Here is a 71,221-nt window from a genome sequence, read left to right on the forward strand (position 1 = left end):
TTGTTCCTCATATGTAAATATTCAAAGTATATAACTTCTTTCTAACGTTTTAAATTTATTTTGACACAAAGTTTAAGTAATTTTAACAAGCTGAGAAAGAACCAGATCCTTTTTTTAATTATTTTTTTTTACAATATTTATTACTGACCTTTTAGAGTTTCTCATTTTACTTCGACTCCCTTTGCTTTTAAGAGCAACATTTCATCCTATAAATCCAATCCTATAACTCTATCGAATATTCAGACCACCTTATAACAGTTTCTATTACACTTTATCCGTCCATTTACCTTTGTCAGCACCTTTATGGCCAATTGCTAAACAGTGGAAGCATGACGTCTGATTTTTGATAAAACAATAACTTAAATAGTGTATCAGCTCATGTCTAGACAAACTGCTCTGAAGACAAAGAAAACAATGAAGTGCCAGCAAGCAGATAAGTGCGCTGAAAACCTCGACCGGAAGCCAAATATATTTAGATGTCACTGCTGGATTACAGCCAAAGTGCAAAAAGCTAATGGAGAGTAAAGGCTGTCTGTTGTTCTAACATTACCGGGCGATTAATTGTATCAATTTATACAATTTTCAACACTTGTTTACTTTAAGTGAAGGAGAGCTGGACGTTACTTTGGCAACATGTTGCTTTCAAAAAACCTTCATTTTGTTCAAAGTCGGAAGTAAAATTAATCGATATCCATCGCTTTCTATCATAAATAATTAAAAAAAATGTGACGTAATAATAATAATAATAATGATTTGCACTTGGTTTACCAACTTCCGTATTTTCTCCGGCTATTAAATTGAACATCGAAACATCTTCACATCTAGGGCGTCATCATTTCCAGCAGTACCTGAAGGCAGCATGGTAAAGTGCACTTGCGTTCTATAAAATGACCACTAGATGTCAGTATAACTCTGAACTCGCTGTGCAGGACAAGCCGCAGAGTGAGCCAATCAAACAAACTTTAAAAGCAACATTATAATAATAAACAATATTCATCCTTGATGCCTTTAATTACGAGCTTAGACTTTGTAATAAGTAATGATAATGTTAAAAATGATAACACTAATGCCTTACACGTTCTGTGTTGTTGCTGATCTGCAACAGCATTTATAGGATGATTTTCTTTTTCTCCTAAAAACCTTATATTTCTGTCTCTGGGAGGTCCAGCCGCCATTCACAAATTAGCTAAACAGATCAGACGACTCCCGCCCCTTTGATATCCAAACGGACTGTCAGAAGAAGAACTCAACCAACCACAGAGGCTGGAAAACCCCCTCCCGGACACCATCACCGGAGAGCTTCACGCTGCATCTTTACGCCGATCGTCTGTCCGGTGTCAGGTGGATGGATCAGATTCTGGGCGGGACACGTCAGCCGGCTGGAGACAGTGAAGCAGCTCAGAGAGAGAGAGTCTGGTCAGTGAGGGGAACGTTTTGAAGGAACAACATCGGGAACATATGCTCTGTTACAGCGTTAAAAGCGAATTTCGCTTTGGGAAGTGAGTTTCCGTCGCGGTGATACCTCGCAGGCTACAATACAAAGCTCTGCAGCATGCGAAGAAATGAGATGCAGGAAAAAGTTAAAAATCTCTCCGCAAAGTGCGTCAGGTAGCCTGCATGGTTGCTAAACTGCAATCATGTAGAAACTTTTAAGTTCTGAATTCAGTATGGTATGTCATTATCTAGACGCCATGCAGTTTGATTAGCCTGTAGGCTGTGCGGTGAACTCTCAGGAACAGGACAGAGAGAATTTACTTGCTCTCCTGGTTCACGTCCACGCCGTTAGCAGCTTATTTTCCTTCAAGACAAACATGGCAAGGCTCCGGAGGAAAGCTTGCATAGCTCTGTTTCTCTTCACCATATTCGTCTTTGGGACCATGATGGGACTGAGGACCCTGAAGCCCACAGACGGCTTCTCGGACCTGGCTCCGGGCTTGGACCTCCTGCCAATGATCGGGGGGAAGGTGGACCGGCGTTCCGTGGCCCGTGACGCCACAGAATCCCCGGGTCAAGCCCAACAACCGGCAGGCAGCAACACCAAAGCAGTTTTGTCCAACTCCGGTCCAGAGGGGACCATATTCTATGATGTACATATTTTCTACTACACCTGGTACGGCACCCCGAACATGGACGGAAAGTACATTCATTGGGACCACATCCTGGTTCCACACTGGGACCCCAAAATCGCATCCAGCTACCCGAGAGGGAGACACATGCCGCCGGAGGACATCGGCTCCAGTTTCTACCCCGAGCTCAGTCCGTACAGCTCCAGAGACCCGGACGTGTTGGAGTCCCACATGGAGCAGATCGGAGCCTCCGCAGCAGGTACAGTTCGGAGATGTTAAGGGCTGAATACTGAGCGATAGTAAAAAGAGCAGAGTGTTGTTCTTGGTGCTTAGCAGCTTCACTGAATTGTAGCCCCTGTAAGCGCAAAGCTGTCCCGCTCTAAACATTTTCAGCACCACAATCCAAATGGACAGCTCCCTAGACGCTCAGCTCAAAGTCCTGAATATTTGCTGTCTCCTTAGGAAGGGAAACGATGGCTTCAAAAGCTCCATTAATCGAGGGATCAACTTTTAAGACTACAGTAATATTATCCACATTTCACAATTGATTGGGAAAAGGGTTAGACTATGACTAAGTTAAATCAGACACAAAATGTCCCTGTGGGTTAGGTTATATGGTTGAAATTAATAATAGGATATCAATAATGTTAATATGACAAAGACCCCATTTAAAAGACCCCAATCAACATGATGTGTAATGCAATTAACATCTCCACTTGAGGGCTTTTCTTTGCAAATAACTCAACAACATTTTTACATAATTGAGACACATTTCCTCAAACATTTCTGCAGTGTTCTCATTTGGATCATGATCTCCTCTCCAACAAAGAACAAAACATTTTTCTGTCAGACAGCCCTACTTCTAGCAAAAAAACACAAAGCCAGACAGCCAACACTCAAATAATACATTACATAAAACAATGACAAGAGTCACAGAGCTGATCTGATTGAAAATCTTCAAATTAAAAGTGTGTCATTCTCTAAGTTGGATTTTCATAAAATACTCTAGTTATTGTTAAAAAATCCACCAGCCCTATAATTTCTCTTATTTCTATCTTGAAGACTTCAGGCTTAAAAAACAGTTCATTTGTACGTCTCATGACAATTTGATAAGCTTGTTGTTTGTCTTTTCAAAGCCTCGTTTTGCTTCCCTAAAAGACAGCAGAGTCCTGTACTGTGCCTGGTATCGAGTAACAGCCCTGTGTGTCCAGCCATCAGCAGCCTACACATGATAGGCCCTGATGCTACCGTCCTGCGGCTCAGTAGGTTATTGTACACCAACCGGAATGATGACCAGACGATCCATCCCGTCTGGTCACTGCACGACAGATGGATTGTGGGAGTGCCGGCTCACAATCCCTAGTTACAACAATCCATTAAATTAGGAAACACGGCCAGCCAAGGTCTAAATAGTTCCACTTGGCTTGATGACCGATTCCCCACTACTTCACAGAGGTCCATAAATACTATACAAAGAGCTGGTGCCATATATTTTAACACACAAAGGCATAGCTGTGTAATATAATCTAATAGTGCCACCAGCTCCACACAGCAAGCGGACATGAGTTTAATGAATTGGCTCAGAGTGCCAAGCGTTTCTGGTTCCAGGCTCTGCTGTGGCTGATATGGAGTTATTTCTTAAGCATCATTAGAGCATGACGTTGCATTTTTCTGCAGGAATTTATGACCTGTCGAACACTCAAGCTGCACATAGAGAGAGAGACTGCCACTAAAACAAGACATAATAAATGGATCCAAGGATGACACGTGCATATTCATCAATCAGGTGCAGGATATGAGTGCAGGTATTGTATACTAACTAGAAACTATGCTGCATACAGGCTCAGGTGCCCAGTGGGTCAGACGGGATGTGGGTCAAAGCATCTGAAAGTCCCAGTCAATTAAATGACTACAAAGAGGCACGAAACGATCACAAAGGGAGACAGACCAAAAAGGGAACCCCAAACCACCACAAAAAGTTGCAAAACAAACACAAATGACTACAAAGAGATGCAAAACGACTGCAAAACAACTACAAAGACATTCTAAATGACCTCAAAGGTGCACAAATCAACCGCAAAGACACATAAAATGACCACCAAGAGACACAAAACCACCACAAAGAGTTGCAAACTTAACAGAAATGCAAAACAACCATAAAATGACTCTACAGAGATGCTAAACAATTGTAAAACAACTAAAAACAGATGCAAAAAGAAACACATCAAAGCGATACAAGACAACCACAAAGAGACGCAAAGCGACCTTTAGGAGACACAAAGAGACGCCAAATGACCACTAAGACAGACAAACCGACCACATAGGGAGACACAACCAGCACCAAACAACCACAAAGACTCGGGTCTTGCTCTAGATCCTGGGACCCATTGTCTCATAATCTGTCCATGCATACAGCCCCTTGCTACAAACCTTCCCACCATCTGTAAGAGTCCTGCACAATATGTGATGTAATTATCCTAATGGATTCCCAGGGCATACATTTATAACACGTTCAATAAAAGTGCAACTGACTGTGTTCATTCAATGGTCTCGAATGAGTCTGTAAAACTGTGTGAAGAGCTGCGTGAAGACCTCGCAGTTGATTAATGAAAGCAAAGGTTTCTCAGCTCTGTTCCCTCCCAACAGGATTGTCAGCATTTCTTACAATCAGCATGAAAGCAATATATCATCTCAACAATGTGTAAGAGAGCAGTCTCAGAGGTTTCAATGCAGCTTGGGAGGACATTCTCAGCCTTAGATGTTCTCTCATGTATCAAACATCAGTGTCTTCGGTCCAGGATGGATGATCAGACTCATGAGTTGTGTGTCCCCAGGGGTCCTGGTCCTGTCCTGGTATCCTCCCGGCCTGGCCGACGATAACGGGGAACCCGCCGAGGATTTGGTACCAGCTGTACTGGATGCTGCGTATAGACACAATCTCAAGGTAAAAGGCATCAGCACATTTTCAGCATGTGTGTAAAAGTGTGGGAGACTTGAAACAAAGTTGGGAAAGAGTCCAAGGTTAAACAATACTGAAAGCCCACATTAATTCTAAAGTAGGATAAGAAAAGACACAGCTAGGAATACAAACATTTGTCAAAAGGTTTACTATTGTCTTGAGTCCAGCAAGAGACATCAGATTCATCCATTTAAGTTTCTATTAGAGGCTGCTCCAAGTGGCTGAAGCAGAAAACAAAAAGGCTTACATTGTCATCTCTGCCTAAACACTAGCAACAGACGATAACATGTCTTCTGATCTGAGATAATGATCGCAAGATTAACTTATATTTACCCGGCTTTTTAAGTTAAATATTCTAGCAACACTTCGTTCTCTTTGGCAGCACTTATGGCGATAAATAGTAATTGCAGGAGCACACTTCCCAGATATCCAAACTGTCGCAGTCCGGTTGTAACTCTTGATTTTCCGCACTGACGGGTAAACCGAGTTTTATCTGCATTTATGAAGTTAAATGTCCATTTACGGAGAGATACCCATCATATTTTCTTCCCAAATGTTGCCAGAATGACGTTTGCTGTTGAATATTATTGCATGTCTATTATTTCTTCATCCATTCATTTCACTAAGAGCACAGTGACACCGGAGCAAGAAAAGGCTTATTGACGCTTCACAGAGTTGAAGCAGAGAGCTTAACGCAGCTCAAAATAATTCTCTCAAGCCCGCCTGTGTGCTGTGGTGAGTTATCCACAGAAGCAGCAGTTTCTTTTTGTCAGGGGAGAGTAAGATTGAGAGCTGTTGAACTTGTTCTGCCGCCTCCTATAAAGCTGTCTTAACTACTTAGGGATTTGACTCCGGATGTTTACCGCTGCAGTGACATCTCCAGCATTAGAGCAAAAACAGGTCAAAGCTGCTGCTGCTGGATCAGTTGTGCACTGAAGCCTGAATGAGCTCTGGAGCAAATCAGCAGGGCTGAGAGGTGGGGGGTAGCGAAACCACATGACCAATTGCCAATTAGGTTGGAAAATGGCACGTTGTAGGAAATAACTGACGTACATGTTCCTTCTGCCTGTCAGTGAATCGAAGGGTTATTAAACTTTAACAGGGAATGCTCACTCGTAATGTGATCGTACGGTGATCAGAGTACGATGTGCCATTGTAAGAGGTTGCAGATAAGTCAGGTTCATCATGGGTTCGTATGTTTTTATGCATATTAAAAACCTCTCAGGAGCCAAAGTTAGCCTCCTTTCTATATCAATTTGAAATGACATGTAAGAGGGACAAGAGTTTTTCTATGTCAAAGCCGGTACCATTAATAATGCACCAACAGCATTCGAGCCTTACACTACACGTTTAAGTGAAGACAATATGTCAGCTGACATGCTACAGGGCCAGGAATCAGATAAAAGCATTAGCAATGCTAAAAGGTTAGGTTTGACATTCTCTGCTTTTTAGAGCTGAAATGATTAGCGGATGCAGGATCGACATTTGCATTTTGTTTCAATAACTTCTCAGGCACTATTCTGTAGCTTGATGATCGATGCTTCCGGAAAAGGTTTGGTCTTTTTGACTGTTGGCCAAGCAGCAAACATATTAAGATGTCACCTAGTCGTTTCTCTGTGAGTCCCAGATCATAAATCTTCATCTAAGAACACCAGCTTATTCACTTGAACACATTTCCTGCATTTCAGAGATGATACAAAATAGTATAATTGTGGGAGTAACAGCACCACTACTCTAAATGTTAAGCTTCATATTTCTGTGCTGAAATCAGCAGGAGACATATGTATTTTAATTATTTAAGCTTATGTTGGTTATGCTCCATCAGTGTAATAATCTCAAGGATTTTCATTTAAATAAATGTCTGTTAAGTCACTATTTATCGCTGAATGAGGTAACACAATGGTGATTGAGCCTATGGCCCACTGATGAAAGCCTTTGCATCTGCAGTATTACAGACTGGGTGTCTGTGGCGACTTTTGTAGAAAAAATCTCAAGCGGCGCCCAGTTAGTGACGCGTTTTCCATCACCCAGCAGTGGTTGGTCTGCCAGAGAGGGTAGGCGGAGCTATGCGGCTGCTTTTCCGGTCTCTGCAAGTGTTGCGAGTAAACAGTAATCTACTATGGCTGAACAAACAAAGAAAAGATGGATGACTACAGAAAATAAGTGAAAATCCAAAGAAAAAGAAACAAATTCGACGCTCAGATGAAGGCAAACAGTCTAAAAAGGAAAGCAACCGTCAGCGAGGAAAATTAAGTTACAACCGTGGACGTCTGGATATGAGGGAAGTGTACCCCCGCAATTACCGTTTATCACCATAACAAAGCGGAGATCTTCGAGATTACCACTTTATGTATTATGAAAGTTGTATTTACAACTTGTTAAAGTAATCACGAGGCTAATTACAAAGTGGGTAATTGGAAGGATCATTATTGTAACACAATTCATAATCGTGCCAGTGTTTGTGTCCTGATGTGAAGATGGAAATAATTTATTTTCCAGCAGTGACGTGACACATATTGGCCTCCGTATAATCAGCTCTGAAGAGAGGCAGTAGGTTTGTCAGGCAACTCTGTCAGAGTTGATACCACATTTGTTTAATCTGCTGTTTGGCTGCAGGCACAGAAATAATGTATCTCTGCGAGGGCACGACGAGAAAGGCCGGGATTAGACATGCAACGCTGAGCTGATGAGGTTTACACATAAAGCTGTCAGGAGAACAGCTAATAGATTGAACTTAATGCCATGTTTTATTGTCGTCAGTGGCCCGAGCGTGGCATTTTCAAACAAAGCGTGAAGGAAGCGTGTGGTAAAACAGACCATGACACGCTCTCTGCACATCATCTAAACATTTCTCATTGAAATAAGAAGGATGTTCTTATCTTTGTGTCTTATGAAAGCACTTAGAAAATCACGGACAGCAGAGCAGAGAAGCCTTAGAGTAAAATGTTGTCTGTGTACAGCCAGGCTTCTTTCTTCCAGTAATGTTTGCTTCCAGTTCCTCCTCATTCTCGATGAACTCCTCCCACTCCCTCTGCGCAGAAGGACATTTATCTTTGGAGCGCTTCTTCTTGCATAATTTCAGGAAAACGCTGACAAGGTAAAGAGCTTTGGCTCTGATCATTTGGAACTCTAATGCAACTTTTCTAAAGCAACAATCATGAAAAATGTCTTTGCTCTTTTCCACTGAAAGGCGAGCTGCAAGGAGGGAGGGGAAGCCCGAGTGAGGAGGACAGATGGTCCCACAGGAGTAGTGGAAACAGCCCAAAAAAAAGTGCATTAGATCTGGAATCAGGAAATACATCTATCTGCTGCCTACTTATAAGAGCAAAGTGGCTACAGACAGTCGGAGAAATGCTTTTTACAACTCATGAGCAGTTTTGATTTGAAACATTCGGCCTCTTGAGAGTATGTATGATTAATTAAAAATGGTTAGAATAATGGAAAAGATACGCAAATGATGAGAACAGACAAAGACTGAAAACAACAGGAAGAATAACTCTAGAAAGTTTAATGCATGTCTCATAAAAATTCAAACTTATATTCTGTGCAAGAGAAATGGGTTACCTGTCCATATGCATTCCACCTGATATCTTCGTCCTTTCCTGTCCTGTGCTGTCTTGTTGTGTTTGTCACAGCAGACCTCGTCGACATTAAAGACAACGGTTACTGTAAGCTCCTCTCTCCCTCTAATAACTGCCTGACGGAGCAATCTGAGACAGCATGCAAATGAGTTCTTACAGTGGTTTTCTGAAGCTCAATGAGGCGTGACTATGGCATTAACCTTTTCAGGATTCATGGACGGGGGCCCAGTGAGGAAATTTGCTGTTGGGCCCCTATTGACCCAAGCTTAAGTTCATGTGTTGAAATAGCTTTTTCAAACAATAATCCAAAACTTAAAATATTCAGTTAAAGTAATAATCTTGAAGATTTTGATCTAAATAAATGTCTGTTAAGTCTCTATCTATCGCCGAATGCGGTAACACAATGGTGATTGAGCCTGTGGGCCACTGATGAAAGCCTTTGCATTTGCAGTATTACAGACTGGGCGTCTGTGGCGACTTTCGTGGAAAAAATCACAAGCGGCGCCCAGTTAGTGATGCGTTTTCCATCACCCAGCAGTGGTTGGTCTGCCAGAGAGGGTAGGCGGAGCTAAGCGGCTGCTTTTCCGGTCTCTTCAAGTGTTGCGAGTAAACAGTAATCTACTATGGCTGAACAAACAAAGAAAAGATGGATGACTACAGATACAACTTCAAAAATAAGTGAAAATCCAAAGAAAAAGAAACTAATTCGACGCCCAGATGAAGGCAAACAGTCTAAAAAGGAAAGCGACCGTCAGCGAGTAAAATCAAGAGTTACAACCGGCGTCGCCTCGCCAAGGTGGAGAGCAAATACCGTTTATCGCCATAGGTGCCGCCAAAGACAATGAAACTAAGATCTTCAAGATTACAGCTTTAACTATCATTAAATAGATATCATAAAGGTGATTGCGAGACATAGTGAGTTATGAAGGTTTTGTGGACTGTTGACCTTTAATATCACCTCATTCACTTGCATTCTTATCTGGAGGAGAATGAGAGAGAATTAGTTAATTATTAGAGCATAATCACACTCTCTTTGCGAGCTACTACGACCTACGAGCTAACTGTGAAGTGTAAATTGTGGAATTAGCTAGTTGCACCAAGCCCTTACAATGTGTGAAAGTTTTACAGAAAGACAAAAGAGAGAGAATTTGCTTTGAAAATACTCAAAAAAAAATGTGCAAAGCCTGAAATCAAATGTTTTATAGATTGAATTTAAAATGCGGCCTTGCTCAGAGTGGAGGAGGTGTAAGCACAAAATACTGAACTGTCAATAGGAAACTTTTAATTAGTTAGTTGCTCACAAGTAAAACAAGGAGATGACTGTAAACGTGAGCAGAGCCAGCTCACCAGAAACAAATCCAGCTTCCATCGTCCTAACAATCCCACACCACACAGCTAAAAACACACTGACCCCTCTTTGGGTAAACCTGCACAAGAAAAGCAATGTACTCTTTATTATATAAGTTGAGCAGTGTTTCAGGAGCTCCCACACACGGCTCGTGTACGCTGTATTTTTGTACGGCAGAGTTGGAGAGCAGATCACATGGAGCCTCCACAGTAGTGCTGCTGCTCGACCTTAGCTTGAAGAGGAGCTGAAATAGTCCTCCTGCCCAGGGGAGGGTGGGGGCGGTTTGGTGGGGACAGTGTGGGGGGTATTGGAAGCTGGATGCAGGATGGAGGGAGTAGAGGGGAAATCAGCATCATTGGTCCCATGACTCAGTTTGCCTCTGTGAACAATCTGCACCCCGAGGGGCTGTAAAAGTTCTATCAAGTAAGTAGGCCATGTAGCTGCATGTACACAGGGGAATAAGGCCCAGGGGTGCGCCATGATGGCAGCGGCCACACTTTCTTGTTGCCAAAAGCAGCGTGTAGCTACTTTTAGTCTAACCTGACCCTCCATTATTGTTTGTGTCCACCGGCTTGGACCACAGAGATAAGCAAACACTCCTGCTGGAGGGAATGTGCTCAACTTAGTTAAAATTGATCCAACTGTTATGAAGGTCTGGACCTTTTCTTTGTGTTGGCTCATCTCCCTCCCTCAGTGCTTTCTGCATGACATGGCACTAAATTCCAGCCTGCTCAGCATAAATCAGGCTGGAGTGCTTCCAGGCTCACGCTGTCAATGTTTATGAGGTATTAAAATGCGTCGACTCTGTCTCATTTACTTCTAAATTACCACAGAGTAATGGGCCGGTGTGTTTGCGAAATGAGCTGAGTTTTCTCGTGGTCTGCGATGTGCTGCAGTGAGCAGGAGAACATAACGGCCTTTCCTCTCCTGTGTGGACGATCATTCTATAGCTTCATATCCTCGAACACCACCATCTCGTATTCGATTTCACATTACTGGGCTGCAGTCCAGAAAGTTAAGGCTTCATAAACACTGACTTCAGCTATGATTCACTCAGATGGCCGGGAAGTTTCTTCCTCTATTTTTCTTCTTATTGATATTTTGACAGCAATGTGCATCTCACACCATTAAATTGTAGCTTTTGTTGAACATAAAAGCACTTAATGTATCCATTAGCAGCACAAGTGGTGCAGTTTTCCTGCCTCCAGACTGAAAGTTCCTCCATAGTCATTTTTAGTTTTAAGGATTTGCCATCTTTTAGTACACTCAGTCAATGTCACAGTGACCCACTCAGTGAGGCCGTTCTTCTGCTAAAAACTTAAGTGCAGTGTGAGACAGAGAGACATGTGCTTCAATCAACCCTGCAATCTTTTTGTTTCTGTTATACTCCTTTAAGCCATGCTCACGGTGTGGCACCAGGGATGTCACCACTTCAGTTCAGAGTGAAACATCTTAAAACTGTGAGATAGAGTGCCATGAGGATTGACATTAAAAACACTGCGACATTCATGGTACCACTCGGATGAGTCCTGATGACATTGGTGATCCCCTGACTTTAACTCTGGTTTCACCAGCAGAAATGTTGTGGTTAAAAGTAAAATGCCCCACCAACTATTAAAGTAAGCCTGACAGTTAATTTGGAAAGTTATCAACGATCACCGACCAAAATGCCTCATGACCTCCAACCATTAAAAGCAGCAACATACACTACCAGTCAAAAGTTTGGACACACTTTTCCATTCACTTGTACGAGAAAATGTGTCCAAACTTTTGACTGGTAGTGTACATAGAAGTGCTGGGTTCCAGGCAACTGGGAACTGGAGAACTACCCAGTAGAAATTTCCAACTTACGAATTCAGACCATTCCAGGTGCACAACGCCAAACGTAAATAAAAAAAACATGGCCGACATTTTTGCATTTTCAACATTTTCCAGAAAGATAATTTTCAGAGATTATTTAAAGTAACCAGCTACCTTTTCACAGTGGCAACATTTCTTACAAAATGTTTCATGCAGAACATGTGTTACTATATCATAGTAGTTATTTCAATTAAATGCAAAAATACATTACGTTGCTTTTCAGTTGATAGATTACCATGAACGCCTCCACATCGGGTGCGGCCAGTGTTGTGTGACGTCAGATATCTGATTCTCTGTAAAGTCTAGTTTTCTAGTCAGAGGTCGGAAAAACTTGACTTTTGAGTTGTCTGGAACGCAGCATAATCTGAGCAAGCTAGCTCGCTAAACCTTTACCAGATCTTGTTTGAAATACGGTACATACATCTTTCTTATTAACAAAAGCTTCATGTAAGGCTGTTTGTTCTTCTGCCCATCCTGTTTGTTTAATACTGCAGCAATAGTATTCCAGTTCAATCCAAATTGTTTTCAAAGTAGTTTTTTTTTATCATGGCTTGAAGTATTAAATGAATAACCATGAAATGTGTAACTCATTTCATTTAGCGCCACATTCAGTTAAATTTTAAATCCTCAGATACTTTGGTTTACGACTAAATACATGCTAAACTACTGTAACAGACTGGGTGACATGGTTACTGTTGCCAAAGTTATGCCATGTTACGCCTGTTATGTTCAGTTTAAGGAAAAGACTGTTATTGATAGTTACTGATTTCCCCAAAGGTCAGGGAAGGTGTCATAAGTGTGTGTGAGTTTCTGCTAACTTGTGTTGCCGTTGGCTACAGCCGTCAGTTGCCTGTGTATGATGTGAAAATAAAGAAACAAGGAAAGCTGGATAACATTTAGTAACTTCTTATTGTGGAACGTTACACTATATAACGTTGTACTATATTCCCATTAGCCTCTGTTACTTTTGTGTTAAGTGTTCATTAGCATGTTAAAAGTTTATATGCTTAATTAAGACAGTGAAAATAAAAGCTAAACCTACTTAGCATCTGAAATTTAGCATCGTCATTGTGAGCTAGCATGCTGACGTTAGCATTTAGCTCATAATGGAGACTTTCAGTAAGTTTTCATCCAGAACAAAACAGGAAGCGTACAGCAGACTTTAAGCTAAGTCAGCCTCGTGTAGCTCGCTCTATAACATCTTACATCCATTAAGTTGCTGTTGGCCCCCCGACATATTAAAAAGCCCATTTCCTTCACATCGTGTCCCTCGGGTGTCCACTGCTTGGGAAGGAAAGTGTTTCACTTTGATCATGCATTATTCAAATTCACTGAATTCTCTGGCCGTGCCGTAAAATATTCAACTTAAGCACTTTTTGTGTTCATGTCACTTCAGGTCCCTTGTTCCTCTGCCGCTTTTGTTCATCAATTGCAAATACAAAGTTTCTAACTGAGCCATTAATGTAGCTGCTACAAAAGTCTCCAGAGGGGCACCACTTAGGGTGAAAAACAGCTCCTACAATGTGACAGACTTTGTCATGAAACAGAGAAAATTGGTTCTTCGCAGTCACATCCTGTCCTAAAGTATCTGTTTGAGTGTTTAACTGTAGCATGCTGGTGACCAAAGTCAGCGTTACACTCTTTTATTAATAGGTTTTTAGAGAAGTTGTAAACAAGAATAGTCAGCTGGAACACTGAACAAGTGTAGAGAAAAGTTGATGTCATGCAATGCTTTCAGGCCGTGCAAGGTCAATATGGTGCGTGACCAGCTGGTTCTGCACATTTTGAAAGGGTACAACTCTAATATGAAATGCATCTTATTGAGCTGTTCTTCTGTCTGAGAGGTGAATGTTGATTTTTCAGTCAATATTTGCTAAAGTTTTCTGTAAGTGCTGACTGTTTTTTTATTAGCAGTAAAATGATTAATGGAAACCAATAATGTGTTTTTGTTTTCCCAGGTTGCATTTCACATCCAGCCATACCGAGGCCGAAATGACCAGAGTGTGCATGACAACATCAAATACATCATCGACAGGTGGGCACTTGTCTGGCCGTCTGGCTGCACACTCCATCACTCACTCGAATAGAAAATCATTAAGATTTCATGCACGGCTGAAAAAAGCGGTTGTTACAAAGCTGAGATACTTTGGGAAAGCATTTCTGATTACATAACGCTGGTTTCATGACTTATGAAGAGGTTTTATGAAGCAAAATCTTGTTTTCCGCTCTGAAGTAAGCTCCTGTCAGGTACAAACTTAAAGCCCAAACCCGTCAAAGATATTATGTTTTAGACTTATGTAAACAAAACATAGCAAGCAAGTCCTCAGGTTTGCCAGGCTTTTTTTTTAGCCACATCAAGACAACCAGGCAGCTTCTGGACAGCTTGTCATTACATGAAGAGTCAGTTAACCTCTGACCTTTACATTATAACCACTTTATGGTCGTAATTTTCCCTTTCCGTGATTATCCATTACAATATATCCTGAAACTACTGGCTGGGCTCCCATTAAAGCAATATAATGCACCTAGTTTCCTTGCAAAATCATCCTCAAGATACATTGACTTATAATAGGAGGTTTCTTTTCACTCCGAGGCCCGGATGTCTGTTTGAACTTTGTAACAGGAGTACGATCTGCCACAAGAGGTGAGTAATGCTTTACTGCTCGGCTTCTCCGGTTACCCATCACTGTATTCTCAGAACAGACATCATGGCAGAGATAAAGATACCTCAGATGCTGACAGAGGAGCCTAAGAGGAGAACAAGATTGTGACCCTGCAAGAGGCAGGACAAGATGGATTCTCGGACAGGCTTTTAAGTTGTTGACAAAATCGTGACTTGGGCTCTTAAACTGTTTGGGCACCAAACAGAAAATAATAACTCTTGCTCTCTCTCTCTTGCTTTAAATTTACAGACATTCATGATACCAAGAGAGAAAAATACTATATCACACTATTGTAGTCTTTAACCACTTGATATCCACAGGGGTGGAACCAAGTGGTGCACACGATCCTCATTTACACACCCAGCAGTAACAGAGCTACATTTACATTTATTTAGAGCTGTGTCTCTGGCCAATTAGTGATTGAACATTCAATGTTCACTCTGCTTTTAGCTCTAGTTTTTGGTCAACTCCATCAAAGCCTATGAGAACTAAGTGGCTCTTTAGCTGCTAAAAGCGCCTATGTTTAAGTGATTTCAAGTGAATCACTAGACAAGACTCTAAAGTTACATTTCTAGCCCCCTTTATTTCGCTCTTGAGCACTGAATATCAGTTTGCTGCATGTTCCTGTTCCTTGTTTCAGCACCACCTTTCTGTTTATAGCCTACTTCACTGTTTTGTCTTTACAGGTACGGTGATCATGGAGCCTTCTACAAGTTCACTACCAACACAGGGAAGAGTCTCCCTCTGTTTTACATCTATGACTCCTACCTGACTCCTCCAGAGTCCTGGTCTGAGTTCCTGACTCCCACCGGCTCCCACAGCGTGCGCGGCTCAGCCTACGACTCCATGTTCATCGCCCTGATCGTGGAGGAGCGCCACAAGCACGACATCCTCGCAGGTGGCTTCGACGGCATGTACTCTTACTTTGCCTCCAACGGTTTCTCCTTCGGCTCCTCTCACCAGAACTGGAAGGCCATCAAAGCTTTTTGTGACGGCAACAATCTCCTCTTCATCCCCAGCGTCGGGCCGGGTTACATCGACACCAGCATCCGGCCGTGGAACAACCACAACATGCGAAACAGGGTGAACGGTCGTTACTACGAGACGGCCCTGCAGGCGGCGCTGAACGTGAGGCCGGATATGGTCACCATCACGTCTTTTAACGAATGGCACGAGGGGACGCAGATAGAGAGGGCGGTGCCTAAAAAAACAGTGACCCGCGTGTACTTGGACTATCAGCCACATGGACCCGATCACTACCTGGAGCTGACCCGGCGCTGGGCGGAGCAGTTCAACAAGGAGAAGGAGCAGTGGCTCATGTGAGCTTTCATCACAGAGACTTGAAACAGCATTATCTAGTGGAGGTGTGTGCACACACGACAGAGGACAAAAGAGAGGGCGTGAATGTAGAGATTGATCAGTATGGATGTGAGTGCAGAAGGACAAGCTTTTACCTTTAATGGACCGGATGTGAGAGTTTTTGCAAGTGTGTGTTTTTGCTCACATCCTGATCTAGAGGAGCAGGACACCGTTTTGTTGGTGTGGCAGCCTTGGTAGAGTTTTCAGGAGAATTAAAGGGTCATTCTGTGGAATTTGTTCTGTTTTCTATTGACGTCTAGCTGCTCTGTAAGCCTCTGATCTCTGTTCACTTAATGCAGTTAAATGAACAAGTGTCTCGCTATCTGAGAAGCTCTGTCGGACATACTCATAAATAATGTGTCACCATGCAAGACCCTCTTTTTCTCTCTCTGTGGAGTTAAATAATAGAAATGATTACAATAGTGAGAAGCTTTTACAGTTTTACTTTCATACACATCAGGCTCTCTAACGGGGTGAGACACTAACATCGATCTTCCTTTCATCCCTGCTCAGAGAGCTCTATAAAATGGTGACGATATTGTACTTAACAGCAATAAATAATATATGACCACTCAAGCGGTCATGCAAAATCTTCTCAATGTCGAAATAAAATTTATCATTTTCAAAAACACCCCTTTTCTGGCTGACACTAACATTAGAAGATTAAAGCCACTCTCACATCTATCCGTGAAATATGAAGTAACAGCAAGCAGCCAGTTAGCTTAGCTTAGCATAAAGACTATAAATGGGGGAAAGGCGAGCCAGGTGCTCTTCAAGGGTAACTAAATTCACTTGACAGCACATCTTAAGTGATTAATAAACGTGACTTTCTTTGTCACTTTTCATGAAAAGAAAACTTTCGTTTTATCGTTACAAATATTTCAACAGGGTTTCATGTCCTTTCAGATGTTTCCTCATTCTAAAGGCTTCACCAGGGAGTGCGCTCCTGAGAAAGGTTTGGAAGTTAAATGAAATCCCCCCTCAGGTATTTATAGCAAAGGTGTCAGTATCAGGGTATGTCAGTCTACTTGGTAAGTTATAAAGTAAGACAGGTGATGAAAACACTAAACTTGAAAAAGTGTAAAATTAAGCACTTAGACAAGTAAATTCTTACTTTCATCAGTTGATTCCTGTCATGAAAAGAAGTCAGGTTCACTGGGGGCTTTCCTCCTCTCATAAAAGAAACAGAATCAGAAGATAACAGTGTAAAGGAGTGACTACAGTATATGAATACAAACGTACCACTGACTCGGGCTCTCTGCTAAATGGATCTGAGGAGTTTAGATTTGCTGAAAAATAAAAGGTACTTTCAAAATAAAAGATACTTTCAGACATCATTTTTTTAAGGATAACAGTTGCTCTTTTGAGGCATCTTTGGGTCTGACGGCAACTTCTCACTGTTTCTGCTGTTGTTTTTTTTTACACTTTCTCCATTAAGAATTAAATATGAGTAAAAACCTGACACCTAAAAAATAAGACGGACGTATGTTTAGCTTGAGCGAGAATGCATGACTGTGATACTGAAAAACAACTTTTATTGTGGCTGTGCCGAAGGTCGTACAATTTATCAAAATAAGTTTACATCAGGCGATCAGAATTATAAAACTGCTCCAGCTTTAAACATGCAAGTAGGCAGATTTTACATACCATATATTCTCTGAAAGATAACAGCGTTTTCCAACTTGTAAATATAATGCACAGCTGCAACTTGAAGCCTTATGCTGTTTAACTGACGTGGATAAAATAAATACAGGGGATTTATAATTTAATAGATAACTCTGGACTTAAAATGTTTCATATATAATCAATTTAATCTGCTTCCATCCCTTCTGTTATCACAAAGACATCCAGGCCATAAAATACGTCACCTCTAACCTTTATAGAAATATAAAATAAAAACCCAAACCGTTGTATCCTCGTGTAAGCCAAATGCTTGACCAAAAAAAGAAGAACTCATCCCCTTCTTTCCAGCTGCTGTACTTTGTTTCTGAAGAAATATTACAGTTTATCAATCCGATGACAGCAGAGACATTAAGCCAGAAAATAAACAAGTGACTCCAGACCTTAAAGATCCACCATCGACCATCAGCAGTTAAACCCTCGAGTTCTAGTCTCTCCCGGCAAAGACTCGTTCCTCCGTGTGTTCATGAAAAGCATTTCTTCTGAGGAAGCCCCGGGTCAAAGCCGACTGTGCGTCTCAGCGTGTGTTGTGGAGTGTGCAGAGTTCAAAGGTCACGCTTCCCCCAAGTCCTCTGACAGTCCGTATTTGTGCTCCAGCACATCAACCGTGGAGGAAAGGGCACTGGAAAGAGAATTGCAGTCATTTGTTGCTAAATGCACCGAGTCTGCTGCAGAGTTAAATAGAAGAAGGTTTGGGGGATGGGTGGCACCCATTTATATGAGACAGTGATGTAAATTGTGGCCGTTTCAGTTCACTAGTTAATGGAAAAAAAACGTTTTTCCATTAACTATGTTCATGATATTTGAATATTCTGTCTGCACAGCTTAATCTTAGCAGGTGCTGCAGGAGGATCTTCCTGCCACTGATGGACTACTTTCTGATGACACAGCAGAAAACAAAAACACTAGCAGGTGCTCGATGCAGGTGGATCCTTCTAAGACATTAACCTTTGGTGCACATATTCCCTCCCTTCCTGAGTCATGCAGTAAACAGGAAACATGAAGGAACATTCACATTACACTTCAGTCTTGGATATATTCACTCAATTCATTTGAAGCCTGTATGAAGGCAAGATGTAAGAATGTGTTTTTGTGCGATCTTTGACGTTGACCAACTGTGCCCTTCAAGCTTGCATAGGCAGCCAATGGACAACTCGGAGTGGAAAGTCCATACAACAGCAGGGTTGTAACAGTACAATAATTTATACTACAATAACTGCCCTTTTTTTAAAGCCTTTTAACTACCATCCAAATTTAGTTTGTTGTTGTGCATTGCATTTTGGGGGACTGTAAAAACGGACTGTATTTAGCATGCATGCTAACAGCTTTGAACTACCTTTTCCATTATAAACACACTACATACAAAAACCTGCTCTGATTCAGTATGCACTGTGGGTTCAGGTTATGGAACATGTCATTGTTCTATTGATGTGCCATGTTGACTTTACCGGATGAACAAGGGCAGTATCAGTCACAAACACAGATCGCACTGATCAATATTTGTTCATTACCGACATCTGAACCATCACAGCAAATCTATCGACAGGGGAGAGTGGTGCTATTTGGTTGCAAGTAGATATAAGTATCTAAAATATATAATGCCAAATATTTAATTTGTGGATATTATTTGTATGTCTGATTTTATTTGCATAAACAAAACAAGCACATGTAACTGCAGCAGGTGAAGCTAAGCAGGTCCTTGTAACAGCATGAACTCACCACCCGGGTCTGATGATGCGGTATTTGCCGAGCACTGAGAGGTCGACCACTGTCGATCCGAGGCGGCTCTCGTCTCCTATTGGTCCTCCATCCACCACCACCGCCAGCTTGGGCCAGAGCTCCTGAAACTCCTTCAGAGGGAGAAACATGGCAGCATTTAATTTAAAGATATAATCTCAAAGATTTTCATTTGAATAAATGTCTGTTAAGTCACTGTTTATGGCCCAATTAGGTAACACAATGGTGATTGAGCCTGTGGCCCACTGATGAAAGCCTTTGCATCTGCAGTGTTACAGACTTGGTGTCTGGTAAGACTTTCACGGAAAATATCACAAGCGGCGCCCAGTTAGGGAAGCGTTTTCCATCACCTAGCAGTGGTTGGTCTGCCAGAGAGGGTAGGCGGAGCTAAACGGCTGCTGTTCAGGTCTCTGCAAGTGTTGCAGTAAACAGTAATCTACTATGGCTGAACAAACAAAGAAAAGATGGATGACTACAGATACAACTTCAAAAATAAGTGAAAATCCAAAGAAAAAGAAACAAATTCGACGCTCAGATGAAGGCAAACAGTCTAAAAAGGAAAGCGACCGTCAGCGAGGAAAATCATGAGTTACAACCTGAGCCAACCGTGGACGTCTGGATATGTAGGAAGTTTACTCCCGCAATTATCGTTTATCGCCAGAATGTGCCGCCAAAGATAACGAAACTGAAATCTTCGAGATTATAATTTTAACAAGAACAATTCAGGAAACTCGAAGGCAAAGAGATAAAACAAAAAAAAACACAAGAGACTAGGGAGAATACTGAATTACATTTTTAAAGAAAATAAACCTGTCTCAATTTGTCATTTGTTACTTGTCCTCCCCACACTTACATGTACGGCCACAGTGCTGGTGTGTGAGCTGATGTTGGCGCTGGTGAGGGCGAGTGGCTCCCCACACATCTGGCAGAGGCGTCTCAAGAAGGTGTGGTCCGGGATGCGGACGCCTACAAGCTGAGGAGCACATGAACACGAAAGCAACAAATGATTGACATTCATTCATTAATAAATGACACGCTTGATGCTTTAGGAGTGCACTCACTGAAGTGAAGGGGTTCAGATCTTTGTTCAGAACTTCAGATCTTTCAAACACCAGAGTGACGGGACCCGGTAGGAGGTCGCCTAACAGCGGCGTCTTCACCGTCACCTTACAGTACCTGTGCAGGGAGACAAAAACGTGTGTGATTACGTGGTTCTGTCGTTATCCGATAAAACCATGTATTGATGGTATGACAGAGTTTAGTGTTTTCAGTCTGGGATGCTCCAAGCTGGTTTGATAAAAGATGCTATTTGAATACATCCTCTGGGCTCTATGGAAATTTTTTAGGCTAAAAGATTATTTAAATCAGAGTTATCTAACAAATTAATTAATGCAACCTTGGGTATTTCTGCAACAGCAGGTGTGCCTGTCACTCAAAATGTAAAATGATTTGTTGGTGTGAAAACAGGAAATCAGCCTCCTCTATATATGACCGCTCTGTGAGTGACTAATACATCTGTGCAACATGGTAAGCCTACAGAGAAGCCATCGCACATCTGAGGGACTGACACCTAAACACAACACTGATTTCTATTTTGCTCTGCTAAAAATATAAGCTTCTTAGGGTCGCTGTTCAAACAACAAAATGGATCCAGATCAGATCAGTCCTCCCTCTCATTCTGCAGGTGAAACAGCAGACACCCACACGTGAACACTCACTTATAGATATCCTGAATCTCTCCAACACAGATGGCCAGCGGCTTGTGTCCGTTTCGGCCTTTGATGTCGTAGGTTTTTCTGATGGCTCCGGAGTTCTGGGCCAGACATGCCAGGCCGTAGATGGTGTCTGTAGGCACAGCGACCACTTGACCCTCCTTCAGAGCGTTAGCCGTGCAGGTCAGGATTTCAGCACCATCTGCAGTTCAAAAACAACGAGGGTCAATGAGGCTTCATACACTACAAGACACACGGTTCATCGCTGCGTCAGGTGAGACGCATAACGTGCGATTTTGGGTTAGTAAAGGCTGAAAGAGATAAGCTAGAAGAGATGCAGCCCTCCACTCTTCAGTCTCTTCATGGAAATACTACTCATCCTGTGTGTTGTCTTCAGTGTCTTTAGAGATGCTTTATCCTGACTGGAAGAGGGCAACATTGACAGCTATTGAGCTGCATTGAGGGAAGGATGAGATATCTTGAAGCCTAACCCATAACAGGCGGGAAAAAATCAGGACTTATCAGCTTAACTCTGTTCCTTGTGATTCCCTAAAGCTCTTTTAAAAATCACTTTAAAACTTATTCAAACAAAAGCACTTAAACTCATACTGTATTACCATTGTGATGATATTCATGATTAGTGGGAAAGATAACTTTCGCAGCAAAAATGGCAGAGATATTACATCGTTGGGAACAAGATTTTGTAGTCCAGTGCATCTCATTAACACTCTAGTAAATCAATATAATGCTTTTTGTCAACCAATTACTTTTTATTGGAATACGGCAGCCTCTACAGTTTGCTTATTGCACTTGGCCATATTGCAGTTTCCATAACATTCTGATTAATCGTGCAGCCCTTATCAATTCCGCCGCATTGTTAAGGGAACTGTGCTTTCTCCGCCGATATAATTAACCGATAAAATAATGGGCTGCTGCATACTTGATTAAATGCCGGACCTCGGCGCAATGTCCCCGGCGCGAAGAAGACCTGCGCGGCGCAGCGTGATGACGTCACGTGTGTCTACCTGCAGCATGAGAGAGTTAGAAGCCAAAATGTCCGTGGTGTGGAAGTTTTTCAAAGTGTCCGAAATAGATAGCAAAACTGCTATTTGCAATGACTGCTCAGCTTCGGTGATGCGAGGAGGAGCCAAGGCAAAGTCTTTCAACACTACAAACTTGATTAACCATCTCAAGACCCGTCACCCCGACCGTTGTAACAAATGTGATAAGAGTATCACCATTATACTGTATGCTAATTCCAATACAGAAAAAAGTTGATGATCTCTGCAATTAGGTGTGCGGGAAAAAAATATCGGTATCTGTATCGGTAATCGACTAAATGAGTTGTAAAATATCGGCTTATCGGATATTGGCAAAAAATCCAATATCGTGCATCCCTACATTTTGTACATAACATGTACAGTTTTCTTGCCCAGTGAATGTGTACATTTTAAAAAGCACTGTATTATGTTATTTCTGCATCTGTCAGTGGGCCACTACAATAAGAGTAGACATGATGTTCTTTGCAATTAGGTGGAAAAAACACATGGCAAAAGAGTTGGAAAATATTGGCATATCAGATATCGGCAAAAAATCCCATATCGTGCATCCCTAGATCAAATATAATGCTATAAATAAATAGTTAGTGTAGCTAACTGTATACCTTACGTAACTTCACGGAAATTATGCTTAACATAAATGCATCAGTGATGTAACCCTCTGTAAGGAGTCTTTTCTCATAATGAATCACTTTAATCACAGATCCATAGTTCAACACGTCATTTTACTTGATATTTTTTAGCACATTTGCTGTTAGTCTCTTTTTTATGTGTTCTTTATTCTATTCAAGGAGATAATTAAGATACTTTATTTGCAAGAGCAAAGATCTGATGTCATGGGCTACTTCAAGGGTCACCTGAAGGCATAATACTTTTTTGATGCCCTTATGTCCTATTCGGACAGGCAGCTGTTTAAGTATATTATCTTTACTGTTCAAATTCATTGGACAATAACCTAAATCTGTATGCGTGATTGGTCAGCTCCGTGTCACACATGACAGGAAAAACAGGAAACTGATGTAACACTGTGCAATGTGGACTGTTGCGTTGTTTACAGCCAAACATCTTCAGTCAAATATTTCTCTGCAGCTAAAATCCAACTGAGTCATTCTCCAATATTTAAAACATACAGTCCATATTAGGCTCCCACGTGCAGTTTCTTCGTACCTGTTTGGCCCTCCTGATGAACAGACGGCCCATTGGAGGTCGGCGGCAGAAAACGCAGCACTTTGGTCTTCAGCTCTTTACACATTTCTCCTCCGAGTAGCTGAGCTGCGGCTGAACCGTGTGCTCCTCTGGATTTCAGTAACTCAACTGCGATGTTACAGACTGACTTCATAAAACCAAATCTACAGCCACCGATGTGCCATTTCATAAACGGGAAAGGAGCATGTTGTCGCCTGGTGAACAGAAGTCTTCCGGGTAACGCCCCCAAACAATGACGCGAACTTTCTCAAAGGGCCAGCAGCGTGTTGTCTAAAATATCCACTAAAAGAAAGTTTTGACTACGTTATCTGTGTTTTGATTGCTCCCTTTGTTTTGTAAACGTAACATTTGTTGCAAAATAGATTCATTGAATTAAAACAAGTTGTCCTGTTATTTAACGTAATAACGTGCTAATGTCTGGAAATCTCTTCAAACGGTCGCACGGACATTGCGCTTATTTGTTACCGGCCTGCCTCCTCACTTCTCATTAATTACTGGAATTAAAATCACCTGAGAGCACCTACTTAAAAAGTCACACATAAAACGAAAATGCAAAGCTTACAGGAAAATATGTCTATGGCCATGGCTTCCGACACAGGTAACCAAACATGAACATGATTCAGGACAGTTGTTACATTATCTTAACTTCTCTAAGTGTGTTTTAAACAGTTACAGATTTCAAAGAAGACACAATGAACTCGCAGACTGATGAAGGAGTTTCACAGCTCAAACAGGTCATCAATAATTTGAAGTTTGAACATTAAAATGACTGCTCAAACTCAGAGGTGAGCAAAATGTTTTGATCTCCACAGGACCTGAAGGAGGTTGAGGGCAGACTGGTGAGCCTGTCCGACAAGATGCATCTCTGCGACATAATCCTGAATGATTTAAAGGATCTCAGTGATGTTCTAGTGGTGAGCTTTATTTTCCTTCCCTTGGACCCTTGTGATTTATTGCCGATCTTAAAAATGAATCCTGATTATTCCACAGAGAAAATCTCTCCAGGACGTGTCCGCACCACAGAAGTGACCAGAAGGGGAACAGTCTTTTTCTTTTATTTTCCTTTGATGTGTTGTATTTAAATAAATTCCATTGTCAATTTAAGCAGCAAAAAGTCTTCATTAAGCAGAAGAAACAAACATTTCAGTGACAAGGATAAGGTTTTATTAGTATTATATTGCTCTCAATTCAGAAAGTTATTTATTATAATACTTTATACGAAACAAGCATAAGCAAACATTTTCACATTATACATTCTTTTAAAAAATACAAATCCTTTACAATTCATCACTCTTTGGGTGTAAAGACATTCCTTTGGAAGCATATGGTCCCCCCTTTTCTCTTTCAAATATTGCCCATTTGGAAAAATGTTGGCAGAAATCTCCGTTTCCCACCAAAAAAACTCTGGCTGTACATTTGTGATCAAACAATGTGCTTCCAAACAAATGTCACCATCAGTGATTTGCTGACGTTACCTTTTAGGTAAACTTCAGAATCACAAACCTGCGCCATGGTTCGAAAACCATTTCTCTGCTTATTGATAAAACAAAATATTGGCAGCTGTAAGTTTGATGAGCCAACAAATTACCCACATGTCAAACTTCAATATGTGAAAGGCTGAGATAATTACATGAATGGAGTGAACCCAAATGAAAGATGTTTACGCATAAAGAGTAAAATTAAAAAAATTAAAAAAAAAGAAAAGCTGTGTACATTTGACCAAAATAATTCTTAAAACAGAATCATTCATTCAAGTACTCCTTCAAACAAATCCAGTTGGTTTTAAACAGCACGCTAAACAGACCGCTGTGATCCAACATCCAGCTTCACACCAATCCAGATGTGGAATATGTAATGCAAGAAGCATGCTAATCATGATGCATTGGAAAGGCAGCTTTGGCCTTTGATGTTCTGCATAAAAAGTTGTTGCAGAAAACATTTGAATGGAGGGCGGAATAAATAACCTTTGTGTCCTGGAGTCAGTATTTAAACTTCTGAATGCCACACTTAAAATTGCATAGTTGTGTTCAATGACAGTATGCATGTATGAGAATATATTGAAGGTATGAGCTTGCCTTGTGGCAGTAATTTCACTGAATGCTTCCACAGGGAAATGATGTGTCAGTTAAATTTCGTATTCCAATTGAGTCAAGTAAAGACTCCTCAAATCAAATACTGCATACATGGAATGGTTTAGAGCACAAAATGTGTGACTGGAGCCTTTCACAACATATCTAAGTGCCATCTTGGCACCAGTAAAGCTCCACTCTTAAATTATGGCAAAAAGAACAAGTAAAAAAAGCCAGACATGAGTTGTTAGATTTGTTAACATCACCTGCATCTGTTATGTCGTTCATTATATTCGTAGCAAAGCTGCACATCAATGAATGACTTCTCAAACATACAGCTGGAAAAAGAGATTCTAGGATAACCAGACTTTCTCTGTCTCGATGCTTGTATCTCGTTTTTGCCTCACTGTGATCTGCTGAAGTGATTGCCTGAGACTCGATGAAGATGAGCGTGTTATCATGTCAATGGCAAGTCTGAAGCAGAGACTGTCAAGGCAAGGAGGCTCACAGAACAGTTGTGTTGTAAGGCCAAGTAGCTCTACACTCTAGCATACAGGGCATCATGCCTTCACTCTATCATTGCATTGTGTCCCTTGTGAAACAATACTGTTAAATTATACTCTGAGAGGGAGGCTATGTGTTAGATATATCTTGTTACTATAGAGACTGTACAAAAGCCCAGCTGCTAGTAAAACTATCCAACTAAACACAGCAAAAACTCTTCTGCATAAATGTGACCGGGGGAAGAATGCAAGGATACATCAGCTCCAAACTCTGAGAGTTAGTAATTCAAAAGTCTATACAAAAATACAAATTCTAGAATAATCTACACATTTCTCAAAGATGTTCACACTAAATGTATGTATTTACACGGTCCCCAGGACAACACCTTTTTAAATGCTACTTTACAGCAGTTGTATACAAAAGTCTGTCGTGGTGCTGCACGTCAGCTAACAAGCTGTCAGATTACTCAAGTTTGTGTGCAAGAAATGGGGAAGAGTGCAGCAAAACGCAGGGCTACTGCCAGTGTGGGGCGTCCTGTAAGAAAAACATGTCTGACTAACAAATTAAGGAAACCAAGATCAGTTATGACTTGATGCATCCCTGAGAGGGTCAAAACCCTATAAAACATGGGATGTTGACAGTAGTTCCTTACTGTTTCATTGTGGACAACTGTTGCAAACAAGCAGATCCTTGAGGATAATTTGATTCACTGTGCAGTCGACTAAAGGTGCCTCTTTTCTCAAACTCGCTTTTACGTTCTTACAAAATAAAAGCAAAGTTCAGTAACATATAAACAGCTCAACTTAAAAATACAACAAGTGATTGGAATAAATTAATAGATTTCTCTGTTATCTTGAAGATAATATTACCAGTATAAATGAAAGAATCAAGCATTAAATAAATTAACATGTACAATTTTAAATTAGTTTAAGTTATAGGCAACTTATTGATGTCTTGAATTAATTTCACTTAAAGACAGGCAGATCTGGTCACAGGTTATATTCTGAATTAGTAAATAAATGTCAAAAGAAGTAGAAAATAATCATCACATTTTCTGGACCACCTATTTCCTAGGAAACAAAAACAAACACTTCATGTCATATGACAGCCATGTGAGGGGCTACTTGGCCAACCTCTTCAAATTCCTACTGGGAGCGATTCTTGTTAAAATGATAGCAAATTCCTCTAAAATACAGTGCAATCTGGTCATTTGCATACCAGCTTTACGCATTTGTTAGGACCTGTAGTACAGTACAAGGATATACAGACACGCTTTTGTTTTCCTGCTCAGGTGTGTGTGTGAGACCTTCAAGCCAGGAAAATGGAACTATTACGTTATCAGTGCTTGGACAACACTCATTTGTTTCAGTCGACTGATTCAGAGTGGATTTCGAGGGTTAATATGTACAGTTTGATTATGTTTCTAACAAAGGATCTGCTGCCTTTCCCCTGCTTTAAATAGCATAAACATTGCTAAATCTCAATAAGCAAACGAATCCCGTTTTTATACTCAACTACTGCAATGAAACTCAACTGAAACATTATTCATAGTTTGTGTATATATGTTGCACAATGCGATACAGAACAGAATGCACTGCAGGTACATGGGCTTTGATGCACACACTATATAGGGAGAAAGAAGAGGCGTCACTGTGGAGAATGACTTGAGGTGTGGGTGGATTTGATGCCTTTTGATGAGTGGGTGAAACAGACAAACACATTGTGCCGGACTCAGAAGGCAGCTCTTCTAAGGGTTGCCATCGGTGGCCATGCTGAAGTCCTCAGCAACCAGCAGCAGAGCCTCAATGTTGGCAGCCGTGTCAGGGCTCTGCAGTGACAGGAAGTCCGAGACATCCATATTGGATAACCCGTCAGATGAGTTAGGGTTGGCGGCAGTGCTGCTCGCTATAGTGGAAAGAGTCTGAGCTGAGGTGGAGGAAGAAGAAGAACAAGAGGGGGCCTCCAGCCTCACCTCACCCACCTTGGAGGAAGACTCAGGGAGGCAGCATGGGGAAGAGCAGGGTGCAGGATGGTGTGGAGGCTCTGTTGGCTCTGATGGTGGTGGTGGTGGTGGCGGTGGTGGTGGGGGAGGAGCGGGTTGTGCCGGCAGCTGTGCTGGGGCTGACACAATGGAGGAGGCACTCTTTGAACTCTTGTCTTTAGCAATGTCCCTGCAGGCACAATGGCACTGGCAGGATTCCTCCTGTTTGATGATGATGACAGGAAGGCTGAGGCCAATCTGTTGGACTGAGTTGCCTGACGAAAAGGACATAAGAAAGTGAATAAGTTAAATCGCTAATTTTTTTAAACAATTGACTTTGAAAGTTTCTGACACAAAAATAAATCTGACAATTTCCCATCATATTAGCTCAATCAACACAAAATATTGAAAAATTAGAAAGAAATTCTTGAGAATCCAAAAGTATTTGTTGTTATTTGTTGAATGTTTTGGATTTTGATATATTCTTATTGTCACAAGCAGAATTGCAAATGCGTTTCGATTAAATGTAAACAATGATTTACAGCTGAGGATAATATTACTATTTCCATCAAGTGCCAAACCTGTGAAAGGCAATTCAATAATTGATGTGTTAAAACTGATCACAGTTCTCCTCAGCTTGATATCTGCTCAGTAACGTGTTGTCCTCTTACTCTGCATGTTTTTGGATGTTATTACTTCTGTGTGGTTGTTTGAGAATTTGATTATTAAAAATTAGAATGAGATATCGTTTCAAATGTGCATCTGTCAAGCATCAGCGTCTTTGACCTCCATTAGTATAATAAAAGCACTGTGAAAGTATCTTAGTGGAACTCTCTAGACAAGACGTAAAATGATTCACTACTCATTAACTTACCAGCGTTTCCTCCCACTGGTATGGCTGTAGTGAAGAAAACCTTTTCCACCTTAGGAGCTCCTTGATGTGACTGTGAACAAACATGAAACACCACAGTTCAAGAAGGATAAAAGCTTCATTATTAAGAGATTGATTTGTCTGTGTTTATGGGATATGTGGACACAGCCACTGTGGTTTGAGGACTCCTGTTTGAAGCCTTGATTAATATATCTTAATATATTTTCTAACTAGTAGGGACCGTGTTCGAACTACAGGGTGGATACACATTGCTACATCTCCATCCTGGTTGGCAGGCTGCAGTGGTAGTGACTTGTCAGTAACAGGTAGCCACACACTTCAGCATACCCGGCTTTTTTGTTGAGTTTACTCTTAACGGGACCATAATTTACAAAATGAACATGCTGTATTGTAGAGGAATTAAAACTCCCTATTGAGACCACAAACTCATTATGAAAATGTTAATGGAGGTAATACATCAACTGAGAACTAGGGTCAGTTTATCATCTAGTTTCATACGATCTTCTTTTAGCAACAAGTGGAGTCTTCCCCTGCTGGCCATTGAAAGAAATGCAGGTTTAAGGCACTCTCATGTTGGCTTCACTTTAGAAACCAAAAAGCTTTGTCCACTCAGTCTATGATGAGAAGTAATATAAATGTCATTATATCTCTGTGGAAACACAGTGTGGGAGAATAACTCACTGCTTGCTCTGGGTTCTGCTGGCTGTTGGCAGCACTGCTGAGGATCCACTGGAGGTTCTGGTCAGACATTACCAGGCTGGGCTGCAGCAGGTTCTGGGTGGGAGCTATGGTGATGGTGGCAGAGTTAGTAGGCAAACCAGGGCCAGAATTGGGGACAGGGTTGTTGGCCAAAGGCACAGGTTGAGCCACAGCTGCCAGAGCATCTGTTGTAGTAGCTGCAACAACAGGCACAGGAGCAGCTCCGGGAGCTGTGGTGGTCAGTGCTGGAGGGACTTGAGGAGGAGCTGAGATGGGTTGCGGCAGAGGAGTGGTTTGGGCGGCACTGTTTGGCTGCAGGAATGTGGGTGGTAGTGCAACATATTGCTGGGGGGTGGCATGATTTGGTGCTTGAACAGAAGCCTGGGCAGGACCATCAGAGGAGATTTGCTGAGGCCCAGTTAGTTGCATGAAAGAGGGAGGCTGTTTGGAGCTGACAGTCGCGGTGACTGCAGCAGGGGTGGAGGCCTGAGGAGGAGAGCTCTGACTGAGCTGGGAAGGAGCCTCCATGACTGCAGATGTGTGGGAACAGGAAGTTGAGGAGGTAGGATTGAGCGTGAAAGAGATGATAGTTGAGGCATCGTTCACGACAGGATGGGTACAAGTCTCTAGGCTGAAGGGTTCAAGGCTCTCTGAGGAAAGAAAAGAACTCCATCAGTACACAAGGACACTTGATAAAATTTAAATTGACAGGTTTTGAGAAGTACTGACCGTTGGGATGGGCTTCATCTTGGCTGACACTATTTTCAGGACTCTGGAACATGAGCTCAAAGATTTTTACAGGGGTCACATTGTTGAGGTCCAAATTTTGAGCCTGTAACAAAACAAAAACTTGAGGTAATTTACATCTTGACAGCTCCTTAACTTCTTCAATCTGATGTCTGTTTGACGAAGCTGAAGAAAAGTCACACTTACATTGTTGATGTTCTCTCGTAGCTCTGAGTCCGTAGAGATGAGACTCAAGTCACTGAGGCACAGCGAGTGATTTGCATCCTGTAATTAAAAGATAATTTGGAGCTGATAACACTAGCCACTGCTCAAGAGCTGAGTCATGCACACAAGAAAGAGGAGCAAAATTGTCAAAGAAAAAAGACTCATAGTGTATTTAAAAATAAAAATTTAGGACTTTACTTGATAGGTTACACAAAAAAGTCGAACTCGTTTGACGTGTTTCTATAAACTAGGTACATGCATTGTAGGTATCCAGCTTATGTTATTGGCTAACATGCTCTGTAGAATGCCTGCGATCTCTAGTACTGCAACTTGCACTGTGTTGTGTGTGTGAGAGCATAGCACAAGCCTTGCATATGTAGAAATGTGCAAGCAAGTTTATTCAGGAAATGCCACCAACATAACTAGGAACACTGTATCCTCTGGAACATAGCGCACATAAAAGATTCACACATTTTTAAAAGAGTGAATGATACGAGGACCAAAGTGTCATGTTGCTCTCAGGCTGTGCACGGAGAACATGACAACAGTGCCAACATCGAGAGCTGAAGTGTCTTTTACACACTGAGAAGATGCTGTTACTGTGACTCACTTCAGAGAGCGGATGGGTGAGGGTGACGCTGAAAGTCTGTCCTTTGTCATGGCCCCGGATGTGACTCTTCAGACTGTACTGGCTACTAAAAGTCTTCTCACAGCCGTTACTGGGACAGTTGAATGGCTTCTCCCCTACAGAAGAAGAAACGACAGATAGGGAATACAATGGATTGAATTTTAACAGCTTATCTTAACAGCTTTATCTAAAATACAGCCAAAACACAAGCGCCTCTTATATTTAATTTCTGTGGAAATGTTACAAAGAATACAAAAAAAAAGCTCAATACTGCACTCATGTTTTACTTGATCGCAAATCTGTCTGTTAGTAGCCGTCTCCCCTCATTGAACAAGCATAGTTGCATTTAGGCCCATTTTTGTATTTAATTACCAACCCTTTAGATGCATAAAAAAAGTAATACCAAAATTTAAAGAAGAAATTTAAGCACAACACATAACACAAACAACAACACACATAGGGTACATAAGGACTCTCCTACAACTCCACACACTATATCTCTTTTACTGTTGAATACATTTCTAAACAGACAAATGAAAGGACGGCATAGTAAATCAAAGCCACATAATGATTCAGACTGCAGGAAAATGCATTTGGCTATTCAAATTGACTTTATGTGTGGGAGGCGCTAGTAACTCTTCTCGGCCCTTCCAGTCAAGCAGATGGCTGTTCACTATGAGCCTGGTTCAGCTCAAGGTTTCTGCCTGTTAAAAGGAACTTGTTTCTTGCCAATATTGCCAAATGTAGTCCTGCTTGCTTTTGTAAAGTGTCTTGAGATAACTTGGTTGATGACTAAGACTATTAATGCAAATTAGTTACGTCTGAAAAATAAACATGCCCCCATTCAATCTTGCTTGATACATCATATTTACATTGAAAATATATGAAACATGTACCTGTGTGTGTCCGTACATGTGTTTTGAGGTGATGACTTGCAGCAAAGGCTTTGCCGCAGCCATCGTGGTCACACCTAAACACAAAACACAAAACATTTCAGAAAGGCTGAAGATCATATGCAAGTCGACATATATGAATTTTCAACACACTGGATTCAGTAATTAACCCTGGACATATAACTACTCATTATGCATACAGTAGATGAGTAACTGCTGGCTTTAATATTCTATTTCATTACTATTTTGGGCCTCTGTCAAAATGCAGCTCCTAAAACAACACAGTGAAAGACACTACATGAAGAAAAAAAGTGCTTTTAATAAATAACACACACAAGTAAAAATGGTATATTTATAAAAAAGAAAAACAAAGTTCAAACAGACTAATATAAGTGCCTGTAAGTATCTATTAGTATCACTGTTCCCCCATCTTCTGCTTGGATGGATTAAGCCTAATGTCATTAATTAAATGCTCACCGGAATGGCTTCTCCCCGGTGTGTGTGCGAATGTGCTTCCTCAGGTCGCTGAGTGTGGTGAAGTACTTTGTGCATCCCTCTGATTCACAGTTGAATGTCTTGCCTGTGTGAAGTCTCTGGTGTGCTTTTAGCCTGCGGAAGGCAATAAAGTGTGTTTCATTACATCACAACGGGTACACATGGCGAGGGAAACAAACTAAGCGCATTGGCATTTCACAGCATGTGTTGATTCCTGTTGAACTTGTTTAAAGAAGTCTAAAAGCATATGAAAAAAGACATTTGAGTCCCCATTCAGATGACGACAGAATGTAGTCAAACAGGAAAAAAAAAGACCAAACAACAGGCACACATTCTCTCAAAAGTGCTTGTAAAAGAATGCACCCATGTGTCGCAGAAGTTTGGTGCCCTGAGTAACAGCCTCTGACAGGAAGTTACAGTAGCACAGCTTCACCAAGCCCCAAAGAAGTTGTCGTAGCAACTGAACCCATACAGGTCAGAGGGCTTTGATGTGGACTGTTAGATCACCGCAACATTTAGAAGTGAAAATGCTTAAAACAAAGACCATGCCTTGCATTAGTCAAGATACATAACTTGCTAAATGAACAATTTAAAATACAACAAAGCTGAGTGAAAGCTTACCTGTATAACGTGTTAAAGGCCTTCTCACAGCCTTGCACATCACACTCAAACGGCTTCTCCTTGGTGTGAACTCGGACGTGGATCTTGAGGCTGTATGATGTGAGGAAGGCCTTTCCGCAGCCCTGTTGATTGCACACGAATGTGTACTCTCCTCGGTGTGTCTTCTGGTGTGTCCGCAGGTTTCCCGCCGTGCTGTACGTCCTTGTGCAGCCTTCGAACATGCACTGATAGCGCTTCACCTGAGGAAGGAAGAGGAAAGGGATATCAGCATCTTAACATGGTTGAATTCAACTCTTTATGTCTCAAGTGTATTTTCAAAAAGGCTAATAGAAAGTCATTTGTTAATTCATCTGAGTAAACCACATGATGAAGTGACAGTCTGAGTCAGTGTGACCTTTTGGACGAAAGTTGAACTCAGTGACTCAGCCAGCCATCAGCACATGAAGCCGGTGAGCACAAAGGACAGCGGTTATGACTAACCCACCATGCAATACATCCCATCCAATTCTGCTTCACAGCAGCAATCTTCACTGCAATGTGGCAGTCTCCTGCTCTTTTCCCATACAAAAGCCCTGGGGCATTGTGAATAAAAGCAGTCCATTCTCCTCTTTATAAAGAGCTATTCTGCTTGAACACAAAATAAGGAGGAAGACATTTGTGGTTTGCTAGCACTACAAGTGATTCCCCTTCGTCAGCTAACATTATTGCTGGAACTTACTGTCCCGATTCTTGAAGGGATCTTGAACTATAAAACAATTTCCTCCCACCCACGAAATTTCCCATAAACTCATCTCAAGATAAGACTGCATGTTTACACCTCACTGTATCATAACTGGTAGTTCTCTCCACTGACTAGACGGCGTGATGTTTTGGCACAAATAAATTGACCTTTCAAACAAAAGCAAGCCAACTGAAATAAACTCTTAATAAAAAGCCTGGTGATGAATTCAAACAGTTTTGAACGATATATTTAAACCCCCCCTGCCTGTGACTGATATTAAACTAAGCATTAAAAACTAAATGCATGTTGATACCTTGACTGACACTACATTTTACATAAAACCTGGCAGCGTCAGTGCTTCACATACTTCAACACGTAGTTCTATTTTCAAACATACCATCAAAAAGCTGTCATACAGTAAACCTGATACAAAGCTGATTCATTTTTCTTTTAGTCCTACTAACCACCACTAGTCTGATTGATGGGTGGTCAAATGCACTCATTTTGATTTTAAGGATGTGGGAGATATCATTTGTAAAGAAAACATCCGTGCAAAGCCACTGTGGGAAGCCTGCCAAAGCTTGTAGCCCGGTACTGTACTCATCTCCCACATCGTCGTGACTCCTCTCCACCATCAGCCCGATCAATGTGAGAGAGCAATGTATGCTTTGGTCTCCCACATGCATACAGGAAGAGACCACTTAATTACAGATTAAATGGTCGTGTGAGAGTATTCACAGCAATATCAATACGTGGCAGATGTTCGTTTATTTGTTTTTCTCCCTGACGTGTGTTTGTTGCTTACAGGAAATAGCCACTCTTGAGTCCTCTCACTCTTTTCAGGCTTTTCATAGGCAGAGGGGCTAAAATTGTTTTTCTATGTACACACTGAATTGAGTGCAAATGCCATAATTTGCACCACATTACAGTATACTCATATTACCATCAGCAGCATGTGACAGCCACAATTTACTACATAATCTTTGATGTTACGCAAAGGCTCAATTAAAAGGCTGTTCAGTTTTATGTGCAAAGTCAAAACAACATTTGACAACGCAGTCGTAAAGTATGTGAATGGTTATGTTTATTGTCCTATTAGACATAATTAATTCTGTGCCTTTAGTTATCAACATAATGTCATCACAAATGAGGTCTAAAGTTACCATCATAACGGTGACTAAGGCAACACCACCACAGATAAATACCAACCAACAATGCACGAGTAATGACAGTGATTAGACAATCTATCAGAAGATCTAATAGATACAGATTAAACAAATACAGTCTTTGCTGTTTAGTACTAACAACAGCAAATTCTGGCCAACCTCAAAAAACAGATTGTGTAATCTTTCATTTTTTTGTTTTAGACAAATTACTTCACTTCAAGAAAGCACCATGTGTCCTCAATCTCATGTAAACATATCCTTTTCACTTAAAAGGGGAAGTGATACCAAGAATTGTCGGTCCCATTCTTTCTTCTCCCTACATATTTCTTGTTTTTGCTGTTGATAATGTCACTTGGGTCTACATTAAAAACAAATCATTCAAACAGGGCGAACAACAAACAACAAATAATTCCATCCTTACAATACATTGTTTATCTTCACTGATCAAACAAACAGTGACACAGAGAATAAAAACAGCACTGGAGAGAAACTGTAATGGTTGACTGTATTTTCTACCCCACCAGGAATTATTTGTATCGCACGACTCTTCATATTAATAGAAGTTCAGGCAACTGTTCAAAAATTAACAACCACTTGTTTTGATGCGTTTGGCTCAGGAACTGATGATGTTAGTATAGTGTTTAACATCTGACAGTTGAAACAACTGAACAAACACTCATCTGAGTTGTTGACACAGTTCTTCCCTGCAGTCATTCAGCACCCTGTCTCTTACGGAGAAAAAGGACCAGCTGCTTTACCAGCACACACTTGCTGTCAAATAGTTTAATAGTTTTCTTCCACTAATCAGGGTGGGACAGGTGTCAACATATAGCATACTCAACACATGAACACCAAAAGAGTGGGCTTAGCCAAGGCCCAAAACTGGGTGAAAACACAGAGGAAACAACAGACTTGATAAGCTGACCTTCTTGGTGCATCAAGGTGGTAATGTAAATCTTAGCCAAATGAGCAACCAGGGTCAAGCTGCTGGGGAAGTTATTTTTGAAAAACCTTCTAGCACATTAAGGTATTTGGCAGTAACATGCTGGCAATTGTGCTATGCATTACTATGCAAAAAAATAGCTGGAATTACTTAAAAAGCTTTTACAAACCAAACCAAGCAATGGCTTCGACAAAAAAAACAAAGAAAACCAAGCATTACAACATCTAAATATTTGACTAACTTGTAAGGACTATATTCTCATGCTATATGTTACTGAATAGAAAAACAAATCCTATCTCAAACCAAAGCTGCTTTTTGAAATCATTGTAAACCTGTGGTAATAGTAAACATTCAAAGTCAAATGTATGTGCAAGCTTACCTCTCTCTGCTTGGTTTCTGGGCACTCAGAGTGCAGGGTCAGGGTGGCCCCCTCTATGTTGCGTGGCATGGGGGTGGAGCCTGGATTTATTGTGAACTGGATCTGGTCTGGAGAAATGGTGTGATGCACATAACCCTGTGACATGCCATCAGGGTCACTCATGAAGGCCAGGGAGCCCTCCTCCTCATCTCCATCACCTTCCCCTTCAGTAAGGAAGGTGACACCATCTTCGTCCCCTCCGCAGTGACCCTCCTCTTCGCCCTCCTCATCCAGCCGGATGGGGTCACGTTCAATGAGCACTGTGGTGCGGTCATAGACCCTGCCAGTGGACGATGAAGGCTCAGGGATCAGGTCATCATCTTTGTCATAGTGGATCTTGTCTTCTTCTTCGTCGTCATCCCGGCCTAGGTGATCCACCTCCACCTCAAAGTACATAGGCGCCTCTGTGTGAGGGCCATTCTCACTCATGGTCCCTGGTGCCTCTCCTTCCTTGGCAGGGAGGACTGCACACTCACACTATAAACGTTACAGCCTGAAAAATAAGTGATAAAGCAAAATTATTTCTGTCCTTTTCTTAGCTTAGCAACGGAATTATGAATGAATAACTTTAAAGAGCTTTGTTTAGATATAAAAGGTTTTAATACAGGAGTTTAAGAGACACATAGGATGTAATAAAAACACGAAAAACATGGTTTAAAGTAAAATAAAACAGAAGAAAGAAATTAGCTCAAATGTGGGCAAATAAAATGCTTTACCAGAAGAATGAAACCTTCAGTGATATTAGATAGGCATCAGCAGTATCAAGATTAGTTTAATAAAAGGCAGTGACAAGAAGCCTTGAATTTAGAAATACTGAAGGACAGCAGCAGACTTCACATTTTCAGGGAAGTTCTTCAAGACATATGATACATAAAACCTGAGTGCTGCTTCTCTTGGGACTGTGGGCAAACATGTCCCAAATGATGAGAGAGGTTTGGACAGTTTTTAACACAGCAGCAGATGTATCATATCAATGGGCCAGATGAAAAACAATTACGAGCCATGTTATCAAGTTACAACACATAAGAGTGGAACAGAATAAGTGTTTTATATCCTATTTCCTATTTTTATCTAAAGAAAGGCTTTGACAGCGCTGAATGTAAATACGCTTGTCTGCTTCTAAAGACTTCCGCATGACAGTCGAAAGAAAGTGAATTTTTTCAGTACAACTAACAAAACGTGATGGTGCCCAGTATAGTTATCCAACGGTTAATGGGACACATTTGCCCTAGAGGACACAGACGTAACCACAGCAACATCCAGAACATTCTGATTCAAATGATAGTAGTCACGAGAGCTACTAAACTCAGCCATGATAACTGACATGTGTTGTAATTTCTAATCAAGTAAACTCATCAGGCTAGCAGGTGTAAAACGTCTTGAGTAACGTACGAAACGACACCAGTTAACTTTTACATAACGTTAACATTATTCGACAGGCTAACGTTAGCTGACGTTTACGATACGACGCGGTTTACAAACACAGTGGCCTGATAAAAACAGTCACTGCCAAGTGTAACGTGCAGTAACGTTAACATAACTTACCGTCCCAGTGTTACAGTAACTCTTGGTGAGCTATACGCCGTGAGAAAGCTGTGCAACAACAACTGATATTGACCTAACGTTATTTCAGAGTACATATTGGTCACATCGTTACTAGCCACAGAGATATGTCGCTAGTTTGCTGTTAAAGCAGATATCACATCATTAGACACTTCCATATTATTAGCTAAAGATATGTAGAGTTCTTAACGTTATCCGACATGAAAGCAAAGGCAGCATTCCAGTAACCATTTTTGTCTTTAGCTTGCTAGCGCCAGACAGCTAAATGAACGTTAGGTGGCTAGCTTTACTCTGGCAACTGTCCCTTATTTCTATACACATGCATAGCTTTGCTAGCTAGCAACAACTTAGCTTATAGCTAAGCTAAGGGGTTAGCTAGAAACGTTAGCCCGTTTACTGTCGACAATTGACATTACCTCTCTTCCGTTCAAGGATAACGTTTCATGTTACCATCTAATAAACTTACACGCTAATGCTTGAGTTTATGAAATACAGGAAAATGACATTAAAATATATTTACCTGCGTTTAATTTTTAGCCTTATCCCTATGCTTTGGATGTTTAGCACTTTCTCTTCCCCTCCCTAGGTTACCAGACAACGTCACAGACTCTCCACCATTCGTGATGAATTATGGGAAATTAAACATCATTGTTATGCTAAATGAAACCTCAAAGTCTCAGTTTCCAAAGATCTCACTTCTGACTATTTATTTAGCAAATGTGTTTTAATAAGATGTATGTATGAAAGGATATTGAGTAATATAAAATTTGATATAAAAAACAATGAAACACAGGTTTTTTTCCAACAGTTTTATATATAAAAACAATATGCTGTTGAGATCAGAAACATTAATGTACAAATTTTTTTTTTTCTTAAATAAAATATACATACATTAAAAACTTGTTAGAACTCTACGGATGCTCAATGATATACAATAAATTCTGTGCATCAACAGATCACAAACATTTCTCTGAAACAAATATCAGATAAGAATTGTCCCTTACAATAATTATATTCTATATCTATACAAAGAGCCATCTATGAATATATGAAATCATAACAGTTTATTTCAAATACTGGACTGCACAATTTGTAGTGTTCAGCTTCAGCATGAAGGAAAAGTGGGAGAAGCACTCCATCTAGGAGGAGCCTTGGGTCAGGAAGTGCTGAAAGAACTCCTGAGTCTTCCTCTTTTCTGGAAGATCCTGCTTTGTAGGTGACCTCAGGAGCAAGGAGGCAAAAATGGTGGCTATGCAGAGAGAAAATAAACGTATCATATAAACAGTACGATAAAAGGGTTCTTCTTAGTTGTAATATATTTATAAGCATTATTTTACATTTTTCAAAAAAAAAAAAATAGATTAGATAAAAAAATTTATTCATGTTTTATGTAGCATATGCATACACTGTCTTTTACAGAAACTGCCCGTTTTACACAGGGTATTGAAAAGTTAAAAGTGTCCTTGGTTCAGAAAAAGAACAGCACAATAAACAGGATATTCATTCATTTTCATTTTTTACTGCTTTATTCATTCGTTTCTCATCACTTACTCAACATGCTGACAAAAGCACAAAGCAACAACTCATAACACGCTGTTTTCTTACCCAAGATGTTGACATCTAATCGATTGCTGGCAGAATTCTTCAACAGCTCACGGAGAAAGGCAGCTAAATAGTTGAACACGTTTTGATGGCACTGAGGTAGCATGGAAATAACCTACAGACGAAATAAATTATCATTATATCAAAAAAACTTTTATATTAATAGTGATCAGCTATTAACTGTGGGCTGTTTCACTCACTTTCTCACACTGACTGGCAATCGAACAGCTTTCTAGGCACTGCTGGTAAAAGGAGAGGGGAACAACAGGCTCTGGGAGGGCATCTAGAAAGAGAAGCAATGCCTCTGCCACTGAGTGGTTACTGCCCGCTGCAGGTCAACAGAGTCAAGGACATAATTGTTGAGAAGAATCTGCATGTTTTAAATGTAGAGGGTGCATAATAAGATGAAAGTACATAGTTACATTCAGGGATACATTTAAAAGGGGAAGCTAACCACCAGACAAGCAGGTTTGATAAATACATTGCAGGGATTGGAAAGTTACGACCTTCCTTAGTATTCCAGCAATTTATATCTGAAATGAAACAATGACTATGAGGACAAAGTGCTAACCGTCAGCTTCAATGTGACAGTTTCCTCTCTGATTGAATGCCCACTCTTTGCCCTCCATCATTGTTTCATTTTAAACCAACAGAGAACAATGTAAAAACAGCAGAAATTATGTAATGATCACACTGACACATTTGTTGCCCCACTGATGGTTATACCAATGTAATGAAGGATACGGAGAGAATCTGGCATGCCAGTGTCAAGGCAATCCCTTATTTCTGCAAATTCACTGCGGAGCCCAGGTTGCTGAAATATGTCTTCCTGCAAATAGAGAACAGTGGATATTAAAGCATATTTTTCATTTTGTGTTGATTTTGGCAGTCCCTGTGGACAAAGTGGTACGTCTCATCTCCTTTAAATCCTCACATCTCATCCTTCTTTCTTTTAAATGTCTTATGCACCACTTACTGTAAAACTGTCTAGGAAAATGTAAACAAAGGCTCTTTCGGCGGTCGCTGTAAATCACTTCTTCAGACACCAACCCAGTGGGAGTAGTGACAGACATTAAAAGAACTATATACTGTACATGTAGTCAATCTTCCTGGTCTTGTTTGCTTTAGTAGATCATGTGGAGGTCTTAGTATATATTTCACTCTGGTTCAAACTGTTTACAGTACGTTTAAATCGTGTTGGTCTCAAAAAGCACATTTATTAAGCCAAGGAGTTAAATCGTAAACAGGTTCACTTAGGCTTAAGAAAATGCTCTTATCGTTTCAGCCATAGTCGAGCTGCAAGGGACTCAATTAATATTAAAAGCACAATCTTGTGTTTGAACTACCTGAATCAAGGCTTTTAAAAATAAATATTTTCAAGTCTTTACAAAGCTCCACGGAGTTATTTGGCTGTTAGTCAAAGCTACTGATTCATAAATCTTTGTATTTTATATAGCTCCTGCAGCATGCTGCAACTTTATTCATTTGTGCTTTAAGAAATATTAAAAAGTTCTAAATAATAATAAAATATAAACCTGACAACAAGAAATTAAAAAGTACTAAATATATTTCACAATAACACCAAAAGAGAACTTTCAGCACACATTTCCTGACCTGTTTGATTGCATTGCGGAACAAGTGATCCACCATCATCCAGAGTTCTTTAGGAATGTCAAGAGGCTTTTCAGTTTTTGTTGCATTCTCATCTCCAGACATGTCCGCCTGATATTGAAAAAAAAAAAAAGAGTAAAGACACAGTCAAACTGGACTCTGAAAAAGAAAAATACTTCTCTGCTGTGGCCTTTGAGACAACCCTTAATGGAGAAGAAATATTTCTAGGACGCTGCTCTGCACAGTTGAGCACTTACCAGTTCACGGAGGGTCTCTGGCGGCATGTCCTGGATGGGTTCCCTTAGCTGACACAGTGAACGAATGGATGTGCCATAGCAGCTGGGCAGGTAGTTTCCTGCTAAAGAGATGAAGTAGTCTTTGCCGCGCTCCAGGTGGAGCACCAGGATGTCTTCTATCTGCTCTTTGCCAGAGTTAAGTTCAGGTGCTGTTGAGCGGTTCACAAAAACCTCAAGCTCAATGTCCACAGAACCACCTGGATGTAGAGAGTTGCACAGACATATTAAGGAGGTTGCTGAAATGTCATAGTTCAGGAAGTGATGCCTACAGCCCTAGGGAGTTATTAAGTTGTACCAGGGTCACTACTGACTAACTGTTTGCCAATTTAAAGCACCACGACAGCCTCAATCTGTGATGAAATTTCATCAAAGAGATCTTGCCGTACAGCTCTTTTGGTATATTTCTTTCTACTTAATCTCTTATTCCTGAAAGAAAGTGTAACTGTTTGTGCTACTCACCCTGAGCGATAAAGCCTTTGGGAGGGTTGGCTGTGAGCCAAGGCTTGCAGTACGCTGGCTCATTCGGCTTCTGGATAAACTCAAACTGACACGGGACCTGCCCATCGTTGAAGAGGCTTAATGTCTCTGCCTGGTGCTGCATGTATTTCACATCCTTAAAGTGGAACTGAAAGAAGAGGGAAGGTTTCATGAGGCTGGATGAAGAAAACTCTCCTCTGTTTCATGTAAATGTATCCTTAAAAGATCTGCATTAGGCTCACAAGCCAAGATCGATACGCGGCTTCATTAGTGGCGGTTTACTTACTGAATTCATCAAAGGAACATTATGAGAGGACTATTTATTGCACAATGTTTGACAGAGAGACGTTTCAGCTCAAATTACAATATAATGGGACTAAATCTGATAGGAAACTTTACCTCTTGCTTTGACAAGGTTACAGATGGAATACACTCATTCTCCATTTTGTCTATATTGCGAACAATCTCTTCAAATGTCTTCTTATAGTCATCAGCGTTTACTCTCTTGATCTGTAGGAATAGACAAGATATATGTCAAAGCAGCACAGACATCTGTGCTCAATAAATGTTATGCCCGTTTCAAAAGAAGGACCACTGAATCTTTACAAAATAGGATAAGATGAGTTAGAAGGCTGAACTGTTTACCCCTGTGACCAGCACGGAACTGACTGGTTTGTGGTCACTGGTCTTGAGAGCCATGTGACTCTGATAATGCTGCTGCTTCATGTTCTTCCCTCTCCACAGGATACGGTCACACCACGCAGGCACGCGGCACTTTTCACTAAAAGCAGAAGAACAGTTGTAATTTTTTTAAGTATGTTGACTTTTACTCTACAAAGCATTAAACAGACATAGGGCATAAATTTCCCCTCTCATACAAACAACAGTGCTCCTGCGTTTTAGGGCCATGTTAACTATGAGGTATAATTATTTATTAAACAAAAGCCCAAAAAAGGAGAGAGGTGTTAAGTGCGGTGAAGGAGTGAAGTGTCTCAAAGGGCAAACATTTCTTGGATGAGTTTGATTTGCTCTATGTGTGTTGCAGAAATACCATAACAGCAGGTGTAGTTTTCTTTTCTTAAACCATCCTTACTTGGACTATGAACATAATCCTATCATTGAAGATAAACTCCAAACTCATCTCTTTTTACAGATTCTACATAGAAATGTAGAATCTGTAGGCAGGGACGTGGATTTTAGGGACGGCAAGTGTTCTGGTTTCTGTTTGAAGCACGCTTGTATTCTGAGTAATATTGACCAATCATGTATCAACAGGCTGCAGCGTATGCAGGAAAAACAGTCTGTGTGGAGAGCGAAAGCAGGTGGAACATAATCTGCCGTAATGACATCCCGGCTCCCATCAGCGGCTCTCTGCATGCTAACAGCTAACAATCTGCTCTAGATCTAAAATTCAACTTGAGATAAATTCTCTTGACACTGTGTCACGAAAGCCGTTCAGCGTTTAGATTTCCCGACTTCCTCGAATGCATCAGAAATGATCGACACAACCTCCGTTCAGCAAATGAGCATTTTAAAAGTTGTTTTCTTCTCCTCTTGAGGACAGACCTGACAAAGCTTCATTTTTACTTCTTACAAATCTGCATCATGATGTTGAAATTTCGGCAAAGGTGAGACCCGTTAATTAAAGTGAAACACAAGTTCTTTTTCTGTAAACAATGCAGCGCGCGGAAAAGGAAGTCTTGACTGGAAGACGTTTATCGCTAACCGCTGGCTACACGCCCGACATGTTCACTGTTGTCCCCAGAGGCTATATCGGATTCCGAGATTGACTCCAAACTAATAATGTTCCATTCTAATAGTCACAGTCAAGCTGTCCTGTGATAAAGTTACCTTGTATCCCACATGTCAGAGCCAGTGTCATATTTGTAGGTGGGCTGGAAACCAATGTCTCCCTCCACAAAGCCGACAAACACAGCCTCCTCATCGATCTGCCGCTTGAGCTGAGGATCAAATGCAGCTGATAAGCATCACTCAGAAACATAAATCATGAGTAGAGCCTATTTAAAAAGTACAAAAGATGAATATTACCTGATCATAACTGTGCAGTGTTTCAAAGTCCTTCTTGCTAATTAGCTCCTTCACATTATCGACCTCAAGGTCACTGATCCTGTAGTTGAGGTCCCCGATCCACAAAATCACACTGGGGAAGGAAGAAAGAGAAACAGAGGAAGAAACATTTAGACAACTTGATTATTAATATGAAAATGAGGAAAATAATTGTCACAGTTGGAAATCGAATAACAATTAGCTATATCTTTTTCAGCTACAACATAGCCCACTAATTCTCAACATATGATGATGATGACACTGTAACACGATGATATTTAAGAGGTTTCATACTCGTGCTTCATGATCGTGAGTGGAGGCTGGTTGGGGTCAAGCTGGCGAAACTGCAGACGACTGCAAATGTCCTTGTAGTCTTGATTACGCCTCTCGTATTCTTCAATGTGGGCAGCTAGGTGAGAGTTGACCACGCAGATATCAGAGTTGTGGAAGCGAAAACGGATTGCCACGGCCCCCTTGTTTCCCTGCGATTCAGTGAGTGATTGAAAGAGAGAGAGAGCGACAGAAGTCAGGATAATGTAAGTGGCATAACTGAAAGTCCTTCCTTTTCTGCTCCTTTTTATGACAGTAAGCCGAAATTATGCAAACACTTTGGTCCTCGGCGTGTTTTTAAGATGGTTGTTGGTGTGGATTATAAACCAGTCTCTCTTTAGAGCAGGAAAAGGATGGAGCAACCTTACAAAGGCCCCCACTGGTCACCAGCCAGCCATCTGCTCTGCACTGCAGGGACTGCTAAGTAAGCGAGGCCACAAACGAGACAGGAATAATTTATTCTGCTACAGTGCACTGGAAATAAAGTTGGAGTTTCTGGAAGTAGTGCTTCATGGATGAATGAGCTCTAAAGTAACGGAGGAACAAGGAGAGACTTTGAATTTTTATCAGGACATCAACATCTTTGTGCATGTTATAGTCTGAATTAAGGCTGTTTTCCCTGCAGCTGTGAAATCATTGAAAGAACACTGTCATCATTGGAGCCCAAATGTTTTCATTTCATGTTTGCGTTGATCATCAAATGTTGATGTGTAAAGTTACTGCTGACACAAGGTCTATGCTTCCTGCTTATGTGTCACGATTTATTTATTTTGTTTTGGCAATGGAAGTCCTTTAATGTGGGGTCAAAGAAATGCTATCGACAAAAGCAAAAAGCAGAGTCTTTAAAAATGTATTTACTTTTCTTTTTTTGCTCCCAATGCCTGTCAGGCATTTTTTACTTTGCAAGCATTAAAAACATTTCATTAAAACATCACAGGAGGGAAGTAGTTTAACATTTATGCGTTGGTGCGTGATCAAAAAGAGGAAAAAGACGTGGACATGTGACACTTTCTCCCGTGTGTACCTGCTCCTCTCAACTAGGTTTGAGGTTTGATCAGCAATGCTGTTGTCCATCGCCAATGGCTGGCAGTCTTAGACCATAGAGCCTTATACCATCATACCATAGGTGTTCATACTGTTGCTGTGTAAGACAGCTACACATTTACAGGATGTTTTACACTGAACATGTCATATTCTAATTTGTAACACAAGGAAAAACCCTACTTTCAACAGCTGAGTATGGTTTCAACATAACATCTTATGTGCACAGGACCTGTGCATGATGTAACGAGACGTGGAATCAGTACTTACCATCCTTCCCATGATGCCAGTGCCCACAGTCTCAGCCTCCACATCAGAAATAAACTCTGCATGCTCCTTCTTCACATAGAAGATGAGCATGATGCCCACCAGCCGCACCAACTTCACCTGTAACAGAGGACGATTGGATTCATGTCTTTACAGGGAGGCAAGAAGATGCACAACAACTCACAGAATGGTAATTGACATGCAAATGTGCCGCATATTGTAATTAATGTGTGGTCGGTGTTGTACGAGTAACCCTGTCGCCACATGAAGCAGGCTCAAAGGTGCTTTGCTGCTTATATCAGCATCTTGACTGTTTTTTCAACCATAAGTGCTCAAGTATAAACAATAAAAATATCAGCTTAAAATACAAGTTTAACACGTCTATCCGTCATATTTTAAAGAGAACAGAAATAGAAAAGTACATCCCAGAATACGAAGCTGTTGTTGACAGGAGGAAGCAAAATAGTCTCATAAGCTTCTCTGTCAATCCGACATAAACCAACATTCAAATGTGAAGAAGAAAACATTCTTCAGCTTGCTGAGCTATACAGTGTCAGTTACAGATCAGCCAAGTGTGCTTTAGTCAGCAGCGACGGCGGATGAGGAAATGACACATCTTAATACGGGCTCCTTGAATGACAGATATCTTCTTATCCTTAAGAAGACTAAAAGGAAAACAGCCCGGCCGAGAAAAGAGGAAGCTACGAAGCTGCAGTCAGCACAAAAAAGTGAAGTAGATGAAAGCTCATAAGAGGAAGAACAAGAGAAAGACATGAAAATATAAGGCCCCTGACGCTTCTGAAATATGCGGGGTTATCGTGACCTTTCCATAAGATTATCCTGTGTAATTATCCATGCAATGAGGTGGTGTAGGTGTAAGTAGTCAATTACTACAGATAACAGGGAGAAACCGCCTGAGGCATCTGCCACTGCCAACATATTCATATATAATAGAAATAAAAATATGATACCAGCCTGCATTTTAACAACAGCTCCACAAGTTCACCAGACAGATTATAGAGTGCTGCAGGAATAAGTCTTGAAATCAAAAGATGACTTAGACTTTTTGTACTTCTGGTTCCTTCATGTTGAAGCTAATGGGATTTTTTGACTAGGGTTTTAGATAAATGTCTGGTCTCTGTTACACAAAACACTGAATATTCATGAAGTTTTGTTCATGACAAAAATGTTTTTGTGAATACAACACAAAACCTGTGTCGACACGCTAATCTCCGCCCCCTTTCCAGCGCCATGCTATGCTCAGTCAGTAACTTCGGCACCTCCTTGTCATCTCAGCAACAAATTCCGCCCGTCTCCATCCGAGCAGCGCTCGAACATCGTTCCAAATTTGTCTGCGCTGAGTTTGATAAACAGACTGAATATGTAATAATTATAATAAAGACCTAACGGACATAACATCGTCACTGTTTACTAACCCTGTGACCGGCGCATTTGTGAAGTCAGAAGGTGATGCAGCAGAAAAGAGACCGACAAGAGTATACTTCACTGGCAATGGGAACAGAGACGATCGGCATCTATAAGCAGCTCTTCCCGGGTCTGAAAAACCTGGGTTAATACGCTAATTTTGGTGGGAAAGGGGTAGCATGTTGGTAGCTTAGTTAGGCGACTTTGAAATTGTAAGACAGTAGTGTAGTTAGTTTGAAGCCCAATGTAAGCAATGTCCTTTTCATTTTCCTGCAAAATTTAGCAACTTATTGATGGTTATGGTTATGAGCTATGTTAAAAAAGAAAAAAAGATTTCCTTACTAAGGCATACTTGGCGTCTGGATGCAAGGCCTCGGACACAGCCTTCGTCCACTCCAGCTCTTTTGGGGTGTCATGGAAGAAGAAAGCCTCTTTGCTGAGGTCAAGCTCCTGAAAACTATCACAAAGAACAGACGTTAAAATGTACTTAAGAGTTTAACTCACATGTTCGACCTTAGCTCAGTACTTTTATGGTACTCTCAAAACTTTTTTACGCCTCAACAACAAAGTAGCAAACTAAAGTGTAGGTAGGATGAGAGAACTCGTACAGCTGAATCTGTGGGTGGGTTTGTTCTCCTACTTAAAAAAAAGGGATCAATGCTGCATACAAAAGTCAAAGGTTTGAGTAGTATACGTTTTTCAGTGTAATGTGATTCGGCTGAGTGTTGAAAGGTTGCTCTTTTGCAAGGAGAATATGATTTACCCCACGCAGTAGATGTCAGGAGGGTTGAGAGTGCAGCTCAGCCAAGGAGAGAGGCTTTCCTTCGGCGTCTGTCCATTCACATTGTATGTGCCGAGAAAAACGCTGAAACAGAACGGGGAGAGATGAGGAGTGGGCATAGAGGGGATGGATACAGAGCCATAGTGGTTACTATTTTGAGTTTATCCAGCTGACAGTAGTCTCTAGCAAAACCTGCCTATTTTAGGTTTTCCAGTTCACACCGAGGCGGACTAAAATAGTGTAACAATGACCTGAATCTCTGAATGATGCCCTGCTGTTTCACAGTGTTCAGCTCATATCTACAAAAGGTACTTCATGTAGGTTGAATGAGCACTTGAACTGCTCTTTTTTGGCAATGTTCCTATTAATCTAATGAGCCAGTATGTCACAACTGCTGCTTTTAAGAGCTCTATAGTGCCAAGAGACAGTAAAGAATATAAAATGGTTATTAGCTGACCGCTGAGCAACCCCACTGAAAGCTAACTTTGGTGAATGAGGACAAAATTGTACAAAATGATAAGAGGACCATTGAGATTAATTCTTTCAAATACACAATCAGCAGAAGCCCTCTTCTCTGACCTTCAGGCAGCTGCTGCTCTGCACAGGAAACAGCAGAGCTCTTCAGTTTGTGCTGACTTTCTCGCAAACAGCCCTGCCCTCACAAAAAGATGCAGAAGCTGTCGTACAAAAAAAGAAACCTCGGAGTGCTGCTTTCCTGAGCGTTTTTTCTTAATCTGCAGGTCAGCAGGGATATTCTGCACATTCTCAGCATCAACTCTAATATGAGATGAAAGCAGGCGATGCACAATGCAACCAAAGGGAAATCAGTAGCAATGAGCAAATTCCACACATGAATGTAATTGAGATTAAACTATAAAAACAAGACCTCTTAAGCGCCAGAAAGGGATTCTTTATATTCCTGTCGTTTTTAGCGTTGCTATGTTTGCTTGTTGCTCTAGTTCATCGACCTTTTTCTTCTTTTCTACATTATATATTTATCAAGGCACTGATCTACCAGCAGGAGGCAGCGTTGTTAACATCCGCAGATGATAATTTTTCAACCCTCTGATAGAAACTAAAGCCCTTAATAACAATGTCTAGGCCGATACAGGGACATCAAGTTTTTACATTAATAAGAAATGAGCTGAAGAGCTGAGATAAACCATCCTAATGGACTAGGCAGACGCATTTCTCGACATCGTCTGAGACAGTAGTGCTTAATTTAGCAAAGAGAAATACAAACCCACAGATGTTGACTCATTCTTTTTTACATAACACTTCAATGAACCAAACCGTGTTCACAGTCACACTGCGGCCTCACACACGTCTCCTGCACAACATGTCTTTCAAACTAAGTTTTGGCTTCTGAACTGGCCAGCAAAGTTCAGATTGAAACGACTGCATACTGGAAAACAGCCTGAATCGCCCTCTTAATTTAAAGGTTTTACTTTGTTTCAGAATGAGCAAAATGAACAGCCAAATACTGTAAATCAAACTACTTTATATTAGCTATAAAATCCCAAAATATCACACATTATTGATATGAAGTTTTTCTATGAATGTATCAAAATCGCCTTGTTCTAAATCAGGGGTGGCCAACCCTGCTCCTGGAGAGCTACCTTCCTGCATGCTTTAGGTTTCTCCGCACTTTAACAGACCTGATTCGAATGTTTCGCTCGTTACCAATCCCCTGAGACGCTTCAGTTGGTTGATAACGAGCAGATCATTCAAATCAGGTGTGTGAGAGTGCGGAGAAACCTAAAACATGCAGGAAGGTAGCCCCCCAGCTGCAGGGCTGGCCACCCCTGTTCTAAATCCAAAAGCCTGCAATAATCTGCCAAACACAATAAAAAAAACAACAGAAAAACGACACAAACATTTGAGTAAAATTACCTGAAATCCTCCAAGTAAGTGTAGAGGTCCTCATTCTTCAGCAGCTCACACCTGATGAGGTTGTCTCGCAGGCCGAACTGCGGCATGGCCAGTATTTGAGCTTTGTTAGACGGGGTGTGGCTAGAGGAGCGAACCAGGTCATCCCGGTCCTCTCGACTGGAGATGCCTTGACTGAACACCAGGAGAGAGAAATAACAGTTAGGCGTCGGGGAGTGGAGACAGACCAAGATAGAAACGGGGTCATTTTGTCAGGCTGGTGTGATTTCAGAGGGAACAAGTCATCAGAGGGGCGTGCGTTTGGTTGATTTTTCTTTTCATGTACCTATGTAGAGTTGCCAGATCACATTTGGGATACTCAGCCTTATTAATAGAATTATGGGATCGTAGAGACATTACACTCAGCCTAATGTACAGTAGATCACCACAGCGACAACAGAAACCTCGGCTAAGCAGGGAAGCTCGATTTCCATGCCGTCGATATGGAATGAGGCTGAGGGGAGAGGGAGAAATGTAATATGGCTGGAGCCTGTAATCTTCCAGGAATAAGCTGAAACTAAACTCCATGTAAGTGAATAGGCTTCATTCCAAGAGTGACAGAAGTGGCTTCCGGGTTAAACAACTGAACATATTTACATTTTGAATTTCAAATAAATAAACACTCATCACCTCGCTGCTGCCAGACATGTACACAGCGCATGTTATAAACCTGTTTAAGTTAAGTCACCTTCTGTTTTTCTTTTGTTTTGCAATAATACTTGCACACTAACTACGCAGTGTGTTTCTGGCTTTACTCAGCATAATCTAAAAAAAATACTTTATACTCAAGTAATGCAAAAAGGAACCGTGTGATGTTGACCTTCAGAAAACCCTAGGTAGCACTGTTTTAGTGAGTGCAACTCTGTTTGTTTGTTCAAATGCACCTGGACAAATATGCAGGAGATGACTCGAACATTTCAACTGACGGTTTTACACCATTCTTTTATCTAAAGGAAGCATGAACATACAACAACCTATAACAATGCACCAACAAATTAACGAAAGAGGAAGATATATAGCAAGTAAACATTGTCACAGATGTCACATTGACTGAGCTGCAGTGAGGGCACGTGCATACGTGCTACAGATTGCAACAAATGTATGTGCAAGAGGATAAAAGTTAGTATGTCCCAATTGTCTGCTTACTGCATGCAAAGTCCATGTAACGCCAGCTGCGGTGAGTACAGTAATATAATGAAAAAAGTACTTGATTTTGGAGTGCATGCAAAGACATGTAACAATGCAGATTTCATGATTCCTACACATATACCATTCCGAAATTCCATACTTTTCCAGATTCAAATTTCCAGACTTCTCTGTAGATTTTTCAGACCATATTTGACATTGAAGAGCAAATAGCTAGATATTTATGAAAATAAATGGTTTAAAAATCAAACATGTATGTTACATTCTGACTTTGTATGCTATTACGTTGCCAAATAATTGCCAGCAGATTGGACCTGTAGGTACCTTAGCTCACACAAATCAATTAACACCAAACCCAGACAAGTTCAATGCACAGCATTTTACTCAAGCTGCAATGCTATAACAGTGCAATGTTATTCCATGTTTGTCTTTTTTGGAAGTTTGCATCTAGCTTTCTTTTCTAATTTGGAATCTTTAGTCAACCAGGCTTAATATTTCGGATTTTCAAGCCAGCACTCGGAAAACTTGCTATTCCCCATATCGGCCTTTCAGTCCACCGTTCAGGAGTGCCTTGCTTTAGACATCAAGCTCGCTCTGGCCCGCGCTCTCCCACACAGTACACATTTTGGTTGTGCTTGCTGTTGCTCCAAACGCAATGCGTGTATGATCAATTTATATTTAGAAATTATGAATTGTATATTTTATAAAACAGAATAGGGCTAAGTCTGGAAATACAAATACTTTTCCAAACTGCGCAGGAACCCTGAGATTTAAAAAACAAAACAACCTGACTTGCATACTTTTGGGGGACATTAATGCATTCAAAATGCATTCATACATTGAATGTAAACAGAACTTTTTTCGTTGACCCTTTTTTGCCACTACGTAAAAAGATCATGTAGAGAGTTTTGGTTTTGAGAGGTCCCACATTTTAATGAATAAACAGGCCTTACCTCTCTGGGCTGGAATTTGCTTTGGACTTCTGTGCGACGCTGTTAGAGCCTTTCTCTTTGTCTAAATTTCCCTTTTTGACCGATGATTTCTCTGTTTGGGGAAAAGCAGGAGAGAAAGGGAAGAGTAATAAAGTGTTAATAATAAACACAGAGAATGAAGGTAAAGGACAGCCTTACAGCACAGTTCAAAACAATGTCTCTCGAGGCTGCTTGCACTTTGGATCACAAATTAATATCATATCAACAGAGATCTTCCCTTTGAGGTCATCTGAAAATCTGCCCTCTGTATTCACAGCCTGGGATAGCTCACTGAGCCCAGCCCTGAACAAACCCATTCATCACCTGTGACTGAGAATAAATGAAGGCTAATAATTATGACAAGATTAAAAAACAAACAAGAGCAGTAACATAAAAGTCACTCATAAAAGTGCAAAATCAGAGTTCAGTCGTTGTGGTCAACTGACTGAGTCCGTGTTTTGCAGTTGGTTACAGTTATTGCATCCTAAGTAGCTGGATTTAATGGGCAAGTGTGAAGTATGAGACAGCATGGCCCCTGTCTCCTGCAGCTTGGCAGGCAACACAGCAGACTCCTCTGAGAGGGAGAGCCGGACTCTAAGAGCAGGAAATTAAACTCTACAAAGTTATAGCAGGAATCAGGATACATTATTGAGAGTGCACCTGAGCAACAGTAGTGTTTAATGTCCCAAAAGTTATATTCAACATGCCATAAGGGGCTGTCAAAATGATTTCAGCTTGTCTTAGCGCAATCATAATCAATTTCTGAACTGTATGCAGATTTCAACACAATCAAGCAGTGGCTCAGATACATTGACATCAACTAACAAACATAGATATCAGCAGTACTAGTAATTGTAGGATTATATAACCGATTTCAAAACAAGGTCACAGAGGTAAGGAAATAAAACAGAGAAGTCATCATCCTGTAAGAGTCAACAGTTGAAATTAAATTCAAACGAAGTCTGGATTAAACAAATGAAGCTTTGCCAATCCCAGCTGAGGCTAAAGCAGCACTCAAGCAAGTCAATCAAACAAAAAAGTTGCTTTTATGATGAACATTATCGCTACTGTTGGCACATCAGTATTTTTGCAGCATCTTTGTTTAACAAAGGAAATGTTGTAATCTAATATTTTAAAAATAAGTTGGTAACTTGGTTTTAGTCAAATTGTCAAATGTGCTTATGCTGTCTTTTTTATGTTGGACATCTAATAGAAAATAACAAAGAAAAGTTTTAACTAAGCAACATCAACTATTGTATAACAACCATATATAATAAATATACCACATATAATAAATTCCGGGAGGGATCAATTAACATTTCATTTTAAAACCAGTAACTCAGTTGTGTGCATTGACAGGAAAAGGAAAAGAAGATTTGAGAGAGTTTGTTTGACTGAGGAAACCGCCAGCAAAGTGTGAAATGCTTTTGTACGTGTGTGCATAGGCGCACTGCACAAATAAGGAAACCCCACATTCAACTGTCAAACTGTCTCAAGTTTAATGAGGAGATGAGGTTTTGTATCCCCTTTCTCAGTGAACGACACTATCATGAAAAATTAGAACTACAGTAATAAACACATTCTAACACGATAATACAATTTTCATAAACGTAAAGTGAACTAGGAAAACAAAAAATTGAGCATATGTTGAGATTTAAATGCACCAATCAAAGCTCCAGCTTGTGGTGAATAAACTAATGACTATTTACTGCTGTATGCATCCTTCTGAAGACACTCACACAATGTTAGTATTGCAGGTTGCCTACTAAAATGTACATACTTGTGATCTTGTTAATCATGCATTTATGTTGCTGCCTTATTAACTAAACCTAACCAATACTGCAATTGTTTTAGCAACCAGCACCTGAAAGAGGCCCTGACCACATGAGGGTCCTGCGTGCATTATTATACCATGGCATATTTAACATTCCAACACATACTTTAGTTTTCTTAGCCAGCTAATGAGCTTAACTGACTTAACCACAGCGGAGGAAGTTGCATTAGGTCTTACTATCTGCAGTTTCACATGCCTATAGCTTTCTATCTGCGGTTGATCTCAAGTCAGCATAAATGCAGAGTACTTCTCAGGTCCCTCAGTCTCAGACTCCCTAGAATTAAAACAGCCACTGCTTCTGCACAAAGGTCAACATTGCTCAACTTGCCCTCATGATATAAAACTATAGGTAATAAACTGCAGAGGAACCATTTGTATGAGTTATTTGTATTTTAAACTTTAGATATAAAATCTACATTAATAAAACACTGATTAGGCATTGAATGAATGAGAGGCTTCTCTGACAGCGGAAAGCAAAGCTCACATAAGCCCCTTTACCTCATGGAGAAGGTCGGAGGAAAGTTTACAGATAACTGATTTGAAGCTAAGTAGGCTACGAGGGTAAGCCACAAGAGAAATCTCTGGTGTGCAAACAGAGAGAATAAAACAACAAGTTGCCTAAATAGCAAGACAAAGCAGTGACTCTATAGGCCTTTTTCACATGAGACTTTTTAGCATATCACAGTAGTAAAATCGCAGGTGTTTCTAGTAGCATTAATGATGGCTGTCTTCCATTTAGCTGCTTCAATTTCATGGTACTAGTTATGTGCATGCTGACTGCCTCTCATGGCTTTCTCAGACACCTGAACCAGAACCGAACCATTGTTAAAAGTATTATTAACACCTGTGCTTTTCCTCCTGTTAGAAGTAAATATGTCCGCTGTGAAAAAAAGCCTAGAAATTACAGTTCTGTGACAGTAGAATACGATGATGCGCCATCAACCACAACAGGTGTGTAATTTTCTGTCACAGAGCCTCCGAGCCTCTACCAACATGATGAGCAGTGCTTAACCAGGACTAATGCTGCGTTCCAGACAACTGGGAACTCGAGGACTTCCCAGTAGAAATGTCCGACTTCCCATGGTGAAGTCGGGGTAGATGAATCTGCCCCGAGTTCACAAGTAGAAACTCCGACTTTGAATGGCGGTCCATAGCAATTTTTCTTGTCTGAGGTCGGAAAAATGCTGCGTTCACAGACTTCACAGTTCGAAAGTCGTACATTTCTACTGGGAAGTTCTCGATTCCCAGTTGTCTGGAACGCAGCATTAGCCGTTACAAGTGTACCAACCGTCTACGTGGGCTAATAGTAGCTTGATATTGAGGCAGCAAACGACAACATTAAAATACGACTTTTCAATTACATTTCAAACAAACTATTTTTACACTGACCCTGACCCTCAAGCTAATTAAGCTAAAGTTAGCTTCTTGGAGATACTACTTGCTAAGTCTAGCTTGGAAGCTAGCTGGTTATTTAGGGCAGCTAGACGGAATGCTACAGAGTGATGCAACGGCGCTACCTTTCACCACCTCAAAAATCAACAAATGTAAGAATATTTTTCATACCAGAGTCTTTCATCACCCTAGACATCTCCCTGCACCGCTCCCAAGCATTCTGTGCAGAAGTGCAATGTCCAGTCCAGTTTCAGACCTGCCCATGCTAACGTTGTAGTAGGAGGAGTTTACCTTCCTCTACCGCCTGCCTTCTGCAGAAAAACAACTATGCAGAATATGCAACCGGAATGCTTCATCACATCAGTATTCATTAAGGAAATAAAGCTCGTGGACTTGAAGAGGAAATAAGAACTTAAATATCAGTTTTTCCTTATATAATTTGGGGAAAAGCAATGCCTAATATAGCCTATAAAACAACCATATAAACTCATTTTCTATGATTACTGTGGTATAATATGTATTAAAAAAAAATTCATTTTTGTGTCTTTCTTCGCATTTATATCTTTTTTACATTGTATGTCTAGTTTATGACATGCCTGTCATAAACAGCATGGCTCTTATCCAGCATACAAAAACATAATGCTGCATGACATCTGTGTGAAATGGGCCATGAACATCTAAGAGAAATTACACAAACTTTATGTACACATATAATGCATACAACATTATAAATTTCACAGTATGGCTTTTATTTCACATAGGATCTTGATACCTTCTCTGTGCACAGCCTATATTTCGCTTAATTTATATGCTACTTTTAAAATCCAGCATTGTTTGGCTCCTATGTGTGTTGTTGATTGTCTAGTCCTTATTCTCCACCAAGGCTCCTAGGGCCTTGCAACCAAATGTTGTAAAATGTTCCTCAGTCCAGGCTCAAAACAAAGGAGAATGTGTCTTTGTACCTAGTTTGTACCTGTATGCTCTATTTCTAAAAATCATTTAAAAACCACCCTGTATAGACTATTATTTAAGTTATTTGACGGTGCTTTTATATATTTGCTCTATGCAATTGTATTTTTGTGCACCTGTTAAGCATCTTTTAAGGTGCTGTACAAAATTAAGTGTAAACAAAGATTGTTCTGTTTAGTAAAATTGCAACCTACTGTTGTGCATACTAGCCCACTGCCATGGCTTACTGCCACACTTTGATCTGAAAAAGTCCTTTTGTGTGACTGTTGTCCTTTCCCACAAGGCTCTCTTGAGAGTTGTAATGGAAATTGTTACAACTCATTTGCAAGTTGCGTTCAAAGGAAGTGGTGTTTGCATAACCACAGTTTTATTATGAAATCCTTTGAAGTTGACTTTATCTGTGCGAGGCTATCAAGCCAGAAAAAAAGCAAACACTAAAGAGATAAAGAAGAGCATCTTCTGCTATGCACACAGGAAACTATTCCAATTGAGTCATGCTTATTAGACATAAAGACGCTGGATGTACAAATAGAAATAAGACGACAGACCTGTTTTCCGGTGCTGGTTGAGTTTGGTGATTGTGTTGCCGAGGGGAGTAAGTGCTTGTTTGACAACTCCCTGGCCTCTGGTGGCTTTGTGGTACTTGTGGATCCATTCAAATTTGGGCTTCTGTGTGGGAGACTTGCAAACATCTGAAGAAAGACGGACAGAAACAGCAAGAGAATTAGAATAAGCAGGATGATGGCAATAGTTTGTGAACTTACAATTCCCGCTAAATTAAGTAACAGCTTAATGAGTCTGGCTTCCTTCGGGGTCTTTTTTGAATGACCGGCTGTTCTCCTACTTTGTGATACAACCATTACGCTCTGTATTACACTGCTTTAAATGTGACAAGTTACAGATGCCTCATTGTGTTAAAGTGATCTAACATCTGTCTGCTTACCTTTACCATTTTTCACACTCTTCCTTTTAACAACAGCTGGTGCCCCTTCTTTTAATTTTTCCATCATTGGTTAAAGGCATTTGTGGCTCATCTCAGAGTACCACAGAAAAAACGTATGGCACAAACATGTCAGTCGTCATCCATGCTCACGTGAGATTTCCATTGTGAAAAATAGACAGCCAGTGGCGAAAGTGACACATTCCTAATAAAGCAGACGGTCCTTTAACCTTTCAGTGGCCAGCTCCATTCAGAAGACCAAGATGTACAAAGTAAAAAGAGCTCAGGAGAAATATTGAAGAAGGAGCTACTCGTCCTTTTTAACCTGTTTTCACGTTGTCTCTTCTAAAATGCATGCGTAAACAGTGACAGACAGAAACTCAAAGAACACATCCAAACTCCACCCATTCGCTCCGTCCCTCCCTCTTTTGGCAGCAATGCGTCATGTACAGCCAGTGATTGACAGATAAAGTGACACCACCAGTTTGTAAGTTCTGAAATGGATTTGACTTTTAAACCACAACCCCCTAGAGTGTAATGAACTTGTGTTTTTTTTTCTGTATTTAAATTCATTTTCCTGTACTGGAATGCAGAATGTTAAGAATTAAAGTTCGCTATGGTTTGCAACATAATGTCACCTTGAGGCAACTACAAGACTGGCTAAGCAGGTTTTCTTCAAACATGGCTAGAGTTGATTATTTGTGGTTCTTTACACCTTTGTTCTGTCCTACTTGTTTCAGAAAGAGAAATCTAAAGATATATCCTCCTGAACCCAAACAAGTGTGTAAGAAGTACAGGTCCATGTTTGTGCTGCTGCACTGTTTGATTGTAGTGTCCAAAGTGTTACATTTGCCAGTGTTATGTCACTTAAATGCAACCCATTCATTTTCAAAAAAGCTTTTTCCCTTTCTAAACTTTCAAAGTTTTTTCTGCAAGGCTGCAAGAATCCTAAATAAAAGCAATGCCAGCAGTGTGTCATGTCTCTGAGGGCTGACCTACCACTCCACGCTCTGTTGACCTCACTGAGGAAGAGCCGCGAGTGAGACCCAAAAGGAAGTCTTAGCTCTATTTCCTCTTCCTGGTAGCTTATTCTCACTCTGGTATCACCACCTAGAATCAGATAAAGGACATGGATGGTATGTTCACTGTCATGAGGTGGAAATAGTTAGAAATCACATTATGACTGAGCTTTGATGGAAATGAGGGCAACTTACCCACAACCGCAAGCTCCTCTGGTGAGGAAACTACAAAGAGAGCAGAATGAGAAGAGTGTGAAGGCACTTCAGAGAGTTACTGTCATGGCATTGTTTCACTAGAAACTATATTTAACTCTAAGAACATAGTATTATCTGGGATTTTACTCTGTTTGCACTGAGCTACGGCATTTAAAAGCAGCTCACCCTCCACAACAGAAAAGTCAAGGGAGATGGGTACAATGTCCTCCAGTGATACGTCATCAGCAGTAATGGCCATCCTTCGATGGGTGTAAATAAAGATTCTGCAAAAATTAAAAGATGGAGATTTTAAATCACACAATTTTTGAAAATGGATTTCTAGCAGTATGAAACAACCATATTTTTACACAATAAGGTACATGCAGGGTTGGTAACAATTGACAGACACTTGCAGTATTACACAACCTATACAAAAGTCTTGCAGCTCTGCAGTAAACACTACTGTTCACATGTCATTTTGGTTACTGTGTCACAGGCTGATGCAGCTCTGTGGTCATTTTCAAGGCCAGTTTGTGATGTTGACCTGGATAATTCTGCCACTCACTCTCCTTACAACATTTAAATATAAGTATATAAACTATTTTTTTGTATCTACTGATTAAACTCACGCATGCTCTTTTGTAGACTCCACCAATCCCAGCAGTCTGCTCTCTGCAGTGTCCTCAGATAGGACATCACATTGGACAGCATGTTTACAATCAAGTTAAGGAAATAGTAGAAAAATGTTCATGTGTTTCTTAAGAAGCACCATTAATCTTTCACCAGGAAATATAACCTTACTCTTATTTCAACAATTGCTTTGGGTACAATGGGCAACATTTTCTGTCATTTCCTGTAACATGTAGACTCATGTAACTAAGGATTGACTTCTGTATCATCTTCTGTATTTTCCATGTAGGCTAATACCAATTTCCCTACATTTAACAGGAAAGTGTTGTGCATTGTTAATCCACTGAATGTATCTAACTCGGAGGTAACTTTACCAATAAATTATTTACACATCAATTTTTCATCAGCTTACAAAATATGATGCATTTATAGATTGAACTACTCATCACTTCAGTATGTATAATAAGGTTAGCTCTAAATCCACCACATGAAATGTTCAAATGCTTTTTACTTGTTTGATTAATAAAAAATAGCACATTATATGATTAAATAAGAGTGACAGGTGCAATAACTCTTCATAAAAGGTACTTTTACTTGCAAAAGCTTCAGGCATATTTTCCTGATTATCATTATTACTTATTAGTAATAGTATAATAAACGTATTAGTAATTATTAATGCAGGACTTTTACTTGGACTGCAGTATTTTTGTATATTAATAAGAATAGTTATTTTTAGCTAAATGATCTTCTGTAGACTACTTCAACGAGAAAGCAGCAGCTGGTGGAACAAAGTTGCCATCTTGTGGATAAAAAGTCTTCCTACACATGTTTGACCATAATTTTAGGAAGTCACACCCGACTAAACTACTGCTGATACATGTACTGGAAATGGATTGGCTGGATTCAAATTACAACCCAAGTGATGTTATACTATATTTATAGCGTAATTAACCATGTGGCAGAGCCTAAATCATACAGGCCTCTCTCGAGGCGTTGATATTCGTCAAAACAGTCGCGTTAGTTCAACATAGTTTGAAGCAGGTTCGGTTTGGATCGCTCTTAAATCATAAACCAACGTATGAACCGTTTAAAGGATACTATGATGCAGTTTTCTTCCCCTTCCAAAGTTTCTTGAATTGCCACGGATTGATCCATGGCGAAGACAGCTCGTTACTAATGTGACAACTTCAGTTCCCACACGAAAGTACCCGGAGGAGTTTTGAGTACAGCGCAGTTATTTCCCTCTCAGGTGAAAGCCGAATGTACAGCAGCAGGAGACACGCTTCAGCAGACCCGTATAATCCGACATTTTATTCCCTTTCGATCCAGATGTTTTCTTCTTCCTGCGCTGCTGGCCCGACCCAGTCTGCCACGCACTGATTCAGAATCGCTGCGTGCTGCCGGACTGACGTCACAGCTGGGCTGTCATCATCAGCTCGGTTTGGTTTGGATTAGGACTCAGGCCAGTGATCTTAAGAGGATTAGGTCCTACAATAGAGCCGGATCCCTACTAATTACATCAAGTTTTATCGACGCTTTCGAGGATGTTTGATTAGCTATTAGGTCAAGTGGTTAAAGTGGGCTTTTGTAAAAGGGAAAGCCAACTGTCATGTATTTATTCAGCTAATTCAGATAACAATTGTGGTCTATTGCGTTCTTGATTCAGTTCTGCTATTTAAGTAAACTTTTATTTGGAACAGACCAAAATAGAGGAACTGACAGCCTAGATTTTGAAATATTTAAGACTTAACTTTGACCTAGTTTTGACATGAACCTAAAGACACTCTTTCACAGCAACCATCGGCCTAAACGAACAGACTCATTATAGACAAAGTCATCTGACTGAGGCTGGATTTGTGAGGTCAAATCTGTTGAACATATTTTGGAGTATAAGCAAGTTTGGCATTTCTATATTATTATTTTTTAAACCATGGTTGACACATTTCCAGATAGAGATATACTGTATCTACAACTACAATAAACAAAAAAACTACTTATATTTGTTTTATTAGATTAATTTTATTTAAAGGCAAAATCATATGTATACAGGACACAAAACTAGTATAAATTGTAACAATTCTGATTTCATTTAACATTTACATGACACCACTATACATTAAAATAGACTTTGTAAACCACACAATACAGACTCACTATTCACAACATATTCATGAATATTGTATTTAACATTTAATAATGATTACATTGACAGAAATGCTTCAGCAAACCTTCACAACACCCTGTAACAGCTTTGTGTTTTATAAAGTGCATATAGAGTCACAGCTGCGTCGCTCTCACAATGGCTTATGGAGAGGTTCTGGTAGTAAAACATTTAATATACATGTTAAGTGAAATGTGTTGTTTAGGCTCACTCCTCCACCCAGATTGTAAACTAAATGTATAATGGAAAGGCACAAACAGAGACAGTTTTTGGCTTTCTTTGAGGTGAATTCAATCACAGGTATGGGTAAGGTCATGACTAATGATTGGCTAAAATTATTTCTTAATATATGATTTTGTTAATTATTAATATTATTTGCTCATTGAATGTGAAGTAATGTGAAGACTGAGTTGCTTAATGCGTATTTAGAGATAGTAAATTGTTGTCATTTGTAAATACTGTTCAAAGCCATTTTTTATTGGTCTTGAACCAAATATAAAACATTATTGGGAAGTTTTGAAAAATCAAGATTGTAACAGAGGCTTTACATATTTACAGTTATATCACATTTGAATATCAGTGGGATAAATTGGTGTACATTAAGTGTTTACCTCTGCTTTTATTTCCTGTGAGTTACACAAAGCTCCTGTTACCTAATGACCCACACAGCAGCTGAGCAGGATCCTCCTCATGCTCTCCATCACAGCATCAAAGAGAAGGTGATCACGCAAAGCAAGAAAGCAATCATTTCTGTGTTTAGATGAGGCCCTCTTGTGGAAAAATTGGGGACGTTCAGCGTGCCGTTCAACAGCAGGCAAGAGGTCATGGTGGCGTTGCAGCACTCCAGATGACATGGAGGTTTTGTGGTGGGTTTGCACGGGGTTTCAGTAGAACAGTTTTTGGTGCAGCCTGCTGTCCACTTCAACGAGGAGCCTACGGTCTCCTTTTTCAGCTGCAAAGGCGACAGTAAGTGAGAAAGAACAGTTCAGAAAAAAAGTTTTTGAAGTCTAAATGTGTAAATCATATTTTTAACCCTTTGGAGTCTCTCCACAATCTTTGAAGACCTACTCAATTTTAAATGTAATATGATTTTTAATGTTGCTAGAACTTATCATTTGTGTTAGGGTAGATTTTGTAATGATGTTCTCACCTGACAGTGTGGCTGTGAAGAGGAGCATGTCTGCGCAGTTTGGAATGTCTTGTAGCAGTCTGTACCTGTACATGTACCTTGATGGCATTTATTTCCCTTGAGAACAAAAAGAGAAAAAGGATGATACTAATCACACACCAGATCTGGATCATACTATTTGGCAAACTGTTCTATACTCTAAAAAACTAAGTTTTATATAGAAAAGACTTCTGTTCACACATATGCATCCATACACATGCCAGCATACACTCCAGCCATGCAACCTTACCTTCATTGCTGTTGTCTGAGGCCTGGTGGTGGTCTTAGCTGGTGTGGTTGTTGTTGCTCTTGGTGTTGTCGGCATTGCTTCAATCATGTAAAGGAAAAGGAAAGTTTTAAACACAGTGTGGATGCTAAAATACATCATTTGAGACTCATTAAATGGGAGGTTTGAGATGTGAAAGATGTGTCTGTGTACCTGTGGTTGTCGTCATCATCATGGATGCAAAGCTGCCATTGAGGCAGCCTGTAACGTTGCAGCAGTTCACTGAACAGCTGGTCTGAGAGGCATTGAAGCATTGACCAGAACAGGAGTCGCTGCAGTTGACAGTGTAGCTCATGTCCGCCTTCCTCATCAGCTGATACAATGCAGAGAGACACATACAAATACAATTTATTAGCCCTTTAAACAAGACACTGCACTGGACAATCAACTCGCTTTTATGTGGCCATTGGCTGTATGCAGGAAAACAGAGCAAAAGAAGTAGAACCAATTGGCTATGTTGCATACCTGGACCCATTGGCTATTGTCTGATAACATTTTTTATTTATCTCTGTGCAACTAACAATCTGCACATGCTGGTTTTTGACGGTAATTTAAGTGTGTGTTCTGGTTAGCGGAAGTAGCTACGGTGGCTCCACCAGCCGATCTCTACTGCGCAACTCTGGCTCCAAATGCATCACCATCGCAAGCTGGCAGCACCTATCACCGGGGCTATTTTGGCTTCAATTCCTTACAATAAGAGACACGTCGTCCATCTATACAGTCATTGGTCGTAGAAGTCATGTCTCATTGGAACTCAATTCTCGTGTCTTGAGTTGCTAATCTGAATGTAAACAATGACAAGGGCATGGGAATGATGTAACCGCTGGCTACAACAGAAGCCCCAAAAAACTGGCCTTTGCTCCCATAGGCTCTGGTGTTGTCAGAGGACATCATATGTTTCAAAAATTGCTGCATGTATTGTAATGAGTTTTATGAAGTTTATTATAGTTTCTAATTTTAATGTATCAATTAGTTTTGTTGGTTCAAGAGGTTTTGTCAGTGTCATTTGCCTCCTTACCTCACAGCTGGCCCCGGGAGAACATGAAGCGGTGCTCTGATTCATGTACATCATGTAGCAGTCTGAGGAGTTACAGCTGAATGAGGGGCAGTATATCTGTGTTTAAGAGAGATGAGAGTTGCATAATGAAAATAAGAAATAAAAGGTGATAAGGGAAACGAATACACTTCTTTCTAACAAGGTTGACTTGCCATGCCTGTTGAAGAAGGATAGGGCATGTTGGTTCCATTCGTCCAAGGCATGTGTCCAGGAAAAAGATGGACATCATGATCAATAACATTAAAAGATAGAACAAGAATAATTTTTTTCTCAATGGGGAAACAAATCCTAGAAACATCATACCAGTGGGGTTTGATGTCTGACCGCCGGGCATCATCGTGTTTGAGGAACCTGAACCTAAAGTCATGGAGTTGGATGGAGTGGTCCAACCTGAAGCCATCATGGTGGTGCTGGCCTGAGCCATGGTCATTGAACCGGCTGTAGAGGGGGCAGAAGTGGGTCCTGAATTAGTAGCACTAACTGAATTAGTGGTCATAGGTTTTGAGGATGCAGAATTAGCAGAAGCTGTGCTGGGGCCAGGCTGCTGGGTGCCTCCTGAGGCGGTAGAAGTGGGAGACTGGTTTGAGGTGGGTGCTGAGCCTCCAGAGGAAGCGGACGTTGTGGGGGTTTGGCTGTTGGTGGATGGTGAGCCTGTGGAGGTGCTTGAGATATTGGTTGACATGGTGGTCATTTTTGTACCTCCTGCGGTGGGGGGATTGGTGGTGGAGGCTGCCATGCTCCCAGTGGTGGACATCATAGTAGACGGTTTGGTGTTTGAGGATGTGGCTCCGGAGGTGGTAGAAGGCATGGAGCTGGAGGCACCAGTGGAGGAAGTTGAAGCCACGGTAATGGAACCTTCGCCTGATACTAATACTGAAGGCAGGAGTATTCCTAATAGGAGGAGGCGCAGGAAACCACTGCAGCCTGGCATTGTGGGAAACATAATAAAAAAACATTTGTATTTTATTGTATGGCCACCATAAGTTATTTAGCTTGGCTAGACATTTATCATTATTTAAGGGGATTTACATTTGGCTTTGCATTGGTTCCCCCTAAAGATAAACACTGGAATGGCAATAAGGTTACAAGTCTTACTTTGAAGTGACACTCAAATACCAGAGTGTCACTTTTGCTTTAACAGGAACACTAGTATTATTAACATGTGAGCCATGTATTCCTAGCATAGAATTTCATTGTTTGCAAATAATAAAACCTTCAAACAATTCCTCAAGTGCCTCTGAGGTTTTTTTTTCCACAACTACTATTGACTGGATGGATTTTAAAACCTGATTGTGAAAAAGACTCAGCGTACAAATCCAGGCTACTTTGATTTTTGGTTGAAGTTGTCACTAATCCAATAAAATATCTTCTGAACTGATTTTCACAAAATTCTACCAGTCTGCCAGTCCATCACTTTGGTCCAGACCTAAATATCTCCACAACTATTGGATGAATTGCTCTGAAATGTAATACAGATACATGTAATCCCGGTTTTATGATAATGTATTATGCTAAGTTGAAATCATAATTTCAAAGTTCTCAGTTTCGTTTTATTTGGCAGCACCTTATGGCGATAAAAGTGCAAAAACAGGTGCAAACGTCCCAGATAACCAGACATCTGCGGTTTGCTCCTTTTGTTATGGTTGTAGCTCTTGGTTTTCCTCGCTGACGGTCGCTTTCCGTATTAGACTGCTTGCCTTCATCTGACCCTCAAATTTTTTTCTTTTTCTTTAGATTTTTACCCTGCCTACCCTCTCTGGCAGACCAACCACTGCTGGGTGATGGAAAACGGGTCACTAACTGGGCGCAGCTTGGGATTTTTTTAAGCGAATGTCGCCACAGACACCCAGTCCATAAGAATACGATATACTGCAAACACAAAGGCTTTCATCAGTGGGCCATAGGCTCAATCACTATTGTGTTACCTCATTTGGTGATAGATAGTGACTTAACAGACATTTATTTAAATGAAAATCTTGGAGATTATATGTTTAAGAGATCCCCAGACTCTAAAACAACAAGAAATTTTAATATATCTCAATTACATTCAAACTAACGCATAAGGGAAAAAAAATCAAGAGATAAAATTTCCAGCTGCACTTGCAGAATGAAGACTCCTTATTGCGATCCCAACACATTTGGGCTCTTGGCATCCCTCAGGGCCTACTTCTAGGACCACAGTGAGGTGGCCTTAGGTGAAATCTCTTGGCGATTACTGTGTTACTATGAATTTTAGGGCAGGTATTTTATGTCCCATACATGATGAACTCTCCACAGATGCCTGTGTGCATCACTGGTACACAGTAACCATGCCAGCATGCATGTGTCATCTATTCATGAGAGAGCTGCAGAATGAGATTGTTGCTTTTGGGACAGCGGCAGTGGAGTCCCAGAGTGTCAGTGGTTCTGCATGTTTTTTATTATTCAAGTTTTCATCATGCATTAAATGATGTGACCTACATAGCCCCAAGGATTCGCTTTGCAGTATAATAAATTCAAATAACATGTTTTGGATTGAAATCATCAACTGAGGGGCGTGTCAGTAGGCAGGAGATTTAAGGATTCAAACTTGCAACAGCCATGTGGGCTATTGAAGTGTCTTTGAGCAAGACCTACAGTACATGCAAGTCACTCAACAATTAGACAGCTAAATTCCTACTCTAAGGCTCTTCCTATGCTTTGACAGTCCGAATACTGTTATTAGGAGTGGGTTTACGTATTTAAACTTTTTCTCTATTTTGTATACAACATCTTTTCCGATTTTGTTCATCTTCTGTTGTCCTTCCACCGGTGTCTCTAATTGTTTTTTTTTCTATCTGAAATCAGGGTCTCAGGATAAAGGAGGTAATATGCTGTACATATTGTTAAGCTCTACAGGCTGTAAGTAAGCATGACTTGACTTGACAGGCAAGATTGATGCAAAATAATAGATTGACTGATTCTACTCACTCTACATTAGGGAGGTAAAATAAACAGACTCATACCTGTGTCTCTTATGAAAGTGTTGGAGGCCATCATCACATTAGCAGAAAGGACAAGAGCTTGTTTTCCGGCCTGTGATGAAGTCATTCTGTCAGAAACCTGTTAAAGAGAACAGTAAAGCATACAGTTAACATGAATGATAGAGCTGAACAATATTTTGTCTGCATATTTTACAAAGACATGGTGACAAATCCCTCCTCTCTGAATAAACTGAGCAGGAACAAACCTTAGAAAAATACCTTAATGACGATAGCGCAGGCAACTGTTTACTGCTGCTAACAGGTCTCTGAATACCAGCTGTGCTCACTCATTGTAACCCACCTGGGCATTTCTTTTTTCATGCGAGTCATCTGAGGTCTCCTCTTTTTAACAATTCTCTAATTGTTCTGCTGAAACTGATCTCATAATTGTTTGGATGAGTCACTTTATACAAGTTTAAAAGTGAGGTTGAAAACTACGTTTTAACTTTTTCACATTATTACATTTCTCTTTTCTGACTTCTGGTGAAAACATGTTTATTTACATCATGATAAGCAACTTTCATCAATGGTCACCCCCCCATAAGGTCACTCCTGTTATAATAAGCCCAGTGTAGTGACCTGCAGTTATATCATAAGAGTCTCTGTGTGCTGGGGTCTATCAGTGAACACAATTAAAATGTGTTTGTTCCTCGTTCAGTCCCCTCGGGAGAACCGCTAAGCAAGCAAGGTTTGTTTTTTTCCCCTCTCCCTTGGATCCCAGCCCGGGCCCCTTTGGGCTCTACACCCTGGAAACTGAGTGACAACAGTAGCCATTTTGGCTTTCAGGTTAAATTGCCGAGTTAATTTGGAAAAATAGATATTTTAGAGGATATTCAATTTGATGTATGACGCATGGAGAGGTGTGTTAAGGTGCTGAATCCTCAGGCTGCAAATCACACCTTCCTGTCGGCCTTGTGAGGTAGTCTCTTTGTATGTTTTATCTGTTTGTACAGGTTAATAAAGCACACGATTTAATTATAGGACTAATTAAATGATAACAGAAGGAGCTTTATCTTTATAAGACACTATGAAGACAGAAGTAAATAAATGTTGTCTCGGTATTGAGGAGATGCTACAAACAGAAACAAACCTGACAAAGTTATGTAATAATAAAAAAGTCTAAAAAATGAACACAATTAAAATTATGCATTTAGAGAAAAAATAGAAGAAATACTTAGATTGACAAGACAAAATATTTACCAAAATAACTGTTTCACTTATTCATGAGATAACGTATTAATAATGCATACATGTAAGTTTATAACAGAAACCGCTCAACATAACAGACACAACAGCCTTCCCCATCTGTGTCACTGTGGCTACAATAGTACCACTGTTGTTGACCCGCATCCCCCTGTAACTCCCCGTGCACAAACATCAAAGCTCTGTGTAGCTGAGTTTAAATCATTCTCACAAAAGTCAACATTTAATTCAGTAAATTGTCGATTTAAGTCCACTTACCTGCGTTGGTCTTTGTTGGGCTTTTTTTTTGTCAGCTGTGGTTGAAGTGAATGAGCTCTCTCTCTGTCTGGTCTCCCCTTTCTCTAGTGCTCTCTGTCACCTCCCCCCTCTGCTTCCTCCCCACAGCCCTGTAGTGACAAGCTAACAAGTGGAAACTCTCACCTGCACCTCTCTGCTACTGCGAGAGGAGGAGGATCAGACCTGCTGTTGCTGGGTGGGTCTAAAGATGCCACAGAATTGATGCGGTGATAATAAATCTGGGGGAAAAAATGGGTATTTTCACAATAAAATGCTAAACTTAGAGCTTTATATGTAAAAAATAAAAGCAATTATTTTCAACATTATTACTAGTCAGAACTTTGATTTGGACCTGAATCTGATCAACCCAAGGTGATATAAGCAATCTAATTCAGTAAAAATGTAAAGATGAATAAAAACTTAAATTAACATGTTGCTAAGTTGAATAAATAAATACTTTTAATTACCTTTTCTACCTTAAGCTATCAAATAATCCTTTAATACCACTTGACTGCGTCAACTGCATATAAAAGAATATATTACATTACAATGCATCACTGTGTTGGGTTGCTTCAATGAAAGCAAACTAAATCTGTGCACCCAGCAATTACAGATTTACTAAAATAGCTCAGTGGATTAAGCCTGTGCCGGCCTATAAGAGCACAGGTGAGATTTCAGTGCCCTGCAGGGCTGATTGTATAGGGAAACTCCTGGTTTCTGTTCAACACAATGTGAAATCAGACCCCCTCTCTCTCTGCCAGCCATAAAGCCCCCGCGGACTACAATTAGCTCTTTGTGGCCAAAAGAACGTAGAATTCTTGGGCACGACACAAAAGGCACTTGCACAATTTAGGTGACAGAAGTCCTTTTTTTATCCAGGCTGCCTGGAAATGAAATGAAATGAGTTTTATCTGCTGTGTATGGCTTGTTTTAGGGTTAAAACCTTCACAGGAGATTGACAGTTATTAGTTAAATTCTGCTAAAATTGTGGTTTCTTTGATTCATGCATTTAATGTATTATAATATGTAGAGTTCTGTTAAGGTAGAATATAAGCTGTTTTATATATTAGGAAAGGCTACGATACATAATAATAATGTAAGTATCCAGCAGGCTGGCTCTGTATGATCTATGACAGGTGTTAAATAAACCCTACTGAGATATTTAATTAAAGGAAAAATCATCATTTTCAATAGTGTCAATAGCGTCCTAAAACAGCACTGATAGGCCCACATAAAGAGCAATATCAGCAGCTGCAAACAGCTGGTCACAAAGAGATCCCTTCATAATGTTGTTTCAAAATAAGAGATCGGGGACAAACTCTGTAGTCCTTGTTCAATGCTTCTGCTGTCTGAGTTGGACAAACCAACTGTGTGTCTTCCCAAATTACAGCCTTTTTAGTACAATATTCCCTCCTTGTGTATCCCGGACTGTGTGTCCTTCTGGCTGAGCTGCAGTGGAGGGACATAACAGTCACACAAAAAAGGGGCATTTCAAAATAAAATGCACTTCCTTTTTTTTGTTTTTGCATGATCAAGAAAGCATCAAACATCAAGAAAGCGTAGGAGCTAAGTGGGCTTTACGTTTCCAGGTCATCTTAGTTGGCATCCAAATTGTCCTTGAATTTTTACACATCCAGATATGTCATATATTTGCAGTGAGGGTGACCCAGTTCTCCGCTTTTCTGGTACCATGGTAGGAAAAAGTTTTTCCATCACATATTTGCCTCGTTTACACAGACACAGGTCGCCTCTTAGTATGACTTCTTTTTCCACTATTCCTGGTTTTAATGTCCCCAGGAATTGCATCACCCAATATGTCTTGTCAAGACAGATCAAAATATGGTAATCCTTTCATTTACACATATGTGGAAACGGCTCGCAGGGATAGGCCCACACAATCTTAACAAAAGCTGTTGGGTATGAAGTTTATTTCAGTCAATATTTTATGTACATGTTAGTTATGTTTAAATTACTTTAAATATAAGGTTCAGAAAAAAAACAGAAAAAAAACATTTAGAATTTCTAGCTATACCTGTGCAATTTTATTGTTTTCAAAGACTGTATATTACATGTCAACATACAGGTACATGTATGTTACATGCAGCTGTTTTTCTGTCTCTCTGACTGCAAACCTGAACAGAAACTGCGCACGTAAAGGCTGAACTTTTACGCCCATTCCCACACAACAACCAACCATGTAGATATTTCCCATGGGCTCAGATTTCCCTTCAATACTCAGCTTTAATTTGAAACCAAAGAGCAGAGGTTAAGGCTAAACAAACATCTCCTAATGATCCTGTTTGTGACAGCAACTAAACCAGTTTCTGTACAATGCAATATGTTAGGTCAGCAAGATGCATCAGACTCTTAAAACTTTGTTTATTCAAAGCGGTCAAATCTTTGTCTGCTGTCATGTGTGCCACTGAATGCTTTTGGTTCGGCTCCTCAGAGCTCCCTGATGATGTGAAAAAACAAATCATGAGGAATATACTGTACGACTTTGAATACAATCATTTGCATTGGCTGGAAAATTTGTCTTGTAGATTCCTAACAAACAACTAACAGGTTCCACATTAACCTCCCGAGACCCTGCGTCCTCATATGGGTCCTCATTTTGGCTTCACAGCACCATAATATTTAATTCTGCAAAACTTAGACCCGTTGGTCTCATTCATGGACACTTTGTCCACCACCCTGTGATCACAAAAGCAAATTACACTGATCGGTGTACATTCAAGATGGCCGTGATCCCGACCAAAATGTGTTACAGTCGGTCTCTACAGATAACTCAACCAGGTACAAAAGCTCTTCAGATTTTATGATTGAAACATCTTTATTTAATGCGTATTAACAGTTGTAGCTTGATATGGCAGACAAATTTGACTAATTTTATCAAAAGCAACAAGCTACAACACCGTCACCGACAAGGTATTCACATAAGGACATTGGGACTTTTTCAATGTAACACAAAGACAATTCTTAGGTTCTTCTTAGGTTATTCTTAGGTTTTAAACTTATTAGGTCCTATTAATCCCCAAAAGGTAGGAGAAATTGAAAATGCATACCAAACAAAAGCTCGGGTCCCAGGAGGCTACTCAAATGGACTCTTTACTGTATGTGATGATACAGATGAGCAAGAATAAACAAGTCCTACATGTTAGTTTGTATCAGCTTTAAGAATGAAAGAAAGAGATTTCAATTCAAGTAATTCAGTTTTCCGGTATTTATTATTACTGTTATTATTATTCACGTACTGACGGTTTGGGTTTTATTATTTTACTTCTATTTTTTTTGTGCAAAAATAAATATTGAGTGGGAATAAACAACTGGAAAAATGGGCGATGTTGTCACAATATGGAAAAGTATGTCTTAA

At 40.4% G+C, this 71,221-nt stretch overlaps 4 protein-coding genes across 7 annotated transcripts; 1 reads left to right on the plus strand and 3 right to left on the minus strand.

Annotated features, from left to right (window-relative positions):
- Window positions 1-1,811: 1,811 nt before the first annotated feature.
- LOC138584372 (glycoprotein endo-alpha-1,2-mannosidase-like protein) lies at window positions 1,812-17,150 on the plus strand. The gene is made up of 4 exons (XM_069656588.1): window positions 1,812-2,325; window positions 4,901-5,010; window positions 13,773-13,849; window positions 15,164-17,150. Exons 1-4 carry the CDS (start codon window positions 1,812-1,814, stop codon window positions 15,798-15,800), a joined length of 1,338 nt encoding a protein of 445 aa, XP_069512689.1. The 3' UTR covers window positions 15,801-17,150.
- Window positions 17,151-17,512: 362 nt separating this feature from the next.
- yrdc (yrdC N(6)-threonylcarbamoyltransferase domain containing) lies at window positions 17,513-23,431 on the minus strand. Its single transcript, XM_069656553.1, has 6 exons — window positions 23,191-23,431; window positions 20,972-21,167; window positions 20,315-20,429; window positions 20,107-20,226; window positions 19,236-19,366; window positions 17,513-18,138 (listed from the first exon to the last, which is right to left on the minus strand). The coding sequence occupies exons 1-6, from the start codon at window positions 23,396-23,398 to the stop codon at window positions 18,069-18,071; spliced, it is 840 nt and encodes a 279-aa protein (XP_069512654.1). The 5' UTR covers window positions 23,399-23,431; the 3' UTR covers window positions 17,513-18,068.
- A 959-nt stretch (window positions 23,432-24,390) lies between these two features.
- mtf1 (metal-regulatory transcription factor 1) lies at window positions 24,391-38,379 on the minus strand. The gene is made up of 11 exons (XM_069656823.1): window positions 38,294-38,379; window positions 36,172-36,703; window positions 32,963-33,201; window positions 32,324-32,455; window positions 31,850-31,923; window positions 30,936-31,069; window positions 30,308-30,385; window positions 30,104-30,206; window positions 29,357-30,024; window positions 28,658-28,727; window positions 24,391-28,058 (listed from the first exon to the last, which is right to left on the minus strand). Exons 2-11 carry the CDS (start codon window positions 36,637-36,639, stop codon window positions 27,550-27,552), a joined length of 2,475 nt encoding a protein of 824 aa, XP_069512924.1. The 5' UTR covers window positions 36,640-36,703; window positions 38,294-38,379; the 3' UTR covers window positions 24,391-27,549.
- A 204-nt stretch (window positions 38,380-38,583) lies between these two features.
- inpp5b (inositol polyphosphate-5-phosphatase B) lies at window positions 38,584-59,980 on the minus strand. Of its 4 annotated transcripts, XM_069656628.1 has the most exons (23): window positions 59,795-59,980; window positions 58,695-58,775; window positions 58,252-58,349; window positions 58,066-58,095; window positions 57,851-57,961; window positions 56,460-56,603; window positions 51,699-51,789; window positions 49,564-49,734; window positions 47,653-47,754; window positions 47,232-47,346; window positions 45,468-45,584; window positions 44,121-44,308; window positions 43,809-43,920; window positions 43,611-43,720; window positions 42,405-42,540; window positions 42,159-42,269; window positions 41,742-41,907; window positions 41,244-41,479; window positions 40,990-41,097; window positions 40,120-40,204; window positions 39,576-39,703; window positions 39,379-39,490; window positions 38,584-39,022 (listed from the first exon to the last, which is right to left on the minus strand). In XM_069656628.1, exons 1-23 carry the CDS (start codon window positions 59,848-59,850, stop codon window positions 38,913-38,915), a joined length of 2,718 nt encoding a protein of 905 aa, XP_069512729.1. In that variant the 5' UTR covers window positions 59,851-59,980; the 3' UTR covers window positions 38,584-38,912. The 4 variants fall into 4 exon arrangements, with proteins under 4 accessions (XP_069512729.1, XP_069512726.1, XP_069512727.1 ...); XM_069656625.1 differs by lacking the exon at window positions 59,795-59,980 and having other exon boundaries at window positions 58,695-58,756; XM_069656626.1 differs by lacking the exons at window positions 57,851-57,961; window positions 58,066-58,095; window positions 58,252-58,349; window positions 58,695-58,775; window positions 59,795-59,980 and adding an exon at window positions 56,855-57,188 and having other exon boundaries at window positions 38,585-39,022.
- Window positions 59,981-71,221: the final 11,241 nt, after the last annotated feature.

The sequence above is a fragment of the Semicossyphus pulcher genome, unplaced genomic scaffold, assembly GCF_022749685.1.
Source record: "Semicossyphus pulcher isolate SPU_LCO1_2020_fin unplaced genomic scaffold, fSemPul1.0.p SCAF_9, whole genome shotgun sequence".
NCBI classification, from domain to species: domain Eukaryota; kingdom Metazoa; phylum Chordata; class Actinopteri; order Labriformes; family Labridae; genus Semicossyphus; species Semicossyphus pulcher.

Coding starts and splice junctions, on each gene's coding strand:
- LOC138584372 (XM_069656588.1), top strand. CDS start 1,812: ATGGCAAGGCTCCGGAGGAAAGCTTGCATAGCTCTGTTTCTCTTCACC. Junction 5,011..13,772: donor CGTATAGACACAATCTCAAG/GTAAAAGGCATC, acceptor TTGTTTTCCCAG/GTTGCATTTCACATCCAGCC. Junction 13,850..15,163: donor ATCAAATACATCATCGACAG/GTGGGCACTTGT, acceptor TTGTCTTTACAG/GTACGGTGATCATGGAGCCT.
- yrdc (XM_069656553.1), bottom strand. CDS start 23,398: ATGAAATGGCACATCGGTGGCTGTAGATTTGGTTTTATGAAGTCAGTC. Junction 19,367..20,106: donor CCAGCACTGTGGCCGTACAT/GTAAGTGTGGGG, acceptor CTCCCTCTGAAG/GAGTTTCAGGAGCTCTGGCC. Junction 18,139..19,235: donor CGCATCATCAGACCCGGGTG/GTGAGTTCATGC, acceptor TTCTCTTTCCAG/TGCCCTTTCCTCCACGGTTG.
- mtf1 (XM_069656823.1), bottom strand. CDS start 36,639: ATGAGTGAGAATGGCCCTCACACAGAGGCGCCTATGTACTTTGAGGTG. Junction 30,025..30,103: donor AGATGAAGCCCATCCCAACG/GTCAGTACTTCT, acceptor TTCTTTCCTCAG/AGAGCCTTGAACCCTTCAGC. Junction 28,059..28,657: donor ACCAGTGGGAGGAAACGCTG/GTAAGTTAATGA, acceptor CCTTTTCGTCAG/GCAACTCAGTCCAACAGATT.
- inpp5b (XM_069656628.1), bottom strand. CDS start 59,850: ATGGATCAATCCGTGGCAATTCAAGAAACTTTGGAAGGGGAAGAAAAC. Junction 58,350..58,694: donor GAGTCTACAAAAGAGCATGC/GTGAGTTTAATC, acceptor TAATTTTTGCAG/AATCTTTATTTACACCCATC. Junction 43,721..43,808: donor CACTGCACAGTTATGATCAG/GTAATATTCATC, acceptor TTTGATCCTCAG/CTCAAGCGGCAGATCGATGA.